General features: G+C 43.2%; 1 protein-coding gene across 1 annotated transcript; it reads left to right on the top strand.

Moving 5' to 3' along the window:
* The first annotated feature begins 16,178 nt into the window (after positions 1–16,178).
* On the top strand, positions 16,179–50,082 carry LOC137379606 (uncharacterized). Its single transcript, XM_068050671.1, has 5 exons — positions 16,179–16,395; positions 32,183–33,024; positions 44,133–44,273; positions 45,431–45,542; positions 49,885–50,082. Exons 1-5 carry the CDS (start codon positions 16,341–16,343, stop codon positions 49,956–49,958), a joined length of 1,224 nt encoding a protein of 407 aa, XP_067906772.1. The 5' UTR covers positions 16,179–16,340; the 3' UTR covers positions 49,959–50,082.
* The last annotated feature ends 1,841 nt before the right edge of the window (positions 50,083–51,923 follow it).

Raw genomic sequence — 51,923 nt, 5'->3', positions numbered from 1 at the left:
TTGGGGCAAGACTCTGGCCTCCTTTAGGCATCACTGATGTGTGCCAATTTTGTGCAAAAATCTGATTTCTCCAACACATTCACTTAAATGCAGTCTACACTGGCCAGAAAATACATTGGCATTGCTGTTTCATGATTTGCTTTTCAACAGTTTCTATAGTGAAGAAAACATTTTGACCTAAGACTCTGTTCATATTGTTTCAGACAAAAAAAAATCAATAATTATTGATGACTAGAATGGAAAGAGATTGTGATCAGTGAGGATTCAAAAAGATTTAGTAGACTACTTTGCTCCTTTGTTTTGGGGTACTCTGTACTCAGTACATTTTCTTGGAGATGAAATGTGTTACAATTAATGCATAGCTCAACACAAAATCAAATCATACCTGAAACCATGAGGCTGAGTCACCCTTAAATACTTAACACTGAAGATGTTACATTTGATTGTTCATGGAGGGAGCAAGAATATCCCCCAATATCATCTTCATGGAAGAAGCCCTTCAGGTTATTACATATGAGCAAGTGGTGTTGTCTATTGGCTGTGTCTAAAAGCTGCTCACTAAGTGAGAATCCAGCAGGTATGGGATGCCATTGTGCAGCAGCTGCCCCACTGGCTGTGTAGAAAAGTTGTCTAATTTGAAGGAAAGCACCAAGATAAACCAAGAAAATGACTGTCAGATTTCTGCTGGGGTTCTCCTGATCATTTGCTGTAACTTCTCTGGGAGACACATGGAAATCCCAGAGAATAGAAAATTGACATTGATGCCATTTCTCTGGAAGTTCTGCATATATATGACCAAGGTCACAGTAGACAATCAGGAGAGCCTACCTGCAAATTAGTGGTGTCAGTGCTTTACATTGCTGTGACTGTCTATCTAATAGTATGATTGAATCATTTAACCAAATTTAGCGAGTAATATTCTGGATGTGCATCACAGCGATAGAGATAAGCAAGATATTTCAGGAGTAAAGAAAGGTAAAATGTCAAATATGTTGCTAGCTGAAATTCAAAAAACAGAGTGGATAATTTTATTCATTCTGTGCATATAGATCATTGTCTGGAGTTTCCTCTGGGGGCACAAACGGGAAATTGTGTCCAGAATGTGTTGGAAACTGTGCCAGCTTTGCTGAGCTGAAGTTACAACCAACTTTCCACTCAAACTGATTCACATAAGCTGGAATGTAAAATCACACATGAATTAGTTCAATGAAGCAGCATAATCAATCGTAATTACCTATTCATTTTGCATACAATTACAAATACTACTAACTCTACATTAGCCTACATATTGAACAGTATTAAAGTAGGATACATCGGGAAACTGTAGGGACTCTTAATAGCGATGGATAGGGTTACCGTGAGCAGTCAAAGCTTTTAAATTCCCAGAGTCTTTGTGCGTAAAACAAATTGGTACAAACCTCATAATACGTTGTATGTTGGATTTGCAAATAAAGAATATTGATCAAACATCTCTGTCTTTTGAATCCATGAGCCTGCAATAATGTTAAAAGGGTGGGAATTTCCTAACAGGTTAGGGGTCAATCAGATGAGCAGAAATTTCTTCACTGAGCGGATTGTGAATCTTTGGAATTCTCCACCCCAGAGAGCTGTGGAGGTGCAGTCGTGAGTATATTCAGGGCTGAAATCGATAGACTTTTGGACTCTAATGGAAATCAAGGAAAATTGGGATCGGGTGGGGAAGTGGAACTGAGGTCAAAGATCAGCCATAATATTATTAAATGGCAGAACAGGCTCGAGGGGCCAAATAGCCTACTCACGTTCCTATTTCTGCTATGGGAAGTAATACTGAAGGAATCTTTGCAAATTGCTGCTATGCATTTTGTACATTGTACATACTGCAGCCACAGTATGCCATTGATGGAGGGGTGATATTGTATCTGGCAAATGATGGTTGGGAATCATCATGTGGACCACTTTGTCCTGGATGATGTTGAGCTTCAACAACAACAACAATAATAATTTGCATTTATATAGCACATTTATCATAGTTAAATATCCAAAGATACTTCACAGGAGCAATTATCAAAGAAAATTTGACACCGAACCCTAAGAAGATATAAATATAGATGACCAAATGCTTGGTCAAAGAGGTAGGTCTTAAGAAGTGCCTTAAAAGAGAGTGAGGTGTGAAGGCACTGAGGTATAAGGAGGGAATTCCAGAGCCTGGGACCTGGGCAGCTGAAGGCAAGGCCGCCAATGGTGGAGCAGTGCAAATTGGGGATTCCCAATAGGCCAGTATTGGAGCACAGATATCTCAAAGGGTTATGGGGCTGGAGGAGATTAAAGCAATAGGCAGAGCTGAGGCAATAGAGGGATTTGAAAAGAAAGATGAGAATTTTAAAATCGAGGCGTTGCCGGACCGGGTGCCAATGTAGGTCAGCGAGCACAGTGGTGATGGGTGAACGGACTTGGTGTGAGTTAGGACACAAGCAGCAGAGTTTTGGTTGAGCCAAAGTTTACAGAGGGTTGCTGAGGTTGCATCCAACCAGGAATGTTCTGACTTGAGCTATGTAGATGGAGAGGCATTAAGGGGTCAAGAGGTTAACCATTTGTCATAGAAATTGCTCTTTCGGAGAGCCAGTGCAGACATGATGGGCCGAATGGCCTCCTTCTGGCGCTGTAGCAATTCTATTATTCCATAATAGAATCATGGAATGGTCACAGCACAGAATGAGGCCATTTGGCTCATCGTGTCTGTGCCAGCTCTCTGCAAGAGCAGCTCAGCCAGTCCGACTCCTGTGCCTTTTCCCCATAGCCCTGCAGATCTTTTCTCTTCAGGTAATTATCATAGAATACTCAGTCTTTGCCCTGCTCTTCAGAGGTCATGTTGCTAGTTAAACTTCCTTTTAGGATGTGTGCATCACTGGAAAGGCGAGCATTTATTGCCCATCCCTAGTTGCTCTTGAGAACTTGATGGTGTATCTTCTTTTGCCTAATTTCCTACATTACAACTGTGACTATACTTCAGGGGGAAAAAAGCTATTTAATTGGCTGTAAAGCACTTTGGGACATCCTGAGGTTGTGAAAGGTGCTATACTATTGCATGTTGTTCTTTTTTTCTTCTTGAACCACTACAGTCCATGTCGTGAAGGTAGGCCCACAGTGCTGTCACTTAGAGAGTTCCAGGATTTTAACCCACAATGAAGGTCTGTGCCATTCAGTTTCGATGTGTGATGTCCAAGTTGAGATCAGCCCTGACTGAGCTTCCTTCTTCAGGTTTGTCACCTTCACATGGAACCGAAGACCAAGCCAAAGTGCAAGGAAATAGGCAACGAGATGAGGCCTTTTAACAGTGGCCAATGGGCAGGCTGAATACAGTGCAGAGAGATTTGGTAATGGTTTCAGGGAGACTATCAGTGAGTTACAGCATTACTGCTAGTTACAGGGAGGATATCAGGGCATTATACCTATTACTACAAGTTATATATATATAATCAATGAGTTGTTGTATTGCTGTTGGTCACCGTGGGAACCTGAGTATTAGCATTTTACTATCAGTTATCAGTGCAATTTCAGTGAGTGGTTATTAGTTAAAAGCAGAATCAAATTTCTTTCCAACCTCTGGTTTCACCTCTGTACATTGCTCCCCACCTTCGTATTTCCCACTCCGTTTCCCTCTGCCACTCCCACCATTTCCCCTGTTCCCCACCCTCCATTTCCTCTCTTCCCACCCTCCATTTCTCCCTTTCCACGCCCTCCATTTCCCCCTTGTGCCACCCTCCTTTTCTCATCACCCAACACCCATTTCTCCCCCTCCCCACCCTCCGTTTCCCCCAACCCGCCCTTCACTTCTCCCCTTCTCCACTCTCTGTTTCTCCCCTTCTCTGCCCCCGTTTCCCTCTTCCTCACTCCCTTTCCCTCTTCCCCATCCCCTTTCCCTCTTCCCCACCCTCTTCCCCATCTCCCTTTCCCTCTTCCTCACCATGCTTTCCCTCTTCACTACCCTCCCTTCCCTCTTCCCCGCCCTCCCTGTAATCAGTTCTTTTCTATTATCTGATGCAACATAAATGAGATGTGTGCAGTCAAATTGGTTGAAGATCTAAACAGGTTTATTAACAGCTAACAAGTATATGCAGTACAGACCTAACTATTTACAGAACCTTACTCTGGGTGCTACAGTTGCAGAGTGACACTGGCTTCAAGTCACATGACTATGTCCTGGTACTTAGCTCATTAGCATACTAAGATCTTAAAGGGACATCACTCTTAAAGGCAATCATACAACACTCCCTTTCCCCCTTCCTTGCCCTCCATTTCCCCTCTTCCCCGCCCTCCATTTCCCTTCTACTCCGTTTCTTCTCTTGCCCGCCCTCCATTTCCTCTTTCCCACCTTCATTTCCTCTCTTTCCTGCTCTCTGTTTCCTCTCTTTCCTGCCCTCCATTTCCTCTTTCCCACCTTCATTTCCTCTCTTTCCTGCTCTTCATATCTTCTCTTCCCTGCTCTCCGTTTCCTTTCTTCACCTGTTTACACCTGACTGTCTGGTTTTTGAAACTTGTGCAGCTATAGCTGCTGTCATGAAACCAGGAGCAAAGATACACGTCTACAGGGGACCAAAATTTATAAGGTAAATGCAAGCATATTTGTAGAAGTCATATGATCAGATGTCATGTGATTGGGCTTCCCATGATCAGATCATGTGGTCAGAATGTCCCATAATCAAACCTCCAGGAATACCTCAAACCAGAATTGGCAACCCGAGGGACAGATGGCAAATTGCTTAACTTCCCCGGTAATTCTGGCTAATATATTCAGAAGTGACTTTGACGTTTATATAGCTGTTTTGGATGGTGAAGTGTGAAAATAGTAACAAATTTTCTGAGTAATCATAAACAAAGGGAGACATTAAATGAGGTAGCCTCCCAATTGGGTCTAGTCATGAATGGGGAGCATATGATAACAGTGCCATTCAGTGGCCAGATTTTGCAGCTGCATGAAGACTCAAAGCGGTTTTCAGTATTTCCCTGTGACAAACCCAGCGCTTTCCCACAGTGCTCAGATCATTAACGGAAAATTTATTTATGCACCACTCACATGGGGAAGAGTTACAGATAAGTGTAACTGGTGGATGCTTTTAAGATGAGAATGTCCACAGGAATATGGTTACATAGCACTTTCAATGGAAGATGTGACAGATGTACCAATTTTAACTCTCTCTTTTATTTTTTCTATAAAATCAGGCACAGTAGCTATGGGCCAGTATTCTTAGTTCCAATAATCCCAAAGCTCAATGAAACCATTGTTAATGAGAAATGGTTACATTACATGCTATTGGGTCATCAAATTGGATTAAAAGTTGTTTAACTTGCCAGTTGAATGTAAACTGTGATTGAGGGATGGTGCCAGAGGACTGGAGGTTTCCAAATGTTACATTCCCATTCAAAAAAGGGAAGAAGAAAAAACCGAGCCAATCAGCATAACATCGGCTGTGGGAAACTTTTAGAGACAATAATCCGAGGCAAAATTAATTGGAGATCTTGGAAAAATATGGGTTAATAAGTGACAGTCAGCACAAATGAGATAAAGATAAATCATGTTTGACCACTTTGATTGAGTTTTTTGATGAAGTAACAGAGAGGGCTGATGAAGATAGTGCAGGTAATGTGTATACAGACATTCAAAAGGCATCTGACAAAGTACCACATATTTTACCACATATAAACTTGTCAGAAAAATTGAAAGTTATGGGATTAACTTTAACATAACTTTTCTATGATTAAAGCCAGTGTGGATGCAAAATTGGCTAAGAGACAGAAAGCGGAGGGTAGTGGAGAGTAGTGGTGAATGGTTAATTTTCAGACCGGAGGGAAGTATACAGTGGTGTCCCCCCAGGGGCAATGTTAGGACCAATGCTCCATTTGATATATATTAATGAGCTGGACTTGGGTATATAGCGCATCATTTCAAAGTTTGCAGATAACACAAAACTCAGAAAAATAGCAAACAGTCAACAGTAGCAGACTCCAGGAAGATTTAGTGGTGAAATGCACAGACACATGGCAGGTGCAATTAAATGCAGAGAAGTGTGAAGCGATGCACTTTGGTAGGAAGAATGAGGAGAGGCAATATAAAGTGAATGGTACAATTATAAAGGGGATTCAGAAATACAGAGACCTGGGCATGTCGTGCATAAATCTTTGAACGTTGCGGGACAAATTGAGAAGGCTGTTAATAAAGCATACGGGATCCTTAACTCTATAACAGACACAAAATACAAAAGCAAGGAAGTTAAACGAAGCCTTTATAAATCACTGGCTGGGCCCCATAATTTCTTTTTATTCATTCACAGAATGTGGATGTCACAGGCGAGGCCAGCATTTATTGTCCATCACTAATTGAGAGGGTAGTGGTGAGCCGCAGCCTTGAACACTGTGTGGAGAAGGTGCTCCCACAAGAGGGAGTTCCAAGAATTTGACCCAGTGATGCAGGAAAGGTGATATATTTCCAGGATGGTGTGTGACTTGGAGGGGGAACTTGCAGTTGGTGCTTTTCCCAAGTGCCTGCTGCGCTTGTCATTCTAGAAAGTAGAGATCATAGGTTTGGACAGTGCTGTCAAGGAGCTTTGATGAGTCGCTGCAGTGCATCTTGTAGATGGTACACACTGCTGTCATGATGCACTGGTAGTGGAGGGAATGAATGTTTAAGTGGCAGATGAGATGGTGTATTCATAATACCCTTTGACATTCCCATCTCTGACACTGAATGATCTGTACTTAACAAAGGATTCAATTTTATCCCTTTTTGACCGTATCTCAATGAATTTCGCGCTCGGCATAACGTTGAGTTCTTCTTCCGTCATCTTTGCCTTCAGGTCCTCTCCCCGACTAGCAGACCTTTCACCCGCCTCCAGTATTCTCCCTTCAACTGGACCCCTCCCTCTGGCCTATTACCCACTCTTGATCTTTTCATTGAGAATTGTCGGTGTGAAATCGCCCGTCTCAATTTCTCTGCTCCCATCGCTTACTCTAACCCGTCTCCCTCTGAACTTGCTGCACTCTGTTCTCTCAGGTCTAACCTCAACACTGTGATTAAACCTGCTGACAAGGGTGGTGCTTTTGTTGTCTAGCGTACCGAACTCTACCTTGCAGAGGCTGAGCGCCAACTCTCAGACACTTCTTCCGACCTCCCCGGACCACGACCTCACCAGCGAACATCAAGCCATTGTCTCCAAGACAGTCACTGACCTCATCTCCTCCACAGAGCTTCCAATCTCATAGTCCCACAACCATGGACAGCCCACTTCTACCTCCTTCCCAAAATCCACAAACAGGACTGTCCTGGCAGACCCATGGTTTCAGCCTGCTCCTGCCCCACTGAACTTATTTCTTCCTATCTTGACTATTGTTTCTCCCCTGGTCCAGTCTCTTCCCACCTACATCCGTGACTCTTCTGATGTCCTACGTCATTTCAACAATTTCCAGTTTCCTAGCCCGAACTACCTCCTCTTCACTATGGATGTCCAATCTCTCTACACCTCCATCCCCCAGCAGGATGGTTTGAGGGTTCTCCGCTTCTTCCTTGAACAGAGGCCCAACCAGTCCCCATCCACCACCAGCCTCCTCCGCCTGGCTAAACTTGTTCTTGCATTGAACAACTACTCCTTCAACTCCACTCACTTCCTTCAAATAAAAGGTGTTGCTATGGGTAACCACATGGGTCCTCGTTCTGCCTATCTTTTTGTGGGATATGTCGAACATTCCTTGTTCCAGTCCTACTCAGGGCCCCTCCCTCACCTTTTTCTCCAGTACGTTGATGACTTGATTGGTGCCGTTTCCTGCTCTCACCAGGAACTCGAAAACTTCATCAACTTTACTTTTAATTTCCAACTTTCTCTCATCGCTCAGTCTCCATCTCTGGGGATAGGCTGTCCACTTATATTCATTATAAGCACACCGAATCCCACAGCTACCTTGACTACACTTCCTCACACTCTGTTTCCTGTAAGGACTCCATCCATTCTCCCAGTTTATCCATCTCCGACGCATCTGTTCTGATGATACAACCTTTCGCAACAGCGCTTCTGACATGTCTTCCTTTTTCCTCAACTGAGGATTCTCCCCACTGTGGTTAACAGGGTCCTCAACCATGTCTGACCCATTTCCCACACTTCTGCCCTCACCCCTCCCTCCCAGAACTGCAACAGGGTTCTCATTGTTCTCACTTTCCACCCCATCCGCCTCCACATCCAGAGGATCATCCTCCGCCATTTCCGCCACCTCCAGCGTGATGCCACCACCAAACACATCTTCCCTTCCCCTCCCCTGTCAGCATTCTGAAAGGATCATTCCCTCTGCAACACCCTGGTCCACTCCTCCATCACCCCGACACCTCATCCCCTTCCCACGACACCTTACGATGCAATCACACAAGGTGTAACACCTTCCCTTTTACCTCTTCTCTCCTCACCATCCAAGGCCCTAAACACTCCTGCCAGGTGAAACAGCAATTCACTTGTATTTGCTTCAATTTCGTATACTGTATTCGCTGCTCACAATGCAGTCGCCTCTACATTGGGGAGACCAAATGCAAATTGGGTGATCGCTTTGCGGAACACCTCCACTCAGTCCGATAGCATGAGCCCGAGCTTCCGGTCGCTTGCCATTTCAGCACAACCCCCTACTCTCATGCTCACATTTCTGTCCTTGGCCTGCTGCAGTGTTCCAGTGAACATCAAAGCAAGCTCGAAGAGCAGCACCTCATCTTTCAATTAGGCACTCGACAGTCTTGTGGACTCAACATTGAGTTCAACAATTTCAGAGTATGACTGGCCTTTTTCATATTTTTCTTTTTTTAACATTTTATTCTATTTTATTTTTAACCATGTACCTGTTTTTCATGTGCTTTTGGACAGAGATGCTCATTGCTCTGCCATTAACACTCTCTCTGGACTAATGCTTTGTCTTTCACCATAAGCATTAACACTCTCTTTGCCTTTATCCCATGACAGCTTTGTTAGTTAATCTCTCCTGCCTTCTGCCCTTCCCTTTTGTTCTCTTCCCCACCAAACCACCCCACCCCCACCCTCACTTGCTTAAAACCTAATTCTTTTCTAACCTTTGCCAGTTCTGATGAAAGGTCACAGACCTGAAACATTAACTCTGCTTCTCTCTCCAAAGATGCTGCCTGACCTGCTGAGTATTTCCAGCACTTTCTGATTTTATTTCAGATTTCCAGCATCTGCAGTATCTTGCTTTTATTTTAGTATCTCGTGCCAGTCGTCTTGTTTGCTCTATGCCCATATGACTTTAATGAAGTTGTGACAAGATGACCTGTCAGAGAGCTTTGGGCGCAATCACTTGTTTTCCCTTGAAGATGACACCTGTCAAGATACTGAGTTCATCTCTATAGGCCAAAAACATCTGAGGGTTACTGGCACCTCTTTTACCATATCCAGACAACCTTCTGTGATGACTCTCCATAGTGCCTTCAGTTGTGGGTCATTGGCTGTTTCTGATTGCAATTGGTCACATTTGTGCTGACCAAATTGCAATAAATCGATATTGAGCACATCTTCCAGCTTGATGTCTATGCTGTCTACTTGTAGATCCAATGGAACTTCCTCATTCTTGCTCGGCTTTGGCAATCTGCTCAGTGTATCCGAGGTGACCATTTTGGTACCTGGTTTGTAGCAGATGTTGAAGTTGTACCCCTGTACTTTCACTAAGAGCTGCTGTAGTCTAGGTGGTGCGCTTGTCAATGGTTTGCAGCAGATCATCTCCAGTGGTTTGTGGTCAGTTTCCACCATGAACTGCTTACCGAACAGGTAGGTGTGGAACCTTGTGATCTCAAACACCAGAGCAAGTGTTTCACGCTCTATGTTTGAGTAATTGGATTGTGCTGAGGATAAACATTTGGTTCCAAATGCAATTGGTTTACCATCCTGCAGGATGCACGCTTCTAGCCCTTTCTGTGAGGTGTCAACTTCCAGGATTGTCTTCTTTCTTGGATCGTAGTACTGCAGGGTACAGGTTTCTGCTGACAATGCTTGTTTGCGAGACTCAAACATATGCTGATGGTCCTCCTGCCATACAAATAGTATGTCTTTCTTTAAGAACTCTTTCAGTGATGATGCTTTGTCAGAAAAATTTGGAATGTATGGTGCCAAGAAATTGATAAATCCAAGACATCTCTGGAGGTCTTCCTTGTCTTGTGGAGTAGGCATATGCCTTATATCTTCGACTTTGCCTGGGTCAGGATGGATTCTGCAACCTGAATAGATAGAGCCAAAGAAATTGATCTGACTTACATTCACCTGGCACGTCTTGCTGTTAAAACAAGCCCTTCGCAATGAGCTACTACCATCAGTGAATGACGATTTTGATCATGCTCTTCTTTGGTTTTGCCCATTACCACAATGTCATCGGCAATGCATATACATCCAGGCACGTTTTCTATAATTCTGTCCATATGCTGCTGAAACAGATCTTGACTGACAGATAAGCCAAAGGGTAGTCTCTGGAAGTAGTATATTCCAAATGGTATCCTGAAGGTGGTGACTTTTTGAGATTCCTTAGCTAGGTATACCAATGTTTAACATCCAACTTGGAAAAGAATTTGGCTCCTGTGAACTTGGGATTCAATTCCTCTAATGTCGAAATCTTGTGGGGCATCTCTTCAGGGAGAGGTTTTGACGCCTCAGATCTACACATACCCTGATTGCTCCATCCATCTTTAGGACGCACGTAGTTGAACTGCACCAGTCTGTGTAATGATGCACACAATGGATGCTGCCACTGCATTCCATGTCATCTAACTCGCGCTTAAACTTTTCTTGTATGTGCATGATGGACTTTCTGGGAGGGTTAATTGATGGAATTGCATCCTCTCTGAGGTGCAGTACAGCATCACCTTTGAAATCTTCTATGGTGTCGAACCTGTCCAGGTACATTTGCTGTAGGTCGTGGACTGACTCAATGCGGGTACCCTCGGTCTCTTCTGCTGTAATGGGTACCTTGGTGACCTCATGGAATGTCACGATATTGAGGTCCTGACACACTGGTAGTCCTGCCACTGCTGGTCCGCTCATGTCTACCAGATAAAATATTTGTAATTTTGAGCTGATAGATCTGTTCTGAATCTATCCCATTTAGCACGGTGTTAGTACCACACAACACAATGGAGGGTGTCCTCAGCATGAAGATGGGCTTTTGTCTCCTCAAGGACGTAAGGTGGTCACTCTTTCCAATACTGTCATGGACAGATGCATCTGCGACAAGTAGATTGGTGAAGATAAGGTCAAGTAGGTTTTTCCGTCCCTGTCACAAGCCCAGTTTGGCAACCATGTCCTTCAGGACTCGGCCAGCTCTGTCAGTAGTAAGGTTACAGAGCCAGTCTTGGTGAAGAACATTGAAGTCCCCTACCCAGAGTAGATTATGTGCCTTTGTTTCCCCCATTGCTTCTTCCAACTGTTGTTCAACGTGGAGGAGGTCAACATCATCTGAGCAAGGATGGTCGGTGGTAATCAGCAGGTAGTTTCCTTGCCCATGTTTGATCTGATGCTTCACGGTGTCCGAAGTCAATATTGTGGACTCCCGGGGCTACTCCCACCCGGTTGTATACCACGGTGCTGCCACATCTGGTGGGTCTGTTCCACTGGTTTGACAGGAGATAACCAGGGATACTGATGGGGGAGTCTGGAATGTTGGTTGAAAAGTCAGATTCTGTGAGTATGGCTATGTTAGGATGTTACTTGACTAGTGTGTGGGACAGCTCTCCCAATTATGCCCATATCCCCAGATGTTAGTGAGGAGGACTTTGCAGGGTTGACTGGGCTTGGTATACCTTTGTCATGCCCGAATATGATGCCTAGGTTGATTCTGGGTCGTCCGTCCATATTGTGTTCAATTATGAGCACCACACTTTAGAAAGGATGTTAAGACAAAGGAGATTTACTAAAATGGTACCAGGGATGCAGAACTTCAGTTATGTGGAGAGACTAGAGAAGCTGGGGTTGTTTTGCTTAGAGCAGAGAAGGTTAAGGAAATATTTAATAATGTTGTTCAAAATCATGACTGGTTTTGATAGTGTAAATAAGGAAAAACTGTTTCCAGTGGCAGAAGGGTCAGTAACTAAGTGCACATGGCATAGTTTCAATGTCTATTACGTTTACTTTACCAGATGCAACTATCAATGAAATAAACATTTAGAATCATGCCCAGTTTAACTTGCCTTTATCCTATATCCCATAATTTTAAAATTATCATCCCTTGTTTTCAGATCCCTCCATGGCCTCACCCATCCCTATCTCTGAAACCTCCTCTAGCCCACAACCCCCAAGATATCTACCCTATCTAATTCTGGTCTCTTCAGCATCCCCGATTTTAATCTCTCTATCAATGGTGGCTGTGCCTTCAGCTGCCTAGGTCCTAAGCTCTGGAATTCCCTCCCTAAACCACTCCGTCTTTGTACTTCTCTCCTCCTTTAAGATATTCCTTCAAACATATCTCTTTGACCGAGCTATTGGCACTTGTCCCAATATCTCCTTAAGTGGAGCGGTGTCAAATTTTGTTTGATAATTACTTCTGTGAAGCACAGTGGGACTATTTACCACATTAAAGGTGCTATATAGATGCAAATTATGGTTGTTTGTTGTTACGCAAAGTATTCAAGATAAATGAGGTTTGATGAATCCTTTTTGAAATGTTCAGTTATAATTGTAATCTAACTATTGGGGAATGAAGACAGTAACATTATAGGCTGTTTGGAAAGCAGTTTGGGCAGGTGCTTAGTGTACCATGTTGATTTCCATGTATCATGATAAGGAAGCTTATAATAGGAAATCTCCAGAATGGAGACACATTATCCAGCTGGAACCTGAATATGTCTAATACCTCAGCACTCGTTTGCTCTCAAGTGGGTAAATTCATCCAAGAAACTTTATCAGGTTTGTCAAAGTTAAGATTCATTGATATTTACACAGAAAGAGATAGATGTCCCATCCTAAAGTTATAGACAAGAAGGCTGGCAGGAGTAATTTTCCCCTCCCAAACTTGTACAGACATACACAGCCCTAGTGGTAGTGATTTGATTCATTTTTCAGATGAGACATTAAACCAAGGCCCCAGCTTCCCTCTCAAGTAGACATAAAAGATCCTAGGTCACTATTTGAAGAAGACGATGGGAATTCACCCTGTGTCTCAGTTAACCAACATCACTAAAACAGATTATTTGACCAGTTATCGCATTGCTGCTTGTGGGGAGCTTGCTGTGCACAAATTAGCTGCCGTGTTTCTTACATTACAACAGTGGCTACACATCAAAAGTATTTCAGTGGCTGTAAAGCTTAGTGAGACATCCTGAGATCATTAAAGGCATTATATTAATGGCTTCGTTTGCTGACAATGCAACTACCAGGTGGCGCTGCACTGGCACATGTGCAAATGCAGCCTGTTCAACTAAAACGTCACAGTCAGCGAAGTTCAGGCAGCTGCCAGGACTAAAGATGCCGCTGCTCAAATAATCACACAAAGGCAATGTAAACACATGGCAGCACATAATGGCCAGAGAGATCGGGTGGGGTGGGGGGGGGGGGAATTGCCAGAGAGATTGGGTGGGGGGGTGGGGGGGGGGAATTGCCAGAGAGAGAGCGGGCGGGGTGGTGGGGAATTTGCCAGAGAGAGTGGGCGGGGGGAATGGATGGAGAGAGTGAGCAGGGGAGGGAATTGCCGGAGAGGTCACATTGGCGCAGTGGTTAGCACCGCAGCCTCACACCTCCAGGGACCCGGGTTCGATTCTGGGTACTGCCTGTGCGGAGTTTGCAAGTTCTCCCTGTGTCTGCGTGGGTTTCCTCCGGGTGCTCCGGTTTCCTCCCACATGCCAAAGACTTGCAGGTTGATAGGTTAATTGGCCATCATAAATTGCCCCTAGTATAGGTAGGTGGTAGGGAAATATATAGGGACAGGTGGGGATGTGATAGGAATACGGGATTAGTGTAGGATTAGTATAAATGGGTGGTTGATGGACGGCACAGACTCGGTGGGCCGAAGGGCCTGTTAATGTGCTGTATCTCTAAACTAAACTAAACAGGTCGGGTGGGGAGGGGGAGGAGGAGAGCGCACCCACCGCCACCAAGGTCTTCGCTGCTCTCTCCCCACTTCCCCCGTGCTCTCTCCCCGCTTCCCCCCAGCTCTCTCCCCACTTCACCACCCCCCCAACCCACTCTCACCCTGCTTCACCGTTTGATCCCTGTCCCGCGTTATGCGATGACATCATCTGCGCATGCGCCAGCCAGTCCTGGTAATGCGGAACGCAGCGCACACGCAGAGAGCAGGAGCACGTTTACGCATGTGCGCAGTTTGGCGCAGACAGATGACATCACTGGCTGGCTGCGTTGTCAAGAATCACTTTGTATTTCAATACAAGTGTTCTTTGCAATCATGGCCCTAATTGTCTTTGGTTTCAGCTGCATTCTGCCCCTGTCCTAATTGTACAGTCACTTCTGCTCAGTGCCAATGTTCCCTTCAAAGTTTAGTTGCTGTGCACAGCCCATTTTTTTTCTGTGCATTGTCCCTTTAAGTTTTTTCGCGTTGCCATGCTACATTATTTATCACAGAACAAGGCCTGCACGATAGCTTGCAGGCTGCTGCGTAGCCACACACCCGCGTAGCTTCGTGAGAACATTGCTCAGTGCTTTACTTTCCTGAACAGGTCACCCTCATTATATAACTTCCAGCCTGAAGTTTTTGCTGGATTGCACTGTTTTCTTCAGTGCAATTCGCCCGATTCAGCAGAAAAGTTTACAGAATTTTAAGTGCAAATTGCATTCAGCTCAAATTGAGTTTCTGCAATCTTTAGAGCTAGATTTTTTTTAAAATCACGCCTAATGCTGGCTTCATCCATAAAAATAGCCAAGCCCCCAGTTTGAATTAATCACCATTGTGAGATTCTACTAATTGCACCCCGTTTGTGGGCTCTAAAGGCTAAGCTGTTTCCTTTGGGTACCCTAATCGGCTGGTTTAAAAACTTTTGATTTCTTTTAACTAAGAAACTGAAAACTGTAGACCACTATAACTTGCAAATGGTTGTGTTTAGTTTTTTAAAGCCATTCTCAGTCTTTTAAAATTACTATGATTTAAAATGTTTATTTTTGTGATAAACCCATTTTCAGCTGTATTAATCTGCATCAAGTTATCACTCTTAAATATTTTTAAAACAAAATTTTTCAAAAAATTATGTTCCAGCAGCTGTCTGTTTGCACTGCTTCATGGCAGATTTTACATTGGTCGATATGCAAGTGGGTTTGATTGGAAACTGGAGAGCAAAATGCACTTCTGAAAACTAACACAATTTTGGGCACAATTGGCACCCAGATCTCTGATTGCACCCAAAACAGAATCTCTACCCTTCTGCAGCTTGAATATTATTGCAGTAAACCTGCAACTCTGGTCCATTTCAAAGGAAGTTTTTAAATTAAAAAATAGAAAATGCTGGAAAAACTCAGCAAGTCAGGCTGCAAATGAAGAGAGAGAAACCAAGTTAAAATTTCAGATCAATTCTGACAAAGGCTTTTTCTCTCCACAAATGCTGCCAGACCTGCTGAGTATTTCCAGCATTTTCTGTTCTTTTTTCAGATGTTCAGCATCTGTGGTATTTTGCATTTCTGCTGAAGTTTAAACACATTTTACGTTAATAAGTAATTGGCAGACACTATAAAATCAAGTTTTAAAAAAAGACATCAATGCTAATTGTTTCATTGTGTGCTTTCAATGGTTTCTGTGCTGAACAAAACACTTTGTCCTGTTATTCTTTTTTATAGATATATATAGATTCCGACCAAAATCAGTTAATGAGTTACTCATCACTCGAATGCACTGACAATTAGCATGGATTTAAACAGATTTATTGAACTGTATTTCTCTTTATTTGGTGGTGGGGGTGGTCTTTATCTGAGCTTAATATTCACCAGAACCCAAACTTTTGGTTTTATCATATGCATCCAAAATTAATTAACTAACAGTGTTAGGTAGAGAAATAATGTGAGTTTTTGTATTACTATCTGAGTCCTTCAATGATAATACTTTCTTGTTGAATCTTCACCAGCCCCACCTGGTCTTTCTGCTCCAACCAGAACCTGTCAATAATTTATTGGTCAGCAGTGATTTTGACATCAATACTGATCTAACCAATTGTATCTTGTTCCTGCAGTTCCAAATGGCTGCTGTGTTTGTCACATATATAATTGCCACAGCATGAAATGATCATACTAAAGAACTAGCAACAGAGTGGGAAATTCCTGCTTTGCTTCAAAAGAGTAAAATTACTTTGGCATTAAAATTAAATCTTTTTATTTTATTTTAGGCACCGGAAAAGGAATTTTACAGACATGACACTGAGGACAGTTTCGCTGCTCACTGCACTGCTCTACATTGATGCTGCAGGTAGTTTCAATCAAATTCATGTTTCATTCTGTTTATTGCTGTGAAGTGAAGGTCTTGGCTTGTCCAAGGCACTTTCAGTAATAAGTTGGAAAATATCAATTAAATAGGAATTCTAACAATCTTTTGTTTTTAAATCCATGCAAGCTCACAGTATTCTCTAACTCTATAGATTTAAACAAGGTGATCCAGATTTGAAAAACTTTAGCCTTCAGTTCTATTTCATAGCTAGATGGCTTCCTTTCAAAGTATCAGCTACTATGTGGGTGTGACTTGGACCATAGGCTGTTGCCATGCAGAAAAAAAGAATGAGTCTTGCATTTATATAGCACCTTTCATGACCTCAGAATGTTCCACAGCACATTACAGCCAATGAAGTACTTTTGAAGCATAGTCACTGTTGCATTGTAGGGAATACGGTAGTACAGCAAGCTCCCACAAACAGCAATGTGTTAACGACCAGATAATCTGGTTGTTTTAGTGATACTGAGGGATAAGTATTGGCCAGGACACCAAGCCCACAAACTTCAGACTCAGAGGTGAGAGTGCTACCACTGAGCCACAGTTAGCACTGTAATGCTTATGTCCCACAATGATAGATAGGCTTGGATTGTTTAAATAGATGGTTCCAAGCAATTTTGGAAAGTAATTTGTAATGTAATGCGAAACAATTACAAAACTGAATACCACGTAGGGGAATTTACCCCAAAATATGCTGTTCTCATTTACAGGCTGCTCTATGGAGCTAGTTATTTTCACTTACTGCAAGATTCGATGGACATCTGAAGAGATGACCATCGGCTCTGCAATGGAGCTTCACTGGCTGAAGGCTGTCAGCTGTGCTGAAGACTGCAAACTCACCTCTATATATAAGAACCACTGACTGCAGAACTATAAGTTCGCATAACTTGCTTGGAGTGGAGATTCTGGTCTTTCAGTCTATTGCATGTTCAGGCTGAAAGTCCCATTTAGAGAATAGAGTAAAAATAGAATGGAGTCACAAAGTTACGAGTAATTCAGCTGCCTAATCGAATTAGTGGAGAAGATTTAATTTAAAAGCAGAGATTAAAGTACCAGCATCTTATTTGTGTATATTTCCTTTCTTAACTCTTAATTCTGAATGTGTCATTACATAAGACAGTAACGGCTTCTCCAAAATACTCTGTCCCTTGCTGTCTTTCATTTATCCCAAGATAAGTTGTATTTCTTTCTGTTATTTCTGTTAGTCATTCACCATAATGCTCATTTCTTCACCTAGGTCTCAGGCTTTCACTCAAATAGATTTATTTCTCTCTCCATCTCAGGTCAAATCATTTCTTCCGATTACCAATTTTCCACATATACTTTCTCATTAAAATAAACATACAAGAATATACCTTGCCTACATTGCCATAATAACCTAAAGTGTTATCAAATTCTGAAAAATCAGAAGTATTGGAGCATGCCAGATATAATAAGAAAAGGTAAGTTTTGTGTATTATTTCCAAACTAAGTAATTACTCTGGATTTGTTCAGATTAAATGCTTATAGTTATATAAAGTTGCGGTTAAACCCCATTTAGAGCATTGTGTTCAGTTCTGGGAACTGAACCACAGGAAGGATTTATTGCCATTGGAGGAGATGCAGAGCAGATTCACCACAATGATGCAGGGGCTAAAAGGGTTACGTTATGAGGATCGGCTGCATAAACTAGACTTGTACTCCAATGTGTATTGATGATTAATGGATGATATAATTGAGGTACTTAAAATGATTAAAGGAATTGATAGGGTAGATGGAGAGAAACTATTCCCTCTGGTAAGAGAGTCTACAACAAGAAAGCATAACATTAAAATTTGAGCTAGACCATTCAGGTGTGATATCAAGCAGTTCTTCACAACAAAAGGTAGTGGAAATCTCGAACATTCTCCCAAAATAAAGTTGAGGCTAAGGGTCAATTGAACATTTCAAAACTGAAATTGATAGATTTTTATTATGTAAGGTTGCTAAGGGGTATGGAACCAAGTTGAGGAAATGGAGTTAAGATACAGATCAGGCATGATCTAATTGGAAGGCAGGAGAGGTTTGAGGGGCTGAGTGGCCTACTGCTATTCCTATGTTCTTGTGTTGTATCCATCAATGGTTAATAAGGGACAGCCAGCAAGGATTTCTTAAAGGAAAATTGTGTCTGACTAACCTGATTGAGATCTTTGATGAAGTAGCAGAGAAGATTGATGAAGGTAGTGCTGTCGATGTTGTATATACAGACTTTCAAAAGGCATTTGATATAGTACCACATAACAGATCTATTCAGAAAATAAAAGATAGGTTTAAGGAGATGCTGGTAACTTGGATATGTAATTGGCTAAGGGATATTTTGTACTGGGACCATTTCTTTTCTTGTTATATATATTACCTGGACTTGAGTATAGGGAATACAATTTTGAAATTTGTGAATGATACAAGCAAAATAACAAGTAGAACAAATAGTGAGGACTTTATTGGCTAACTTCAGGAGGACATAGATATACTGGTAAAATGGGACACATGTCAGATACAATTTAATGCGGATAAGTGTGAAGTGATGCACTTTGGGAACAACAACGTGGGCAGGCAGTATAATCTAAAAGTGTACTACTTTAGGAGTGCTAGGATTTATAGATGATGCTTGACTGCTTCAGGCAGATCTCAATGTGTTGGGAGATTAATCTCATGACTGGGAAATGATGTTTAATTTGGATAAATGTACTGTTATGCATATGGGCGGGACAAATGTTCAACATTCATACACCTTCAGGGAAAAGCATTTAAGTCATTCTAGTGCATATATCTCTAAAGAAGCAATGCTGTGAAGTGATAGCTAGAGCTTTAGGATGTTGGGGTGCATTTATAGGGAAATTAATTATAAGACGAGGCATACTATTTTGCACAAGATTCTGGTCAGACCTTACTTGGAACAGTGTGTCCAGTTTAGGTCTCCAAACATGGTGGGTGATATTGAGGCTTTGAAAAGGGTGCAGAAGAGGGATTATAGACTAATTCCCAGTATGAAGCTTACTAGCTTTCACGATAGGCTAAAGGTGTTGGAACTGAGAGAACCTTAGTCTTAACGGTGAACTGATTGAAGTTTCTAAGATGATGAAATGAATAGATTCTGTTACAGTTGACAGTTTGTTCCAGTTAAATAGGCCACAATTTTAAGCTGTGTAAATCCAGATCTAGATTAGATGTCAGGAGGTGGTTCTTTTCCCAGAGATGAGTGGATCTCTGGAACAGGCTGCCATCTCATGTGGCAGATGCTGATTCACTGAATTCTTTTAGGTCAGTGCTGGTTGCTTCTGGTTGAGGTGGACATTACCCCTTACAAAAAGTAGGTAATTCGGGAAATTCAGGGTCAGACTGATCCTCTGGATTAGCTTTGATCACCTAGATGGTTTGGAGAGGAATTTCCCAGATTCTTTTCCCCCAAATTGGCCTGGATTTTAATGTTTTTACACATCTCCCAGGAAATTGCACAGTTTGGGGTGGCATAGAATACATATATATCACGATCCACAAGGTATCTCAATTCTGTGGGGCAGGCTGATTGGACCAATGCATCTTTATTTGTCCATCAATATTTGTATTTTGAGGGGTTCCAGAGCAGAGGGAATTGGGGATGCACATTCACAATTCTTTGAAGAAAGTAAGGCAAGTTGATAAGGTATATGGGAAACTTGGTTTTGTAAATAAAAGCCTTTATAAATCAATGTTCAGGCCTCAGCTGGAGTTTTGTGTTCAATTCTAGGTACCACACTTTAGGAAGGATGTTAAGACTTGGGAATGGTACAGAAGTGGTTTACCAGGATAATACCAGGGATGAGGGACTTCAGTTATACAAACATATGAATTAGGAGCAGGAGTTGGCCATTCGGCCCCTCAAGCCTGCTCTATCATTTGATAAGAACATGGCTAATCTGAATGTGGCCTCAACTCCACTTTCCTGTCTGCCCCCAATAACACTTGACTCCCTTGTCTATCAAGAATCTACCTAATGCAGCCTTGAATGTATCCAAGGACCCAGCTTCTACTGCTCTCTGGGAAAGATAATTTCACAGACTAACTACCCTCTGAGAGAAAAAATTTCTCCTCATCTCTGTCTTAAATGGGAGACCCTTTATTTTTAAACTGTGTCCCCTAGTTCTAGACTCCCTCACAAGTGGAAACATCCTTCTAGCATTCACTCTGTCAAGTCCCCTCAGGATCTTGTATGTTTCAATAAGATCACCTCTCATTCTTCTATCTCCAGTGGGTATAGGCCCAACCTGTTCACCCTTCCCTGCTAAGGTATCCTCTTCATCCCAGGAATCAGTCAAGTGAACCTTCCCTGAACTGCTTCTAATGCAATTTTATCCTTTCTTAAGTATGACCAAATGTATACACAGTACTCCAGATGTGGTCTCACCAAGGCCCTGTGCAGCTGTAGCAAAACTTCCCCACTTTTATATTATATTCCCCTTGCAATAAACAGCAACATTCCATTTGTCTTCCTAATCACTTACCATACTAACTTTTTGTGATTCATATACCAGGACACCAAGATCCCTCTGTACCGCAGAGTTCTGCAGTCTCTCTCCATTCAAATAATAGTTTGCTTTTCTGTTCTTCCTGCTAAAGTGGACAAGTTCATATTTTTCCACATTATACTCCATTTGCCAATTTTTAACTTACTCACTTAACCTATCTATATCCCTTTGTAGATGCTTTATGTCTTCTTGACAACTTACCTTCCTATCTATCTTTCTGTCATCTGCAAATTTAGCTACCATACATTTGGTCCCTTCATTCAATTCCTTTATATAAATTGTAAATATGCCCCAGCACTGATCCCTGTGGCACTCGACTAGTCACATCTTGCCAACCTGAAAATTACCCATTTATCCCCATTCTCTGCTTCCTGTTAACTAACCAATCCTCTAGTAATGCTAATATATTACCCTCTACACCAAGGGTTGCCAACATGTCGATCACAAACTACTGGTAGCTCATGTTGGCCTTTGAGTAGCTCGCATAAAGCTCCTGACACAATCCAATCGCCTACGTCATCCTGCCAACATTAATCCGTGCATGCACATCCTGACATCACCACGCACCGATGTCACCATGTGCACTGACGTCACTGCGCACTAATGTCACAACAGGATGAACGAGCAAGCGAAGAGGAAGTGGGGAACATGCGGGAGGGGGGGCAGCGAGGAGGGGAGCGAGCAGGGTGGGCAGAGCAAACAGCGAGGAGGTGGGGAGTAAGCGGAGGGGGTAGCTAGTGGTGAGGAAGGGGAAAGAGCAGAGGGGGGAGTGAGCAGCAAGAGGTGGGAGCAAGTGGCAAGGAGGGGGTGGAGCGAGCAGCGAGGAGGGGAGAGAGCAGGGGGGCAGAGCGAGCGGAGGGGCAGAGCAAGCGGGGGTGGAGGGTGGCAGAGCAAGCAGGGAGGGGGTGGCTTGTGATATTTTTCCTTTAGCTTTCACTAAAGAAAATTCTTGTGTAGTAACCTTTGATGTGGGACCTTATCAAATGCCTTTTGTAAATCCAAGTACACCACATCTACAGGTTCCCCTTTATCCACGTTGCTTGTTACTTCCTAAAGGAACTCTAATAAATTAGTCAAACATGATTTCCCTTTCACAAAACCATGCTGACTCTGCCTGATTGCATTATAATTTTCCAAATGTCCTGCCATAGCCTCCTTAATAATGGATTCTAGCATTTTCCCTATGACCGATGTTAGGCTAATTGGCCTATAATTTCCTGCCTTCTGTCTCCCTTCTTTCTTGAATAGAGGTGTTTCATTTGCTATTTTTCAATCCACTGGGACCCTTCCAAAATCTAGGGAATTTTGGAAGATCATAACTAATTCATCTACTCTCTCTGCAGCCCCTTCTTTTAAGACCCTTGGATGCAGGGCTTCAGGTCCTGGGGACTGGTCAACCTTTAGCTCTTTTAGTTTTCCCAGTACCTTTTCCTCGGTGATTGTGATTGTTTTAAGTTCTTCCCTCCCTTTTACCTCTTGTTTTTCAAGTTTATGTAGGATGTTTTTTGTGTCTTCTACTGTGAAGACCGACACAAAATACCTGTTCAACACTTCCGCCTTTTCCTTGTTACCCATTAGTAATTTCCCAGACTCTCTCTCTAGAGGATAAATGCTCACTTGGGCTACTCTTTTCCTATTTAAATACTTGTAGAAACTCTTACTGTTTTTATATTTCTAGCTATCTTTCTGTCATACTCTAATTTCTCCCTTTTTTAAGTCATTCTTTGCTGTTTTTAAAAATCTGTCTGATCTACCACTAATCTTTCCAGAATTTTATGCTTTTTCTTTCAATTTGATACTACCTTTAACTTCCTTAGTTAGCCACAGATAGTGCATCCTTCTCCTAGAGTCTTTCTTTCTCACTGGAATATATATTTGCTGAGAGTTATGAAATAACTCCTTAAATGTCTGCCACTGCATCTCTACTGTCCTATCTTTTAACCTAATTTTCCAGTTCACTTTGGCCAACTCTGTCTTCATATCCTTTATTTAAGTTTAAGACACTAGTCATAGACCTACACTTGTCACCCTCAAACTGAATGTGAAATTCTATCATGTTACTATGAGGTCATTAATTAATCCTGTCTCATTGCACATTACCAGGATTGTAATAGCCTGCTCCCTGGTTGGCACTAGAACTGCTCTAAGAAATTGTCCTGAATACACTCTATAAACTCATCTTCCAGGCTACCTTTGCCGATCTGATTCGTTCAATCTATATGTAGATTACAATTACCCATGATTATTCCAGTATCTTTCTTTCAAGTGCCCATTATTTTTTCCTGTGTACTCTGTCCCACAGTGTTAGGAGGCCTATAAACTATTCCCAGAAGTGACTTCTTTCCTTTGCTATTTCTTATCTCTACCCAAACTGATTCTACATCTTGATCTTTTGAACTAAAGTCATCTCTCATGATAATATCATCCTTAATTAACAGAGCTACCTTACCACCTTTTCCTAGCTTCGTTCCTTTTGAAATATCAAATACCCTTGAATATTCAGGCCCCAGCCATGGTCACCTTGCAACCATGTCACTGAAATGGCTATCAGGTCATACATATTTATTTCTATTTGTGCTAATAATTCATTCATTTTGTTATGAATGCTGCATGCATTCAGATACAGAGCCTTCCGTTCTGTCTTTTTTGCAAACTCTGGCCTTATCTGCTTGTACACGCTTAAGTTTGTACTCTCTGTCCCTTCCTGACATACTCTGGTTATCATTACCCTTGTCACTACCCTGCACCAGTGTCTTGTCCTTTCACTTTAATTTATCACATCTCCCCTCACTTGCTCCCTCCCCCCACTATTTAGTTTAAAGCCCTCTCTACTGCCTTAGTTATACGACTCGCCAGAACACCAATCCCAGCACAGTTCAGGTAAAGTAAAGACCATCCCAATGATACAGTTCCCTCTTTCCCCAGTACTGGTGCCAGTGCCCCATGAATCAAATCCCATTTCTCTTACACAGTCTTTGAGCAATGCATTTAACTCCCTAATCTTATTTACCCTACAACAATTTGCTCGTGTCTGAAGCAGTAATCCAGAGATTATTACCTTTGTGGTTCTGCTTTTTAATTTAGCCCCTAGTTGCTCATAATCCCCATGCAGAACCTCTCTCCTGTTTGTACGTATGTTCTGTAGAGAGATTGGGGAAGCTGGGATTATTCTCCTTAGAGCAGAGAAGGTTAGATGAAGGCTAAATACAAAGGGAAGAGGGATAAACATGGCAACCATGAGCCAGTCGGCCTAATTTCACTGGTGGAGGAATTTTGAAACAATAATCCAGGACAAAATGAATTGGTATTTGGAAAAATTTGAGCTGATAAATGAAAGTCTATACAAATTTGTTAAAATCAAATCATGTTTGACTAATTTGAACAAGCTCTCTGATGTAGTACCGAAGAAAGTTCATGAAGTTGGTATGGTTGATGTTATGGATATGGACATTCAAAAGGAGTTTGGCAAACTAACATATAAAAGACTTGTTGGCAAAGTTAAAGCCCATGGGATTAAAGGAACAGTGCCCAAGTGGATTGGCGAAGGGATAAAAAGCAGAGGGTAGTAGTGAATGATTATTTTCCAGCCTGGTGTGCTGTGGTGTTTCCCAGGGTTCGCTATTAGGAACACTGCTTTTTTAATATATATTAATGGCCTGGATTTAGGAATATGAGGCATAATTTCAAAGCTGGCAGATGATATGAAACTCAGAAATGTAATGAATAGTAAGGACAATAAGTAACAGACTTCAGGAGGACATAGACTGGTGAACTGGGTGGACAAATGGCAGATGAAATTTAACACAGAGGAGTATGAAATGATACATTTTAGTTGGAAGAATGATGAGAGATAATATGAACTAAATACAAAACCAAAATATTACAGATGCTGGAAATCTGTAATAAAACAGAAAATACTAGAAACAGGCATCAGGTCTGGCAACATCTGTGGAGAGAGAAACAAAGTTAACAATTCATGTCCAGAAACTAAGTAGTACAATTATAAAGGGGGTGCAGGAACAGAGAGGCCTGCAGGTGTATGTACACAAATCTTTGAAGGCAACAGAACAAGTTGAGAAGGCTGTTACAAAAAATATGGGGCTGGATTTTCGAAGGGCAGCAGAGGCGAGCACAGAGACAGGAGGGCCAGCAATTTCCCGCTGCCAGCCAGCATGCCAATTTGCTACTATTTTCCCACCTCTGGGCCATTTTTGAACAGGCTGGAATGGGGAGGGGAGGGGTGGTGAGTGATGGATACCCACCCACAAGCAGCAGGTTAGTCCATTAGGCAACCTAAAGGGCCTATTAAGGCCACTCTACTGACACCTACTGGAATTTTTACAGTTGACATGCAGGCTTCCCGCTGAGGCCGAAACCCGTCTGAACAATGGAGGCAGCCTCCTGGCAGCAGACCAGTGTGTTTGTGCTTCATTCTAAAATTTAACCTGCCCAACAGCCACAATTCGCAGAGGGCCACAGCTGAGGCCACAGCCATTCTATAGGGGGGCACTCCCTTCACAATGATGGCCTGGCAGTTGTGGTCTATTTGTAATTTTAAACTTTTAAAAGTCTTCACAGGGCGCCTCCATCTTGAGATGCCTTCTCTTTCTACTACCTACATCGGCAATTCCTACATCTGACAGTGGGTCTGCTGATCTGTTGGTGCTGGAGGGCCTCCTATGGGCCCTGCAACCTTCAGAGCACGCCCACCATTCTTAATTGGGGGGGTGGGGGGGCTCCTGGGGGCTCCTGGAGGTGGCCTCTTAATTGGCCATCACCTCCAAAATTGCTTCCACAGTCCCACCATCAGCAGTTCCGCTCTTCCGACTTGGAATTCAGTCCAGTGTTGGGATCGAGACACTGCAGCGAAAATCCAACCCATAGGATCCTTGACTTTATTGAGGAATAGAGCAAGGAAATTATGCTAAACATTTATAAAAGACTGGTTAGGCCCCTGCTGGAGTATAGTGTTTGATTTTGGGCACCACACTTTAGGAAGGATGACAAGGATTTGGAGCTGCAGAAGGGTCAGTAACCAGAGGATAAAGATTTAAGGTGGCTGGCAAAAGAATCAGAGGCAACATGAGGAAATGTTTACACATTGAGATGTTGTGATCTGGAATGCACTGCCTGAAAGAGTAATTAATTTTCATGGTTGTGGGGAAAAAGCTGGGTTGTGGGACTAGCTGTTTCAAGGAATTGGCACAGACATGATGGGCTGAATGGCCTTCTGTGCTATAATCTATGAATCTATCTGGGCCATGTTATGAAATATGAGTTAAACTCAAGTAATTTGAGGACACTTTCAGTAGATATTAATAAACAAAGTCTTTAAATCAGCTGGTATTGCCACATTTACTCACTTATGCCATAGTCCTATGAAGCAGGAACCTTATTGTTTCATAGTCAGATCAGAGCTTGTGATCCATTCTCATGAGCTGCTTTTTACCAAAGTCTATTCCCTCCCCACTTCCCCCATCCATTGTTCTTCTCATTCCTGAAGGTCACAAAATAGCACTGTGAATGCCATTAAGCGCCTTCTGTTTCTTGATGTCCAAGTCGGTATGTGCAAGGAATGGAATCCTGACTATTTTGGTCTTCTTCCTCTGAAAGGCATGACTTTTGCTGGCAAAACTTAGTCTACAATAAAATTCAGAATGTAATGGCCTGTCAGAACTCTAGAATTATGGCTAATAAGAATATAAGAAAGTGCAGAGTGGCCACCAGGTGGTGCTGCTGGGACTGCTGATGTGCCGGCCCTCTGATTGGCTGGCAACTCTTGAAGGCGGGATTTACCTCCTTAAAGAGACAGGGACCCGGCGCAGGCAGTTAATTGCCCGAGCGCCATGATATGCAGCCGGGGGTCCCCCAAACGGCTGAGGCGGGGTTCCCCCCGCCTTTTTGGTCTGGCATCAGGACCTCTGCCGACTGCATAAAATTCACTTTTAACTCAATGAAATGACTTCTGCTTTAACCATTCCCTTTAGTTTGCCCCTTTTATGCCTCTGGTCTGTTGAATTTCCCAATAATTTTCACATTACAATTTCCAGCAGCATCGACTTGCCAAGCTAGTTCTCTGATACCGGTTCACCTTGGCTGATTGATCATTCATAGTTTCCCATTGTTAAGCATGGATATACTAGCTATCCACTGGGGAGTAGCTGTAATTTGTTAATTAAGGAAACTAGCTTGAAATGTTTTTTCTGTACCTGGGGCTCAGCGAATCTCTTTAGTTTCAGAACATAGAAATACAGGCATCTCAGTGCGACTTGAAAAGAGTGCTCGGATTTCAGTGAGTTGAGGGAGTTGGGGAAGGAGGTGCTCCTTTGCTTTTTCTAACTTTTTCACCCTTAGGATTTTGTTCTCACCCCACTACAGGGAAGAAGCTACCTGTTTGGTGAGTATCTGGTAAGTGGTTAAGGTCCAGTCTATTTCTAAGTTTTAAAATAGTACAGGAACTGGTGGTAAGTTTAATAATATATACAAAAAGTGAAAATAAATAATTGAATAAAATAATTAAGTAGTTAATTAAAACACATTAAGGTTGGCAGGACAGGTGATGAGTCACAGCTACAGCATGTGGGAGCTCTTGGATGCCAGTATGATCCAGGACAAACACATCTGCAGCAAGTGTTTGTGCCTCAAGGAGCTTCGGCTCAGAGTCATTGTGCTGGAGTCCAAGCTGCAGGCACTGCGGCACATCAGGGAGGAGGAAAGTTACCTGGACACTTTGTATGAGGAGGCAGTCACATCCCTTAGGATAGGGTCTTCTGATTTGGTCAGTGATCAGGGACAGGAGAGTGTGGCTGCAGCTGAGACAGGTAAAGGAACCCAGAGGGCAGGGGTACAGGAGCCTCAGTCTTTTGCGATTGTCCAACAGGTCTGAGGTTTTTTCTACTTGTTTGGATGAGAGTGAGGGCTGCAGGTGGATGAGCTAACTGGCAAAAAGGAATGTAGTGGCAGTAGAGAACATTACAGTGAGGGGGATTGACACTGTTCTCTGCAGCAAAGAATGGGAGTCCAGAAGGCTGCGTTGCCTGTCTGGTGCTATGGTTTGGGGCTGGAGAAGAACTTACAGTGGGTGGGGAAGATCCAGTCATCGTGGTCCATGTAGGTACCAATGACATACACAGGACAAGGAAGGAGGTTCTGCATAGTCAGTATGAAGAGCTAGGCACCAAATTAAGAAGCAGAACCTCAAAGGTAATACTCTCTGGATTATTACCTGAGCCACGTGCAAATTGGCATAGGGCAAATAGAGAAATTAATGCATGGCTCAAAGACTGATATGGTAGAAGTGAGTTCCGGTTCATGGAGCGCTGGCATTGGTACTGGAGAAAGTGGGGGCTGTACCGTTGGGACGGCCTGTACCTGAACTGTGTTGGGGCTGGTGTTCTAGTGAGCTACATAACTAGGAAGTAGAGAGGGTTTTAAACTAAATAGTGGGGGCAAGGGATCAACTTTGGGAAGATGTGGTAAATCAAAGAGTAGAGACAAGGTAATAGAGAAAGGTATTAATATGGGAAATGATAAACAGACTGTGACAGAATGGGATAGTGAGTACATATCTAAGAGTAAGTCAGCAGTCAAGGCTAGATGTTAAAAAATAATAAAAGGACAAAACTAAAACTTTGTATCTGAATGCATGTAGCATTTGAAACAAAACAGATGAACTGAGAGCGCAAATAGAAATATACAGGTACGATCTGATAGCTATTACAAAGACATGGCTGCAAGGTGACATAGATTGGGACCTGAATATTGAAGGGTACATGGCATTTAGGAAGGAAGGAAGCTAGGAAAAGATGTTCTGTTAATTAATGATGGTATTAGCACATTAGAGAGGGATGACCTACGTTCAGGAAACTAGGATGTAGAAGCGCTCTGGGTAGAGATTAGAAATGATAAAGGCAAGAAGTCACTCGTGGGAGTGGTGTACAGGCCCACTAACAGTAACCACACAGTAGGACAGAATATAAAGGAAGAAATAATGGGAGCTTGTCAGAAAGGTATGGCAATAATCATGGGGGATTTTAACCTACATATAGACTGGAAAAAACAGATGGGCAAAATTAGCTTAGATGAGGAGCTCATAGAATGTTTTCGGGATAGTTTCTTGGAACAGCACTACTGGAGCCAACCAGAGAGCAGACTATACTAGACCTGGTGTTGTGCAATGAGACAGGATTAATTGATGACCTCATAGTGAAGGCGCCTCTAGGTAGCAGCGGTCATAATATGATTGAATTTTACATTCAGTTTGAGGGAGAGAAGCATGGGTCCAAGGCTAGTATTTTAAACTTAAATAAGGGCAATTATGAGGGCATGAAAGCAGAGCTAGCCAAAGTGAACTGGCAAATTAGGTTAAGGGATAGGTCAATAGAGATGCAGTGGCAGATATTTAAGGGGATATTTCAGAATATATGGAATAGATACATTCGAATGAGTAAGAAAAATTCCAAGGAGAGGACCCACCATCCATAGTTAACTAGAAAAGTCACAGATAGTATCAAATTTAAAGAAAAAGCATATAATTGTGCAAAGATGGCTGGCAGGTCAGAAGATTGGACAGAATATAAAGAACAGCAAAGAATAACTAAAAGATTGATAAGGAGGGAAAAATTAGAGTACGTGAGGAACCTATCTGAAATATAAAAACAGATAATAAGAGTTTCTATAGATATTTTAAAAACAAAAGAGTTAACACAGTGAGGGTTGGTCCTATAGAAAGTGAGTCTGGGGAATTAATAAAGGAAAATAAGGAGAATGGCAGATGAATTGAACAGATATTTTGCATCGGTCTTCACTATCGAGGATACAAATAACATCCCAGAAATAACTGTAAGTCAGGAAATGAAAGGGAGGAAGGAACTCAAGAAAATTACAATCACCAGGTAAGTGGTACTGAGCAAATTGTTGGAGCTGCGGGCGGACAAGTCCCCAGGTCCTGATGAACTTCATCCTAGGGTTTTAAAAGAAGTGGCTAGTGAGATAGTTGATGCGTTGGTTTTAACTTTCCACAATTCCCTAGATTCGGGGAAGGTTCCATTTGATTGGAAAATAGCGAATGTAAATCCTTTATTCAAAAAAGGAGGGTGACAGAAAGCAGGAAACTACAGGCCAGTTAGCTTAACATCTGCCTTAGGGAAAATATTGGAACCTATTATTAAAGACATTGTAGCAGGAAACTTAGAAAAATTCAAGGTAATCAGGCAGAGTCAACATAGTTTTATGAAAGGGAAATCATGTTTAACCAATTTATTGGAGTTCTTTGAAAAAGTAACATGTGCTATGGACAAAGGGGAACCAATGGATATACTGTACTTAGCTTTCCAGAAGGCATTTGATAAGATGCCACATCAAAGGTTATTGCGGAAAATAAAAACTCATGGTGTAGGGAGTAGCATATTGGCATGGATAGAAGATTGACTAGCTAACAGGAAACAGAGAGTAGGCATAAATGGGTTATTTTCTGGTTGACAAGATGTAACACGTGGTGTGCCGCAAGGATCTGTGTTGGGGTCTCAACCTTTTACAATTTATATAAATGACTTGGATGAAGGGACTGAAGGTATGATTGCTAAGTTTGCTGATGACACAAAGATAGGTAGGAAAATAAGTTGCGAAGAGGACATAAGGAGGCTACAAAGGGATATAGATAGGTTAAGCGAGTGGGAAAAGGTCTGGTAAATGGAGTATAATGTGGAAAAGTGGGAAATTGTCCACTTTGGCAGAAAGAATCAAAAAGAAGCATAATATCTAAATGGTGAGAGATTGCAGAGCTCTGAGATGCAGAGGGATCTGGGTGTCCGAGTGCATGAATCGCAAAAAGTTAGTATGCAGGTTCAACAAGTAATTAGGAAAGTTAATAGAATGTTATTGTTTATTGCAAAGGCAAATAAATACAAAAGTAGGGAGGTTATGCTTCAGTTATACGGGGCATTGGTGAGACCACATCTATAGTACTGTGTACAACATTGATCTTCTTATATAAGGAAGGATGTAAATGCGTTGGAAGTAGTTCAGGAAGGTTTACTAGACTAATACCTGGAATGGGAGGGTTGTCTTATGAGGAAAGGTTGGACAGGCTAGGCTTGTATCCGCTGGAGTTTAGGTGGGTAAGAGGCAACTTGATTGAAACATATAAGATCCTGAGGGGTTTTGACAGGGTAGATGTGAAAAGGATGTTTCCCCTTGTGGGAGAGTCTAAGACAACGGGTAACCATTTAAGACAGAGATGAGGAGAAATTCTTTCTCTCAGAGGGTCATGAGTCTTTGGAACTCTCTTCCTGAAAAGGCTATGGAAGCAAAATGTAAAAATATTTTTAAGGCAAAGGTAAATAAATTCTTGATAAGCAAGGTGGGGTGAAAGGTTATTGGGGATAGGCAGGAATGTGGAGTCAAGGTTACAATCAGATCAGCCATGATCATATTGAATGGCAGAGAAGGCTTGAGGGGTCGAGTGGCCTACTCCTGCTCCTAATTCATATGTTCATATTGTTACTTGTTGCTCTTATTAATAATTTCTCTACATTTTTTGCAGCTTATAGATTTGCTGTTATATGTTTAAAAATTCTGAGGTATATTTCTGCTTTACCATAACTTATATTAACCAATAAGGTGCATATTACAGCCATCTGTATTAAATGCTCTGTCACTAGCTTGATCTGTGTTGTACCTATGATTTATAACATTTCTGTAATAACTTAAAAAATTGCTTTATCCTTTAAATTACATAACTTAAATAATCTCTGAGGCAGTACATGTCTCAAATATTTTTTTAAAAGCAAGAACTGCATTTATATAGCCTTTTATAACCGCAGGATGTCCCAAAGCACTTTAGAGTCAATGAAGTACTTTTGAACTGTACTCACTGTTGCAATGTAGCAGATGTGGCAGCCCATTTGTGCGCAGCAAGCTCCGAAAAACAGCAATGTGATAATGAACAGATAATTGGTTTTTAGTGATGTTGATTGAGAAATAAATATTGGCCAGGATACTGGGGATAAAACCCCTACTGTTTTTCAAAATAGTGCTATGGGATCTTTTCTGTCCATCCAACAGGCAGATAGAGCCTTAGTTTAACACTTCTTCTGAAAGACAAATTGAGCAGTTTAAAGTAACCTTATAATTAGCTAGAATTTAGCCAAATTGTAAAGAACCAATGTCTTTAAATGGAAGTAAATAAAAGACTTTTAGGGCTCTTCATGATTTTTTTCAACTTGTTTATCTTATTAATTTAACAGCAACTGTCAGTATTCGGAATACAGCAAGTCGATTGAATGAGAAAAAAGCGCAGTCTCTTCGTCACCATTTATCTGAGAACAATATTCAAATGAAATTTTATCCTCGTCCTATTCCTTTTTCTGAGAACAATAACCCAGAGCTACGTTATTCCCATCCTATTCCTTTGCCTGAGAACAACCCAGAGGTAACTTCATCCCATTCTAGTCCTTTGCCTGAGGGCAACAATGTGATGGCACCTTATCCCCATTCTAGTTTTTTGCCTGAGGGCAATGCCATAGCAGCTTATCCCTATCCTATTCCTTTGTCTAAGAACAATAACCCAGAGCCATCTTTTCACTATCCACATTCTTTTCATTCTCAAAACAAACCACCTTTTAACCAAGATTTTGCTCGTACTTATCTTGTAGCCCCTCCTCATAGCTTTCCTACAAAAGGCAATGTAATTATACCTGAGACCCGTCCTCATCCTCATCCTTATCTTCATCCTTATCCCTTTCTGAATAAGAACAAAATACTACCTTTTCCTGAGCTGGAAACTTATCCCACTTCAGAGCATGAGTCAGAAGTAGAACCTTCTCATTCTCCAGAGAATATGACAGAAATGGAACCTTATCCTTCTTCAGAAGACGAGATTGAACAGGAACTTGATTCTTCCGCAGAGGATGAGGTAGAAAAGGAAACCGCTTCTTCTTCAGAGAACGAGATGCAAAAGGAACCTTCTCCTGCTGAGATAACTCCCCATGTCAATCAACCATCTTGTTTAATTGGGTGGATTTATAATAATGAATTATCTACTTGTTACAGCTTCTTCCAAGTTAAAATGACCTGGATACAAGCTGAGGTAAGAGCCTGGATGTGCTCATTTTTTCAGTTATTGAAATAGCTCATCAGTTCTATTAAAAAAGCAAATAATATAAAATAATGTTTTTTTGGGTTTACGTTTGTATGGTTCTCATTAACAAAGCATACTCTATCACGCATTGAATATTATATGCACATTGTGCTATATTTTAGAAATATGGGGCTTATATGCAGAGTCGCATTGGGTCTTGAAAAAATGTTATTGGCACTGATGATATAGGATTGCTGGATCTCTATGGTAGAGCTTCATGTAATGGTAAAGTAAGTAGGTAAATGTGCTGTTAAGTGTAGAAATAAATAATGTAAGGTCCCAGGTTCAATCCTCTTTTTGGACTGGGGTTTATGACTGCAGGGACACTAGATTTTGTTGAAGGGAAGAAAATGAAAAGCTCCATGGTAATTACTGAAGAATGATCAATTAATTAAAATATTGGGATACAGCTGATGCAAGAGGAATCATACTTCTGCAGAAATCGGCACTTTCAGGAGAGGGGGAGCGAAGACTGGAGCAAGCACTAACAAAGCACAATTGACAAAGTCAGAGGTTGGATAATGTTTTTAAATTGTTCAAACTTCCCTCATTGAGTATGAGGTATTTGAACCCCTGAATGAGACTGTTGCCCAGTGAGACCTCTCAGGATTCATTTAATCTATAAATATATAGTGCACTGCTTGTCAATCTCCCATGATTTTACATACAGGGGACTTAAAATTAATTCCCTCCCATTTTTGGGTGTGGGAGCCACAATTTGCAATCTGCCCTTGCCCAGTCCCGTTGAGGTAGGCAGCACACAAACCTCATACTGCCTTCTTATTTGTCTAACTGTAGTGTTGAGCTGAGTGTGCCCCACACTGTTGGCTGGTTAAACACCCAACAGGTTATCCAGCAGTGTGCAAGGTGAACATGTGTTCCAGCTAACTTAAAGGCAGCCTGCTCCTCTTAAAAGGAAGCTGCACTAAGAAGGAAGCTGCTGCTGACTGCCAGTACTGCAATTGGCTGCAGGGAGAAACTGAATAAATGGAACTCCAGGGAAGAGAGAGGGCTCTTATGTTAACAGATGCAGCGCTGGAGACTTTAGTGATGGAAGTCAATAGGAGGAGAGAGGCCAAGGGCTAGAAATTTGTGTACCCTGTTTTTGGGTATGGGAATCGCGATTTATGACCTGCCCTTGCCAGTTCCAAATGAGGTGGGCAGCACATAAATTCGGTCCCCCCACCTATTTCCATGATTGTAGTATGGTCCCAAGCAGGTCCAGTTTTATTCCTCTCTTTAGCGCTAATGGCGGCTTCTGTGTACCAGAGGGGGCTGAGTAGCATTACAATCAAACCATCTGCCCGAGGCAGCCATCCTTGCTTAAGGACACAGTCCTATAAAAGGGAAACTTCACTCGTGGAGAGAAGGCTGCTGGATAATCACTTTGGAAGACTAATGTTGAAGGAAGATGCCGCACCACACTGGGGAGAGGGCTCCCCGATTCAGTGATGCCATCCTGGGGGCACTGGTCAGCCAGCTGGAGGCCAGGAGAGATGCAATGTTTCCACTGGGGAGCAGGAAGCCTTCCAGATAGACCCTCAGAAGGGAACGGGAGCAGGTGGCAAGGGCAGTTAATGCCCAGAGCGTCACCCTGAGGACATGGCAGCAGTGATGAAAAAGGTTCAATTACTTCACTCTGGTGGTCAACGTGAGTAAAAGCAGCTGCACATCACATCTTAGATCCACCACATCACCCACTTCTCACAATGCTCACTGCACCACACACCTATCACTCACACAGAAATACACCCTGGCACCCAGGATTCACCCCTAACATCCTGACATTACACCTCACCCACACACACCTCTCCATGTCTCTGCAAACCCACAGCTATTCAGCTATGGCAGGCGCATCACCCAAGCACTGTGACACACAGTCACTGGCATTCGGTCCTTTCTCTTGCCAGAGACGGTAGCACTCAACAGGAGGGAAAGCCAGAGGACTGGCGGAGGACCATCATGTCAGCACCCTGGAGGAGATGGTGCAACGAATAAATGGGGCCAATGCCAAAGAGCCAGTAGCACCCAACACTGCTGAGGCCATTGTGGATGATGGTAAGTTGCTGCCTTTGCCCCTTCTCCACTCACTCCTCACCCTCATCCTGAAAGATGCCATGAAATGTAAACTGCAGATGGAGTGACTGTGGAACTCCTGCTTTCCTCGCCAAACCGTTCCCTCACCCCCACCCTGCCCTTATGCTTTTGTGCTTTCAGATAGTCAGTAATTGATGGCTGCTCAGTCTCCGAGGGCCATGAGGAAGAGGAAGGGCAACCCCACGACAGTGAAGAAAAGGCATCGTCACTTGACCTTAAACTCACCGGCTTGGATACTGGTACTGCCTGAACTTTAGAAACTAGTGTCGAGTTGGGATCAGCACGTGGTGAGTCACCAGGCACAAGTGGGCTGCAGCCATGTCAGGGGGATAGGTCAACTTTTGTGTGAAATCCTCAGAGGATGAGGTTGCAGACGAGTTCTGCCGTTCCGGGGACTCAGATGAAGACCTTGTTGAGAAGACTACAGGAAAACACTGATGTCAATATTTTTCGAGATGCTTGGTGCATTGGCAGGCTTGCCAAACAGTCTCCACACACCAGCAAGGAGTATGCAGGAGCCCAGCTCCAATTTGGGAGTGGGCATTGCACAGAGTTTGGAGCCCATCCTTTCTACTGTGGAAGTGGTGAACATCTCCATTGCAACACTGTCAGACCACCCCAAGATGAGCATCTGCTCATCCCTTTCTGGGCTTCCACTGCAGCATAGGTGAGGGCCTCCCTATGTCTCAGTGCTGCAATGGAAGCTCAGACAGAGGTCATGAAATCCATGACAGCTGGCCTGCTGGCTCAGAATGCTGCCATCGTGAGTGTGGATCTCAGTGCTCAATGGGGCATGCAGGCTCTCACAGCAGTCCAGTAAATTGTGCACCAGCAGATTATGAGGATTGCTGAGGTTCCACCATGGAGGATTGGCACTGGCTCCGTGGAGCACGAATCTGCTGCCCTCTCTCAGGATGACAACATTCATGCTCCCATCACTTACCCCTCCGTCAGTGACCCTGCTGTTGTCTCAGCCAGCCAGCCCAGACTGCTGCTACTCATGTCGAGGTGGTGCTGACTGAAGATGGGCCCTCAAGGCCCAGATCTTGTCAAGGTCATCCTGCAAGGCCATCTGCAGTCTCCCCAAGTGAAAGCCAGCAGCCTACCACCTGCGATGCTGTAGCCACTCGGATAGCCCCACATAGGAACACTAAGTCAGGCAAAGGCACCTGCATGACAGACACTAGGGGGCTGTACGAGGGTGATTACTTTTGTTTTATTTGTATTATTAATATGTTGCTGGATAAAGTTGTTGAGGTAAAGAAATCTGCTGTTGATCTTCATTGATTGATGTTGGCTAAGGGGACTTTGTAATGTGGAGTGCGATATGGATGCAGAGTTGGGGAATGCTGGGTCCATGTTGGGGTTGGAAGTTCTTTTAGCTAAATCAAAGCCTCACAATGCAGCCCCTCTCATTCTGTCCAGTTGTATGTGGTAGATATGGTTTCCCTGCTGCCACATTCTCCTCCTTCTGAGGTGGCCTATGGATCCCAGGCAGTAATGGGTTGAGCCCTCAGAAGGCTAGGCTGTGGAGGACACAGCACACCACTACAAATATGGAGACCATCTCGGTCATGTACTGCAGAGATTGCCTCAAGCATTGTTTGAGGAGACCGATGGCTTGCTCCATGGTGTTGAGGGTGGCTCCACAGCTCTCATTGAAGGTCCTCTGACCTCACATGGGGGGGATGTCAGAAGGGGATCATGAACCAAGTGTGGAGGGGAGAAAAACAAAGTGCTGGACATACTCAGCAGGTCAGGCAGTATCTGTGAAGAGAGAAGTAGAGTTAACGTTTCAGGTCTGTGACGCTTCATCAGAACTGGCAAAGGTAAGAAATGTAATAGGTTTTAAGCAAGTAAAGTGGGGGTCGGGTGTGGGGGGTGAAGAGAACAAAATGCAAGGTGTGTGATAGGACGGTGGGCTGGAGAGATTAACTGACAAGGAGGTCACAGGCAAAGACAAGGAGAGTGTGCTAATGGTATAGTGAAAGACAAAGCATTAATGCAGAGAGGGTGTTAATGACATTATAATGAACAACCCTAGAAAAAGCACAAACATGAAAAAACCGAGTAGGCAGGCACATGGTAAAAAAAAGATGAAATAAAATAAAATAAAAATAAAAAAGACCAGTCATGCTCTGAAATTATTGAACTCAATATTCAGTCCGTAAGGCTGTAGAGTGCTTAATTGGAAAATGAGGTGCTGTTCCTGGAGCTTGTGTTGATGGTCATTGGAACACTGCAGCAGGCCCAGGTCAGAGATGTGGGCATGAGAGCAGGGGGGTGTGTTGAAATGGCAAGCGACCAGAAGCTCGGGGTCATGCTTTCAGACTGAGCGGAGCTGTTCCGCAAAGCAGTCTCCTAATCTGCGTTTGTTCTTCCCCAGTGTAGAGGAGACCACATTGTAAGCAGTGAATACATTATACTAAATTGAAAGGAGTACAAGTAAATCGCTGCTTCACCTGGAATGGGTGTTTGGGGCCTTGAACGAAAAAGGGCAGGTATTACACCTCCTGCGATTAAATGGGAAGGTACTGTGGGAAGGGGACGAGGTGTCGGAGGCAATGGAGGAGTGACAAGGGTGTTGTGGAGGAAATGATCCCTTCGGAATTCTGACAGGGGAGGGGAGGGGAAGATGCGTTTGGTAGTGGCATCACACTGGAGGTGGCAGAGATGGCAGAGGATGATCCTTTGGATGTGGAGGCTGGTGGGATGGAAAGTGACAACAAGGGGAACCATGTTGCAGTTCTGGGATGGAGGGGAAGGGGTGAGGGCAGGTTGTGGGCATTCACCAAGATGAACTTTTGGTGTGGTTGTACACCAACTGCACATTTAGAGAGTGGTAGCCCTTGCAATTTCTGTATTGCTCCCCATTGACGTGAGGGGTCCGCAGAGCCACGTGTGTGTAGTCAATGACGTCTTGCACCATCAGGAAGCTTGCTATCCTAGTGAATCCACATGCCCTTTCATCCTCAGGGAAAAGAGGATGAAGTCCCTTTCCTTGCATACAGTGCCTCTGTGATTTCCCTGATGCATCTATGAGCACAAAACTGCAAGATGTTACTGTTGTCACCTGCTCCTGCCTGGAAGGATCCTATGGTATAGAACATTAGGGTGACAATGACCATCATGGCCACTTGGTGAGCCATCCTCACGCTGCTTTGAGGCTCCAGATCAGTGTAAAGAAGGTCACACAACTCCTTGAAAACCTCCTTTGGAAATGGTAGCCTCCTCAGGCACCAGTCCTGGTTCATAGCTAAGTAGGAGTGTAACTCCCGGAATAATCTTTGCGGGTAGGGCCTCCTATGGCTAGCCCTCCTTCTCCACCCTCCTTGCAGAGCTTCTCCTTCCTATCTCCTCCTCTGCATGTCCTGGTCATTTTGCAGAGCAGCCGGTACTGCGACAACTGACCCCTATACCTGCATAAGGCAGTGGTGCTTCCTCCATTTCTGTGGTCAACAAAAACTCCAAATAACTCCAGCAACTTACCACAGTGCTTCCACAAATTCTGCCTTAGCAAATGTGAGTCAAAAACACCTCAGTTGCATCTTATTGAGTGGCTCTTTCATAGCCACAGAAAAGGCCGCATCTTGCTGCGTGATGCTTGTTGTTTCAGGAGTGACTAATGAAGTTGTGCCTGTACATGCTTTGACTAAACTTGGTATCCTGGTTTTGCATCACCCCATTTTGGGTCACTGATGTCACAATAGTGTACTTTCAAGGCCCTCGGACACATGCAGGAGACGCACCTGTGTACGCCCTTCCAAATGGATCTGTGGCACCACTGCAAGTGGAATTATGCAGCTCAATTTTTTGCCCTAGGTTTCCATGGGGTCCAGGAGGCTCTCAAGAAACAACCTCTGAAGGGAATGGGAGCAGGTGATAAGGGATTCTGGCCCTGAGGACATGGCAGCTGTAGTGCAAGAAGTTCAATGACCTCACACGGGTGGACAAGGTCAGTGAATGCTTCTTCATGGGATATCTCATACACACCAAACCATCAGCCTCTTGTGCTGCTCAATACACCACACCCCCATCACTCATCCATCAGCTATTCCTAGCAGTCAGGACACAGGCCTAACATTCAGATGCCTTCACACACCTTCCAATGATGCAAGTCTCACACCCACCTCTGGAAGCTTCCATATACCTCTAGCTATTCAGCTATGGCAGGCACATCCCCAAACACATTGCAATACATTCACTGATATTCTTCCCTCTCTCTTGCACGACAAGGGTCACGCACAATCCCAGGGAGCAGAGCAGAACCATTGGAGGACAAGGATGCCTGCATCTCCTGAGCCCTATGGAGGAGATGGCTGTCTGCATCATGGAGTCAAATGTGGCAGAGCTCATTGCATCCAATGTAGCTGAGAACATTGAGGATGACAGTATGTTCCTTCCTTAAGCACCTTCTCAACTCCCAGCTCACCCTCATCCTGCTATCTGGCATGATGAGCAAGCTATTAATGGTGTGGCCATGGACCTCTTCCTTTCCATTCCCACCTTCCCTTTCCTCACCCCAACCCTCCCCTTCTGAGTTTCTGTGTTCAGATACCCAAAATCTACCAACTGCCAAGCAACAACAACCTCAGGAGGAGGAGTGAGAGCAACACCACTCTACTGATGAAGTAGCACCATCACATTTTTTTATTAGTTCATGAGATGTGATTGTTGCTGGCAAGGCCAACATTTGTTGTCCACCCCTAATTGCCCTTGAGAAGGTGGTGGTGAGCTGCCTTCTTGAACCACTACAGTCCATGTGGGGTAGGTACACCCACAGTGCTGTTAGGAAGGGAGTTCCAGGATTTGGACCCAATGGCAGTAACAGAACAGTGATATAGTTCCAAGTCAGGATGGTGTGTGGCTTGGAGGGGAACTTGCAGGTGGTGCTGTTCCCATGCAGCTGCTAAACTTGTCCGAGGTGGTAGATGTCGCGGGTTTGGAAGGTGCCGTCGAAATGGCTTGGTGAGTTGCTGCAGTGGAACCTGTATATGGTACACACTGCTGCCACTGTGCACCAGTGGTGGAGAGAGTGAATGTTTAAGGTGGTGGATTAGGTGCAAGTAATGCAGCTGCTTGATCCTGGATTGTGTTGAGTTTCTTGAGTGTTGTTGGAACTGAACTTATCCAGGCAAGTGTAGGGTATTCCATCACATTCCTGACTTGTGCCTTTGGAGAGTCAGGAGGTGAGTTACTTGCCTCAGAATTCCCAGTGTCTGACCTGCTCTTGTAGCCGCAGTGTTTATATGGTTGGTCCAGTTAGGTTTCTGGTCAATGGTAACCTCCAGGATGTTGATGGTGGGGCATTCAGCGATGTGATGCCATTGACTATGAAGGGGAGATGGTTAGATTCTCTCTTGTTGGAGATGGTCATGGTGAGTCACTGGGCATGAGTGGGCTGCAGCATCGTTGGGGGGGGCAGGGGGAGGATGGTTTGTGGGCCAGCTCACTGGAGGGTGAGGTCGCACACGAGTTGTACTGCAGGGGACTCGATGGGGCAGCATACAGGAAAATACTGATGGGTATGCATAGCGAGATGCTTAGTGCATTTGCAGGACTGCCAGACAGCCTGTTGTCACTGTCAAGGAGCCTGGAGGAGTCTGGCTCCAACATGGCACAGCGCATCGTGCAGAGTGGTGGCCAAATCCATGACAGCACTAGCAGACCCAGCCATGATGCAGTATCTGGTGGCCACTGTTTCAGCTTCCACTGCAGCACAGGCGGAAGCCACCCAATGTCTCAATGCTGCAGCGAAAACTCAGACAGAGATCATGAGATCCATACTTGCTGCCATGCAGGCTCAGACAGCTGCCATCATGGCTGTGGATTTCAGTGCTCAAAGGGGCTTGCAGACCCTTAGAGCTGTCCATCATCTGTCCTCCAACAGATCACTACGATTGCTGTGGCGCCACCCTGGGGAGGTGCAAGTGGCTCCATGGAGACAAACTTTTTGTACTTTCTCAGGATAACAGCATTGGTGTTCCCATCGCTGCCACTCCTCCAATGCCCTTGCTGTTGCCTTTCAGCCAGCTGGCCCAGACTGCTGCTGCCCATGTTGAATTGGTGCATTCCAAAACTGAGCCCTCAAGGCCCAGAGCTGCTTCAGGGTGTCCTGCAAAATCATCTGCAGTCTCCCCTCATGAAAGACACCGACTTTCCACCAACCATGCTGCAGCTACGTGGTAGCACTGTGTAGGAGCCCTGACCAGGAAAAGGCATCTGGAAGACAGGCAGCAAGGGACTGCACAAGGGTGAATAGTTAATTTTTATTTGTATAATTGTATGTGTTCTTGGATAAAGATGTTACGGCAAGGTTTTTGTTGGTGACTTTACTGCAAGATTTTGGCTGAGGACGCTGTGATGGAATGTCACAGATGGATGGGAATTTGGGAAATAGTGGATCCATAGTGCTGAAGGGATGGTGTCCTAAGGGAACTGAAGTCTGTGCAGGCACTCCCGGACAGCCCATCAGGAATGAAGGGGTCCTGAATGCCTCCTCCCTGCCTTCTCCTCTCCCTCCTTCTTCTCCTCCTCCTCCTCCCCCTCCTGAGGTGGTCTCCAGATGTCTGATGGCAGTGTCTGCACCCTCATAATTGGAATGTAGTGCAGGTTATAGCAGACCAATACAAATTTGGAGGTACACTCCAGACAGTTTTATAGGGCTTCCCCCAAGACAGCAAAAGAATGCTGATGGTCTGCTCCACAATGGCAACATGACACTTGTTGTCTGCCCCCTCTCCTTGTGTGGTTGGGTGGTGGCTCATCAAGGAGGAGTTCATTAGTCATATGTAAGGTGGTCTCCCTTATCACCAAAAATTCAGCTTCTGGTTTTTCATGGTGGCCTGAGAGGGGAAAGAAACAAAAGCTGACTGAGGAAAGCAGAAGGGAAAGAGAAGAGCGGGGGAGAAGAGCGGAGGGGAGAAGCTGAGGTTATGGACAATTCCCTATTTTGAATATGATTGGTGGGTCCCCACTACAGGCACATCTGCCTTTAGGGCCTTTCCCTGAGGTCTTGGGCCTGCATTGATCTCCTGGTCTGTCATGGTAGCCAGGGTGAGCTTCACATTATGCCATACCACCTGCATTGTGTTGTAGATGGGAGTTGGGGACTCCTCCAACTCTTCCACCATCTGAAACACATGAGAGAACCTCCTGACATTGAGCATGCACGAAGGAGAGGTAAGAGGTTAGGGTCACAAGTGCAAAAAAGTTTTAGACACACAAGGTAGTCATGGTGATAAGAGGTTTAATGAAGCTACAGAATTGTCATAAAATGTACATTTCTATATATTTTCAAGGGAAGTCTCCAGTTATCCCTCTTATAATGGTGATTAATCTTTGTAACTGTTCTCTCCCAGAGATGATATTAGAAGTATTACAGATTGATTATTACAGAATGGTTCTCTGACAGCGAGGCAAGAATTATCAGTACCCCATTGATACAAACTATTCAATTGTGCTTGCATGGTAATGCACTAGAAGCACAATTTCAGGTCCTAAAAGTCTCTGTGCTGGAAAACTGGCTTCTAGTTCTTTTTTAGAGCTGTCGGTTTGAGGGATGGGGTAGGGTGGATGGTAGGGTAGAAGTGGATATAGGCAGCAATGGGGAATGAGCATACAGAACAACTGACTGGGACAAACACAGTACAGGAAAGTAGAAGATCCGTTGGGTGAGGGGGTGCACATTAAAACATGAAGAAGGTAGTGTTTAAGGACTAGCAGTGAAGGTGTTTCAGTAATTGAGGGAATATGCAAATATTATCATGCTGCAAATGATGGCAGGATGGATCTAACTTATCATGAACAATAGCTTGGGAGATATATGTCTGTAGTTCGGATAGGAATGTCACACTCTAGACATCACACTTTGTTCCAGATAGAAAAAAATTGGTTAGAGAAAGAGTAGCAATCATTGACTTGGAGACTGAAATTTTCAAGCAATTTACAACTATCTAATATAGTTGTTCTCAAACATTTTGGTTGAAGGACTTCTTTTCAAATAGATTAGTAATCACAGACCCACATCTAAATTATACTACTATATAATGCTCACAATATGAAAATGTTGCATGTAAAATGTGTTTTAATAATGTTTTTAAGCAGACATTTACTTATAGATATCAATGAGATGAGTGTGCCTGCTTCTCATTGCAGAGTTTGTCTATCCTTGGCCAGATGTTTGACAATGACACTAGTAAATCATTCTACATAAAAGCTGAGGTTTCTTATTTTTTAAGGAAAAGTGGCTGGAATTGCAGAATATGATTCCCTCAAAACACCCATAAAAATCCCATCTAATTAAAAATAGAACTTTATTTACTCAGTGTGATAAAGCAGTGACCCTGCAGAGCACTGGGAGACTGGCTGAAGGATGGTCTGAGTTTAGTTTGACAGCTTTGTGTGCCTCCTTAAGTGACAGTACACCAAGGCAAAAGGCAGCGGACTTCCTTAACATTTGCCACATCACTTTGCATGGGGCATTTAATCAAAAAGTTCAGCGTCTTAAGCAGCGGTCCTGAATGGTTACGTGGTGGCACACTTTAGATCCAAGGACTGAGCACAGCGCCCTGGGCGGTCACCACCAGTAAGTCTGGCCCTGCTCGGTAAGCATTTTTACATTATTTTGCGGACCCCAGAATGTCTCTACGGATCCTCAGGGTCCAGTTTGAGAACCACTGGTCTAATTGACCTTTTCTGCATTCTGCAAAAATTACAAATTGACTGGATTCTTGAGTACTTGAGCTGGGGTCTTAAAGGGATAGCCGAGGATAGCAGCTAAACATCAGAGCAATCCTCCAGATCCCAGGTACTTGTCAGCAGTTCTACTGGAGATCTGTTTATTATTGGTTTTGTCTTTATTCAAAGTGGCTGGGAAGCTATAATCAAATTAAAGAGTGATGGAACTGAACATAATCAATGGAAAATAATCACTGAAACTATTTTATTTTAATTTCAAGACATCTTGCCAAATGTATGCACCAGGCGCTCATCTTGCCTCAATACACTGGGAAGAACACAATAAGTTCATTCAGACTTTGATAAAGCAGAAGAATCCAGCACAACCCAGCACTTGGATTGGTCTGAGTGATTGCCACAAGGTGAAGCTTACTGAGTGATTGTCACCTGGACATTTACTCTTTCAGCAATATTCATATATTAACTGAACATCTCTTAATGTTTCTGAGAATGTCACTGTTTTCTCAAACTGCGGTAAAATCTGCCTTTTAATGACTACTCATTGACCATCAATGAAGCAGCAGAATTAGGAATATTAATAATCCAGACTATCAGGTCATCGCCTCCATTCCCATCAAGAAACCCACCCTATGATATCTAGCTCATTGGGATTGCCCCTTCTTGATTCTGCTCTTACCTATATGATCATAGCCAGAGAATTTTTAGCAATGGCTTCACTTCCCACCCAATTACCTCTGGAGTCATCCAAGCATCTGCCCTTGCCCCTCTCTTCCTCATCTACATTCTGCCCCTTAGTCATATAATTCATATATACATTGACAACATCCAGCTCTATTTTTTCACTATCTCTCTCGACCACTCCATTGATTCTGTGACTGCTTGCCTGATACCCATTCCTGGATGAGTCACCATTTCTTCCAGTAAAGCTTTGGTCTTTGCAATACAATCAGCTTTGATTCCCAACACAAGCTCTGTAACCTTGCCATTAATTCCATCCCTCTCTCTGCCTTCTCCTCAGGTTCAGCAGGGCCAAACTGAACTTCTGACTCCATATTCTCTCCATCACAAAGATTCTGTTCCTACTACCACTTCCATCTCTACAACCATCCCCAATTCCAAACTCTCTGTTCCTCTGGCTCTAGCCTCTAGTGCTTGCTTCCATTTCCTTTGCCCCACCATTGGCAATAGAGCCTTCAGAAGCATAAAGCTCGTGCTTTGCAACTCTCTCCTCAAACTTCTCCACTCCCTTTTTTTCCTTTAAGATCATCCTCATGTCCTCTTTAACCAAGTTTTTGCTCACCCATCCAAATCACTGCTTCTTTGACTCATTATCCTTTTTTGATCATGTACTTTGTGTAACATTTCTACATGTTAAAGGCACTACATAAACACATGTTTTTGTTGTATTTATAGTAGCAGTTATAATGGAATGACTGCTCCATAACCCTCCAAGAGTGCAGGCTTCACAGCTGATACTGACTGTACTTTCTAGTTTTATATTACATGATTGATGTTTTGGTAGACATTGGCATCATTAATGACATTATTTCTCACGAAGGAGGGCATATACCTGTGGACCGATGGATCTGCAATGGATTTCACAAAATGGAATCATGACCAACCTGATGATGAAGCAGAGACGGAAAACTGTGTGAACATTAATTCTGAAGGTACATTGAGATTCTAAACTGTGTTATGATGTATTGTACCTGCATATGAATTTCAGAAGCATGGAAAGGCTGATGTACTGAAACAATGGGGTAAGTTCTCACTCATAACTGACCATCACAGAGCTTTGCACTCCATGAGTGCTAAAGGTGAACACTGAACCCAGCTTTGCAATAGGAAGTGACCTGAACTGAACTCTGCCTTGATAGTATTGAGTTATAGATTCAGATATATGTTACTTATAAAAGGTATTTCTATGATTGACCTGACATCTGGCAAATCAAATCATTTTTTGATGATAGTTACCCAAGTTAAAATGGTGGAATTATTGATCTTCTCATGAATCCAACCTTTTGGACATCGGTGATGAGATCAATGATTTATAGCTTCCTCATTTTTCTTGAATGCCTCTGTGGTTTGAAATTATGAAAAAGTTCTATATTAGACCCACAATTTGCTAACGGATCAAATAGTCATCCCTCCCTTTCGACAGGCAGTGTTGATTTTTTTTCCCCAGTATTAAAATCCCAGTCGTCGCCAGTAGAATATTTAACGATGGATTACCTACCTTGATTGTGATTGTCTCATTCTTCAATTAAAATATTCTTCAAACACTATAGAAGTTTATCCTTTGTTCAATTGGTTCTGGGAACTCATGTGCACACCCTGAACAATGTGATGTCATAAATCTATTGTTGACGCTTGATTTCTATAAAAGGTAGCTACTGGATCTGAACATCCATTCATTTTCACCTATGCTGCAGTATTTTGCGAGATGAAGCATCATAATTCTAAAAAATGAAACTATCCAAACGCATGAAGAGGGAGCTTGGTATGTGGAGAATGCTTCACATGAAGAATGAAGAAAACACAACCAAATCTATCTTCATTCTTCAGCCCCACTGTAGGAACATGCAAAAGTAGTAAAGTAACAAAAAAAGACCCGCAATGAGGTTCAACAGTGATTGAAAGAACAGATCTGCTGAAGATTTGAGCTGGGAATTACTTTGGAACTACGCCTACTCACCACTGTAACTTTGTGGAAAGTTAGACAGAAACCTCATTTGCAGGTTAGGATTAGGATTAGAGTTTACAGGGAGCAATTTCAAGGAAATTCCCAGCCTAGATCCCAATCCAACAATAATAGCGTATAAATGTGAGAGTGTTTCTTCCATATAATGGCTTACAATAAGTTCAATTAGCAAATTAAACAAAGCCCATAATGAGCCCGTAGAAAAGGTGGAATGGATTTATAATTTGCTGAGCTGCAGTAGCGGATATTATACTCCACTATCTATTTGCCCTTGCATTCTTTGTTTATTGGCTTGTCTATGGCTTTGGTTCTATAAGCAGAAATGCTGATGACATGTACACTGGCAATACTCAGCTCAACCTCACCACCACCAATGCAACCTCTCCACTGTCTTGTCACCCTGCTTGTTCGACATTCAGTAGTGGATGAGCAGAAATTTCCTTCAACTAAATATTGGGAAGACAGAAGCCATTGTCTTCAGTCCCCGCCACAAACTTCATTCCCTAGACACCAACTCCATCCCTCTCCCTGGCAACTGAGGCTGAACTTGACTTTTCACAGCCTGGATATCATATTTGATCCCAAAATGAGCTTCCAACCAGAAATCCACTCCATCACTAAGATGGCCCACTTTCACCTACATAACATTGCCTGACTCCATCCCTGCCTCAGCATCTGCTGCTGAAACCCTTATCCATGCCTTTGTTACCTCTAGACTTGACTATTCAAATGCTCTCCTAGTCAGCCTCCCATCTTTCACCCTCCATAAACATGAGCTCATCCGAAACTGTGCTGTCTGCATCCTAACTCGGACCAAGGGCAGGAATTTTCCTGCGGGTTTCTGATTGCCACCATTAGGCTCAAATGTGGGTCATAAACTTGCACTGTGTGGGAAACAATCACTCATTGTCATTTTCTCCAGAGCGGCCAACTAATGGCCAGAGGGCGGGCTCACCATCCAATTAAGGATGGTGGGCAGGCTGTTGAAGTCGAAGGTCCAATCAGAGGCCTTCCAGCCTGAAAGGACCAGCAGGCTGCGAGGGCAGGTAAGGGAGAGGGCACTTCAAAATAGAGGCGCCCTCTCTCCAACTTTTAAAAAAATGGCTTTCGCAGATAGGTAATGCCTCTACAGGGCAGCCTGTGGCTGCTGCTGCACCCAGGGAAGATGGCCCCCTAGTTTGCTACCAGGAGGCAGTCTCCACGCACCGGAACTAGCTCCCGCCACCTCTGGGAACCTGGAGCCAGACTGGAAAATCCCAGTCGGCCTCCTTTAATTGCTCTTAAATGGCCGTTAACAAGTTGGATCAGCTACCTGCTGCGTGTGGGCGGGTTGCCCTGCCAGCCCCCACTGCATCCTACCTCCAGGAAAATGGCCCAGGGTGGGGGGTGGAGTGGGGAAACAAGCATTCCAGCCGGCGGTGCTATTCTTAGTTCCTGCCTGCCTCTGATCCCAGCCCCAGCTGGGGTTAAACATTAAGCCTGTCCTGTTCACCCATCACCCCGTGACTGTTAACATATGTCTGAATTTTAAAATTCTCATCCATTTTTCAAATCCCCCCATGGCCTCACTCCTCCCTATTCTGTAGCCACCTCCAGTCCTACAACCCTGTAAGATATCTGCACTCCTCCAATTCTGGCCTCTTGTGCATCCCAAATTTTAATTGCATCACGATTGACAGCTGTGCCTTCAGCTGCCTAGGCCCTAAGCTCTGGAATTCCCTCCTTAAATCTTTCTGCGTCACTACCTCTTTTCTCTTTTAAGATGCTCCTTAAAACCTACCCCTTTGTTCAAGCTTTTGGTCATTTGCCCTAATATCTCCCTATGTGGTTTGGTGTCACATTTTGTTTCATAATCCTCCTGTGAAGTGTCTTGGAATGTTTTACTACATTAACAGTGCTATATAAATGCAAGTTGTTGTTGAGGAATAACTGTCATGACTACAGAAAAATGTTGCGCACTTGATGTAAATTTAAAAGAATTCCTCTGGCATCTAGGAAATGGAGACAGTAGTGAGATTTTAATTTGTTAGGTGAGGATGAAATGAAGAAATGATGATCTCCTGATCTAAGTGAAGATGAGATTATTTTGAGGAAATTAAGATGAGTTTTGAGAATCAGCCTGATCAAGAAACCAGAGAAAATAAAGAACAAAGAATAGTACCGCACAGGAACAGGCCATTCGGCCCTCCAAGCCTGCGCCGATCTTGATGCCTGCCTAAACTAACACCTTCTGCACTTCCGGGGCCCATATCCCTCTATTCCCTTCCTATTCATGTATTTGTCAAGATGTCTCTTAAACGTCACTATCGTATCTGCTTCCACCACCTTCCCTGGCAGCAAGTTCCAGGCACTCACCACCCTCTGTGTAAAAAACTTGCCTCGCACATCCCCTCTAAACTTTGCCCCTCGCACCTTAAACCTATGTCCCCTAGTAACTGACTCTTCCACCCTGGGAAAAAGCTTCTGACTATCCACTCTGTCCATGCCGCTCACAACTTTGTAAACCTCTTATCATGTCGCCCCTCCACCTCCGTCGTTCCAGTGAAAACAATCCAAGTTTTTCCAACCTCTCCTCATAGCTAATGCCCTCCAGACAAGGCAACATCCTGGTAAACCTCCTCTGTACCCTCTCCAAAGCCTCCACGTCCTTCTGGTAGTGTGGCGACCAGAATTGCACGCAATATTCTAATAGAGCCTATCTTAATGATGATGTGCAACTCATTGACTTTACGCACTATAACTGATGGTGACTTCCAAGAAAGGAACATAAATGGGTTCAAATGAGGCATTCATTAACTTTTGTGAGAGATTCACTAAGATGATGAGACTTTAGTTATAATGATAAACTATAGAAATTGGTCTAATGGAGGTATTTTGAGAAAAACTATGGTTCCACAATTCCAGCAAGTGTGGAGGCCAGAATGAGGGGGGACTTTTTTTCAAAATGTGTCCGCAGTGCTCCCCAGATTGCCCGTTGGTTTTCCACAACTAATAGGAGTATGGGAAGACTCTTGTGATGTGTGGGGAATTTAGAATGATGAAGAATTAGTTAAGTTATTGAAATGGGTGTAGCACTTTAGCATTGGTGGCAAGCTCTTCCTTGCCACCAATAGGAAAACCAGAACAGAATATGCTTTGCTTTTCGGTCTTGAACTATCTAATCCAGTATTTACACACAACAGGAGACAACAAATATTTGGATCTAAATAGAAGAAAAAAAGCAACATACTTGCATAAAGCAATCAGAGTCACCGATGAACCATGTTTGTGACAGAAACTGTTCATCTTAACAATTACTATTTTTTTTTCAGGTGTTGGAGGCAAATGGGATGACAGAGTCTGTTCAGAAGAACTTCCATTTATTTGTAACTACAAGCCCTTCTGAAGTCAAAAAAACTCAACAATGCTTCAAGACTTCTTTTGATTTGCTTCATAGTGCTGGTATTACAGTTTATAGTCATTCGAATGGCTTAACCCAGCAGTAAATATTAAACACAACTGCAAAATAATCTGTTTTGTTATAGTTTATTTCCTGAGACAGACCTGTAATCAACATGTTCCTTAAATACTGAATTAGTAATAATATGTTTGACACATGTTGGGATTTTTTTTGAAAATTTTCCCACATAAAGGATTTGAAAAAAAAATTACTTCTATGCATTGCGTCATAAAGCATAGTTTTTTCACAAATTTAAAGGCACAATATAATTAAAATATTGATGAGCTACTTTTGATGTTGTTTCCCCTTAGACTGTAAATAACAGTTCAGTAGCCTGTCCCAGAAATCAATAAACATCTTGTACCCACTGTGTTGGGAAGTCCGATCTTTTTCAGCTGTGAACAGAAGAAGATAAAAAAATGGAGAAAGAAATACAGTCAATTGGGATGTTTCAAACAAAATGCTATGAAGCATTGGGAACTGGATATATACTTGAAAAGGATAAATTTGCAGGGCGATTGGGAAAGAGAAGTGGAGTAGGACTAATTGGACAGCTCTTTCAAAGAGCCAGCACCAGCACAATTGGCCTTCTGTGCTGTATGATTCTACGATTGAAAAGTCAGGCCCAGTAAAGGCTGTGAGAAGATTAAAGTGCATTGGAGTTTTTAGAACTTATTTTGTTGAAGTCAAACAAGATGATGTAGGGAAGCTTCATGAGTTCATTATTTTATATTACAACACTAAGATGAGTTGTATAGATTGAAATAAATGGATCGGATCATAACCGTTGCTCTGTATGCTCATTAATGTGAAATAAAACAACTTAACAATTCATTGCTGACATCATCGTAACAAGAGCTTGCTGGTCCCACCTTCTAAGAGATTGAAGGAGCACATGTACAAACAACAACAACATAAATATCAAACTGAGGCCTTAAAGGTTTTATTGTTACACTCCTGAAGATATTGAGCAATATGGGATAAAGGCCTGCTCGGGTCTGGAAAAAAAAACCCAACACGAACCCGACAGAACCACATTGGACCCGAGCTCGACTCGACCCGACCCAACCCGTGCCCGACCCGACCCGACCACCGGACTGTTCACTTTCTCCAGTTGACAGCATTCGTTTTACATCCATAGTGCACTCACTGTATTTACCACTTTTGGATGGATGGAATGGAAGGAAGCTGCAGCATGAGCATGATGACGTCATAGAGATGCTCACTTGCTCACTGCATAGACTCAGAGTCTGTGGAGTCCGGATGCACTTTTCCCTCCTTGACGTCCTGGATTCCCAGCTCAGGCAGGCTTTTCAAATGTTGCCGCTTACTCAACTTCCCTTTTCCTCCCGACCCCGACCCGAGCCTGAAAGCCAGACCCGGAAGAGCGGCCCGACCCGAACCAGACACAGGTCATCAGGTCCTGTCGGGTTCGGGTCGGGTAGCAGGCCTTTAGTAGGGGCGTGGCTGTATGGGCGTAACTAAGAGGATATCTGAGGCAAGACCTTAAACATTTAACAATGGTGCAAAAGTTCATGCAATAGTATCAAATATTCAGAAAAGTTAACAGAGTATCTCTCTCTTTTTGTTTTTATTTACTAAATAAAATTTTATTCATGTTTGAATTTATATAGAGCTAAGCATTGAATGTGATCTCCCAAAATGCTGCGACTGGTATTCAGACAAGTCTGCTGATGTTAATTCATGAACGTTTTCCAACTTCTGTAATGCTAAATGTATATTTTAACAAACATACAGTACCAAACCAGATTCCTTAAAGCACGACAGAGGAGCTGAGATAATGCACTGCATGAATTATACAGCTGAATTGTACAGACTTCAATAAAATAAAGGCAAAATACTACAGATGCTGGAAATCTGAAATAAAAACAAGAAATGCTGGAAATACTC

This window comes from Heterodontus francisci, chromosome 18 (assembly GCF_036365525.1).
Source record: "Heterodontus francisci isolate sHetFra1 chromosome 18, sHetFra1.hap1, whole genome shotgun sequence".
Lineage (NCBI taxonomy): Eukaryota > Metazoa > Chordata > Chondrichthyes > Heterodontiformes > Heterodontidae > Heterodontus > Heterodontus francisci.
This window is presented reverse-complemented; position numbering and strand designations above follow the sequence as displayed.

Coding starts and splice junctions, on each gene's coding strand:
- LOC137379606 (XM_068050671.1), top strand. CDS start 16,341: ATGACACTGAGGACAGTTTCGCTGCTCACTGCACTGCTCTACATTGAT. Junction 33,025..44,132: donor TGACCTGGATACAAGCTGAG/GTAAGAGCCTGG, acceptor TTTAATTTCAAG/ACATCTTGCCAAATGTATGC. Junction 44,274..45,430: donor GTCTGAGTGATTGCCACAAG/GTGAAGCTTACT, acceptor TTTCTCACGAAG/GAGGGCATATACCTGTGGAC.